Source organism: Myotis lucifugus, unplaced genomic scaffold (assembly GCF_000147115.1).
Source record: "Myotis lucifugus unplaced genomic scaffold, Myoluc2.0 scaffold_690, whole genome shotgun sequence".
Taxonomy (NCBI): domain Eukaryota; kingdom Metazoa; phylum Chordata; class Mammalia; order Chiroptera; family Vespertilionidae; genus Myotis; species Myotis lucifugus.
In genome coordinates this window covers 268,107-329,812 of record NW_005871738.1, presented here as the reverse complement: position 1 = coordinate 329,812, position 61,706 = coordinate 268,107, and the positions used below count along the sequence as shown (strand labels likewise).

Below are 61,706 nucleotides of genomic sequence, written 5' to 3'. Positions count from 1 at the left end.
ACTTTTTGCTGCTCCTTAGTTTAAGCCAATACTATTTGAATTAGTTGCCATTCCCCAAAGGACAGGTTCTTTCTTCTCTCTGCACCGTGAATTCCTTGTTTTCTCCAGAATATTCTTACTGCGCTTCTTCTCTAACAAGCTCCTATTGAACCCTCAATTCAGTCTGCATCACCTCCGGGGCAGTGGTCTTCCCAGATCATTCTGAATAACAGTGACCTTTGTCTCCTTGAGATTCCCTCTATGCTGAGTCTTTTTTTTTTATATTTTATTGATTTTTTACAGAGAGGAAGGGAGAGAGATAGAGAGTCAGAAACATCGATGAGAGAGAAACATCGATCAGCTGCCTCCTGCACACCTCCCACTGGGGATGTGCCCGCAACCCAGGTACATGCCCTTGACCGGAATCGAACCTGGGACCTTTCAGTCCGCAGGCCAATGCTCTATCCACTGAGCCAAACCGGTTTCGGCATATGCTGAGTCTTTATCACCATCACGTCTTCTGTTGAACCTATGAAATTTGTTATTTGTTAAAACTTGTTTGCCACTTGCCCAATACATAAATTCCTTGAGATCAGGGACCACACCTTGTCTTTGTATCCCTAGCACTTAGCACAGTGATGGGAACACAGTGTGGGCTTAATAAATATTTGGTAAGTGATTAAATGCACAACACGACTCTAATTTCTGTGCTATTTTATTATTCACTTTTATCTAAATTTCTTAATTCAAGGATCTGAAATGTTTTCTCTTCTATCCTTATTCCATGACAATGCTTTCTATTTTGAAGTTCCTCAGCATTTAAATTTATCACATCTTGTACTGAGCTAGGTGGCATTCGCTTTTCGGGTTTGTTTTGAAATTATTCTTTAACCTTTCATTATATGTAGGATCAGAATCTTCTCAAGGCAAGAACGTCGCTTGCACAGTTATTGAAGCTCAAAAGAGTCGATATGTATATAAAGCTCAGGGCATGCGCGTGGGACACTTATTTATTTTTTTGCTTTCCGACTCCTCCTCTTTTTTTGCTTTGGAGCGTGCGCACCGAGAAAGACAAAGGTGGGGAAAGTGACCAAGCAGCCACTCAGACGCATGCGCATCCCTAATGCGTCCAAGCCTGTTGGAGCTCACAGTGAAGTGGGTGTGGTCTGGCCAGAGCAGCAGAAATCCAATCCAATTGAGTGAGCGTGGCCCCTCCCTCCCCGTGATTGGTTAGTTCTCAGTGTTGTGGGGCGGGGAAAGGAAGATATGGGGGTGTTCGAGTGGTGGGGTGGCGAAGAAAGAGCGCCAATCTCCTTCTGCGCAAGCGCTAGTCAGGGACCGCGAGGGGGCGTGAGAGAGCCAAAGGGAGTGTGGTACCTATGAGGCGCTGGTGAGCGCGAGCGGAGTCGCCAGCCTTGACGCCTGCGCCGTGGCCCTTAGGGCCCCGCGCGCGGCGGGCGGGTGCCTCGCGCGCCTGCGCAGTAGGCGGCGGTGGCAGGGGGAGGTGGAGGCCGTGGAGCGGCAGCGGCAGAAGCGGGTCCCGCGACAGAGGCAGCAGCGGGGTGGCGCCGGGCGGAAGCTGAGGTAGACGAAAGCAGCGCGGCGCCGCCCGTTCTTCTCTTACGGGGGCGGAAAACCAGGCCGTGGCGGCGGACCCGGGAAGCGGCCCGGCTTCAGGCCCCCTGGTTCGTTGGCTTGTGGAAAGGCCGCCTGTGGGGCCGGACTGGTTCCCTGCCCCCGGCGGCTCCCCCTCCAGCTCCTCCTCCGGGGAAGCGCCGGGGGCCGGGGCCGGCCCGTCCTCAGACCGCTGCTGCAGCCGTCGTCGGGGGAGTCGGAGGCGGCGGCGGCGCCATGGGCAGCCTGGCCTCCGGGGGAGACGTGGAACCAGGACTGCCCGTCGAGGTGCGCGGCTCCAACGGGGCCTTCTACAAGGTGAGACGGCGCACCGGCCCGGGACACCTTTCCTCAGCCCGCACCCCGGGCCTGAGCGAGGAAGAGGGGGCGGGATCGAGCTGCCGAGCCGAGTCCTCAGAGCCGCAGACCCGGCTCCCACCGCAGCCTCCTGGGGAGACCTCGGAACTTTATCCATCCTCTCCTTTTGGGCCCTTGTGTCACACCTGCCTCACCCCATCCCAGAGAGAACGGACATCAGGGCATCACTGTGCTTGGATTGGCCCTCCCACCCCCCAGGCCCCCTCTGCCCAGTGTCTGCTGACTTTACCTGTGTCCTCGCAGGAGACATGTCTTAGACTTGAATCACATTTTCCCCACAGTCCGAGCACATGGAGAATTCTCTTTATTCTTTTTCTATAGCCCCCTTGGGAAGGCCGTTCTACATTATATCCTTTTATCTATCTTCCTCCAGAGGCCTTTACCTCCTGGCGCTGGAAGGCACCCCACTTTCATCTTATATCTCTGTTCCCGACCCACGGAAGGATAAATTGTCAAAGTCTGTGACATTTGGTTTCTTTGACCTCGGGAACTGTGGATTGTACCAGTCAAGTTGCCTCTTAGCCAGAAGGTGGCATCTTTGCACAAGTATGCCACCCCACCCCTTTATCCGAGAGCTAGCTGGTCTACCCTTCTAAGCCAAGGGTGGGTTTGTCTTCATCATCTCACTTTGATCTCAGATACATTGAAGTCATTCGTATAGTTTCTTCATCTTGAGGAATGTAAGTTTCATATTTAAGGTCTGTAAAAGAGATGGGGGATTCATGAGGATTCCGTTTATCTTCTTAAGGATTTCCACTTCTAGAAGACTTACGGCCAACTCTCCCAGTTTGGGAATCTGATGTAGTCTTTTTAAAAAAATAATTTATTTTTATTGATGTCAGAGAGGAAGGGAGAGGGAGAGAGAAACATCAATGATGAGCGAGAATCATTGATTGGCTGCCTCCTGCACACGCACTGGGGGTCGAGCCTGCAACCCAGGCATGTGCCCAGCCCTGACCGGGTATCAAACCGTGACCTCCTGGTTCATAGGTCAACGCTCAAACACTGAGCCATGCTGGCCGGACTGATAAAGCCTTTTTTGAAGAAGGGGACTATCTTGCCCTTTCCCAGGATTTGGTTCTTTAGAACTTCTTTCACTACTACCTTCTTTGTCCTGAATCCACTTTCTAGGACATTTTTTTAACTTTTAGATTAAGCCAGAAAGAGACTCCTCTTGTCTCAGGATTTTTTCTTTGTGTGACTTGTTATTTTGAAACATTTTGGACTTTATGCTTGGAATTATGCTCAGGCTTTTGATTCCTGTCTTATTCTTTTATTTTACCCTGAGGAGCAAGAGCAGAGATATCTCCTGATAACATCACTTGTGAGAAGAGCTGCATTTCCTTCACTTCCTCTTAAGCCTTTATCCCATAATAGAACTCTCCACCTTCATGCCCTTGGAAATGACTTTCTCCAACTCCTTCCCTGTGAAGTCATATCTTACCATGGAAAGGGTCTCCTGTTGCCCTTGGAATGGAAGGTTTCTACCCCAGCTTCAATTGATAAGTTCAGCATAGTCATTCTTTACCCACTCCAAATGCCTATTTCTCTCTTACTACCCTCACCAGATTTCTTTTTTTAAGATTTAAAAAAATTGATTTTTAGAGAGAGAGAGGGAGGGAGAGGGAGAGAGAGAAATATTGATGTGAGAGCGAAACATTGATTGGCTGCCTCCTGCACACCTCTCACAGGGGATCAAGTCCGCAACCTGGGCATGTGCCCTGACCGGGAATCGAATCAGCAACCTTTCGTTGCATGGGTCTATGCTCAACCACTGAACTATACCAGCCAGGCCATATTTCTTTATATTTAATGCCTGTGGGTACCCATATTTATCTGTCTTATTCTCTCTTTAAGTCTTTGCCTTTTTATCCTGATATTTCTATATTCCTATGTAATCCCCAGGAACCACCTTATTCAATGTCTGAAGGAAGCTCCCAGCTGATCTCTTGTCATTTTTTTCTGCATTCTTTCTAACTCATGGGACTTTTTCTTCTAGGCTGCCTCCATAGCATTTCTGTTTTCTTTGGCAAAATCTCTAATTCCTTTCTGATTCTGAGAGTACATTTGTCTCATTCTTTTCCCCAAAACTTGCATTACTTTTGTTATAGTACCCGTCCTCATAAGATTTTAGCCCCATTTCCCCCAGTGTCTTATTCTTTTACCTAGGTCTTTCCCACCCCCAGATTCTTAGATTCTTAAATTGAGTCTGAGATCAAGATATGATGTTTGCTTTTGTTCTAGGAAGCATGGGAGCCAAGCACAGCTGGGAAAGATTGGTATCCAGTTCAAATGAACTGTGAGACAACTGGGAAGGGGGATGTTTCCCTGTCTACATACGTACCCAGCAGAAAATCTCTTTTCTGAATCTTTCCCTTTTCTCTTGGTGGCTATGGCAATGGTAGACTTGGGTGAATTGGGGGACAGGATACCTTGAATCAGGGAGTAGAGATTAGAGTTGAGCCAAAGCCAGGTAATGCAGATTTTTTATTCTGGACACTTTAGAATTTTCTGCCCCATGCCTTAGTTAAAAACAACAAAAAATCCCTAAATTCAGACTAATTTTTCTTCAGCTTTCAGTGCCATATACTTACCCATTCTGACCTTGCTACTGATTTAATATTCGTGACTCAGCACACTTTAGTGTGTGGGTCAAGGAGTGTGTACATTGCTTCTGGAACTGTAAATTTGGGAAGGTCCTTTTCTGCTCTCAGAATTTGGTCCTATTTTTGATCTACCATGAAAGAACTGAAAATGTCAGGTTTGGGATCTAAGTTATTTTTGTCAATTCTTTCTTTTCTGTCAGAATTTAATGTATTTTATTCTTTCAGTTATACTCTCCTAAATGAAATATCTGTTCACCTTCCAGGGCACAGTCATCCAACTTTCCAGACCTTCCCTGGAAATCCTAATTCCCATTCTTTTCTCAGCTTCAACACATGGTTTTTACCCAGACCCTTATTGCTTTTCTGCTAGAACTCCCTCTCTTTTCAGAGCCCAGGACTAGAAGATAGGTGGAAGGCAAGATCAATTTCATATCTTTTAGATGTTGAGGAAACTAAAGTACCTAAGAACCTAGGGCTCTTTCTCCTTCTGTATAGTCCTAGGCTCTATTAACCAAAGCCAGGATATGCCATAGCCACTGAATTGAGTTATCCTTTGGAGACTCACCTGCTTATCTTCCCAATGAGCATTAAGCAGAACTGGGATCTCACTGTCTACCACTAGTATATTTGGAGGAAAAAACTAGGGTGATGTTGGTGGAATTAAGGAGCAGAGACTGGAATGAAATATGAATGGAGTTAAGGTAAAAACTTGGAGAATGTTTGAAGGAAAAAGACCCTGGAAATAGAAGAGTAAATGACATTTGGTTGAATTGCTGAGTAATGTGAGGGAAAACTCCATTCTGAGTTCTACATTTCTGCTTTGGGGATCATGGTAGCTAGAAAAACCAGGGTGTCATTGCTACCTCCACCTGAGGGTCAACTCTGATATGTTGGAGAAGAATTGGGTTAGAACTTTAGGCATATACTTTGTGAATAGGTATATCTAGGCGTGGTTATCTCTTTACAAAAGAGGTAGGCAAGTAATTTTCTTCTATCTCTTCCACTCCTTTTATCTCACCCCTAAAATGTTTTGAGAATAGCTAACTCTTTATAAACTATTTCTAAAGCTTGGAGATAAACATTTTGGATAAAGAATTGAATGAAGTCAGCTGAAGAGACCGGTTGATGTTTCTAGAAGTCCAGACGCATCCTTATAAAGGGGGAAAAGAAGAGGGAAGGGATACAGTATTTTTTAAAAATATATTTTTATTGATTTTTCAGAGAGGCAGGGTGAGGGAGAGAGAGAGATACATCAATGATGAGAGAGAATCACTGATCGGCTGCTTCTTGCATATCCCCCTATTGGGGATCAAACCCACAACCCAGTCATGTGCCCTTGACTGGAATCGAACCCGGGACCCTTCAGTCCGCAGGTTGACGCTCTATCCATTGAGCCAAACTGGCTAGGGCGTGATACAGTATTTATTTATTTAATATATTTTATTGATTTTTTACAGAGAGGAAGAGAGAGGGATAGAGAGTTAGAAATATCGATGAGAGAGAAACATCGATCAGCTGCCTCTTGCACACTCCCTACTGGGGATGTGCCTGCAACCAAAGTACATGTCCTTGGCTGGAATCGAACCTGGGACCTTTCAGTCTGCAGGCCAACGCTCTATCCACTGAGCCAAACCGGTCAGGGCCGGGATACAGTATTTAAAATTTATTTTTTTTAGTGGATGACGGAGGAGGAAACTTAAGGAGCTAAGAGAAGAACTGAAAAGGAAGAGGGACTCAGGCAAGTAGTGAGGAATAAAAATGCTTCAGAAGACTTGAATGGGGAATAGAGGAGTGGGCATTGATGGAGCTGAATGAAGAGTAGAAAAGACGTTTCTGGGGAAGGGAATGGCAGAGAAAGTTAAAGCATGGATAAGGAAGGGGCCAGATAGTACCAGTAGTACTAATGCCTTGGGCAGCGGTAAGGTTCCATAATAAGATCCAATCTGAAAGAAGAGAAATGGCTTGTATTAAGAGTGAAATTTAGCCCCACAGGTGTGGCTCAGCAGTTGAGCGTCCACCCAGGAACCAAGAGATCACCCATTTGATTCCTGGTTAGGGCACATTCCTGGATTGAGGGCTCAATCCCCATTGGGTGGGGGGCGGGCGGGGGCGGCATGCAGGAGGCGGCCAACCAATGATGTTTCTCTCTCATTGCTGTTTCTATCTATATCCCTCTCCCTCTCTCTAAAATCAATAAAAAATATATATATTTTAAAAAGAGTGAAATTTAGGTGAAGATTTTCCCACCATAAGGAAACAGCAATATAATAAGTGTTTATGATTGACCAGTTCTGTGAGGTGGGAGTGATACAATGTGTGTTTTTGGTGTTTTCTCTCCTAATGTTTTGTCCTTAGCTGCAAAGTTTAGGAATAGCCTTTTGAACCCCCTAATTAAGAAAAAAATATTTCACTCGAGGATGTTTTCATTGATTTCAGAGAGAGAAAGAAAGGAAAACATTGATGTGAGAGAGAAACATTGATCAGCCTGAAACCTGCGTATGTGCCCTGACTGGGAATTGAACCTGGGTCCTTTCAGTGTATGGATGATGCTCTGAGTCACACCAAAGCTGGAACCCCCTAAAATTTTTGTTTTAAATCCTTACCTGAACACATGCGTAGAGATTGGAAGAGAGAGAGAGAGAGAGAAAATGAGAATCAATCAGCTGCGTTCTGTATACTCCCAGACTGGGGGTTAAACCTGCAACCCATGCATGTGCCCCAACCAGGAATAAAACTGGCAATCTTTCAGTGCACAGGAGGACACTCAACCAACTGAGCCAGTCCAGCCAGGCTGAATCCTCTAATTTTTTTAACTGCTTTATTGAGGTATAATCAGCGTACAATGAAGTACATATATCTAAATTGTACAGTTTGTTAGGTTTTAACATATGTATAGATATAAATATATACATATATGTGTGTGTGTGTGTGTGTGTGTGTGTGTGTGTGTATAGAAGTAGAGGCCTGGTGCACAAAATTTGTGCTCCGGTAGAGTCCCTAGGCCTGGCTGGCAATCAGGGCTGATCTGTGGGGTGACTGGCAGGGTGATTGGGGCCCCTACTCACACCTGCCTTGGCCTGGTGCCACCCGCTCACCTGCTCCATCATCCTGCCACGGTCCTGCTCTTGTCAGGGGTCATTGGGACCGGCAGTGCCTTCACTGCTGCCCACTGCTGGTGCCACGTTGCTGACACCCGTCATGTTCCGCGCCACCCCCTGGTGGTCAGCGCATGTCTAACTCCCGGTCTGTCAAACTCTTGCCCGTGGGGGCAATTTGCATATTAGCCTTTTTTTATATAGGATAATAATCCATTTCTACAATCAGGATAATGAACATTTCCTATCACTCCCACAAGTCTTCCACCAATCACTCATCTACTTTCTGTCATACATTAATTGCATTTTCTGATTATTTTTTTATTTTAAAAAAATTTTAATGTTTTTTATTGAGTTTAGAGAGAGAAACATCAAAGAGAGAAACATTGATTCTCCTCCTGTACGCTCTCTACTGGGGATCGAACCTGCAACCTGGCATATGCCTGACTGGGAATCGAACCAGTGAGTCTCAGTGCATGGAATGATGCTCAACCAACTGAGCCACACTGGCTAGGGCACATTGCCTGATTTTTCACAGAAGTTAAAGGCAATTCACTATAGAAAGGATAGTCTTTTAAACAACTGGATATCTATAAGTAAAAAATGAACTTCGTTATTAATAATCTTGCATCATATACAAAATTTAACTCAAAATAGACGGTAGACCTAAATGTAAAATAAAAACTATAAAACTTCTAGAAGACATAGACATATACCTTTGTGGTCTTGGATTAGACAAAGATTTCTTAGACATGAAACCAAAAGCTCAGTCATAAAATTAAAAATTAATGAATTGGACTTTATAAAAATTAACTGTCCTTAATTTTGAGTATGTGAAAATAGGAAGAGAAGGTACAGAAATTGGGAGCATAGGACACATAGCTTTGGCATCTGCAGTGAGGACATAGAAAGTAGGAGGTAGACCAGCTATTTACTCATCCCTGTTCTTCTCCCTTATCATGATCTTAAGATTGGGGTCTTCTACAAATTTTATTATTCTTTTCAAATGCTTAGCAGTATTACAGTCTAGCATTCAGAAATCTCACATCTCTTAAGTTCTAATTTTTTCTTCTGTAAATTGTGTTTATCATTTTTAATTTTTCCAATGTTCTGTTTATTCTCTTAAGACCTGGGCATCAAGGCACCAAGTGTGCTCAGGTCTCTTGCTGTATTGGGGAGCTAGACCCTTGTCTCTTCTTGGCAGATCCTGATGTCCTCTAGGTGTTCCGGGACAGCCTCACGCTGTCTCATGGGATATTCTTAGCCTTGCTGAATGTTGTTGGTATTTTAATTGAATTCTGGCAAGCTACTCGGCACAACAGAAATCAGACAGATAGGAAGTCCCCTGTGGGAGCCATAGTAGACCACCAGTTTCCAGGCTGGTTTTTGTTTGTTGTTGTTTTTGTTAATCCTCACCTGAGGATATTTTTCTATTGATTTTTAGGCAGAGTGGAAGAGAAAGGGAAAGACAGAGAGAAACTTCTATGTGAGAGAAACACATCAATTGGTTGCCTCCCGCACGCGGCCCGGGTCGGGGAGGAGCCTGCAACCAAGCTCTTTACCTATCAGAATCGAACCGCTGATGCTCTATCCACTGAGCTAAACCAGCTAGGGCTTCCAGGCTGTTTTGATACAAGTGATTTGCCCCCCTCTACTTTCTGTCTCATCTTATTTGTGGATTTTGCCACATCTCTTTCCATGCTGATATCACTCCTTTATCTCTACCTCAATATTCATATTCTTTCTCCAGTACAGCTTTTTTCTGGCCCTATCTTTAGATTGCTTGTGTCCCCATCTAAAACTATATTTTTAAGGGCCTCTCAATGTCTCTGTTCCCTTAATGGCTAAGATGGTGGTAAATTGTTATTTTCTTTTTTTTTACTTTGTTTTAAAATTTATTCTAGGGCTTTGTGAAGGATGTCCATGAAGACTCTGTCACCATCTTCTTTGAAAACAAGTAAGACCTTGGGAATAGAGAATCTAGCATATTAGGTCCTAGAAGGAGAGTGGAGAAGAGGGCGTGGCTGAATCCCATGAGGCATGTAATAGGTAGAGGATAGCCAAGGGTTTGGGTGGGCAACTTTATATGGATCGAAGGAGAGGAAAGGGCTAAAATTTAGTGAGGGCAGGGGGAGCATTTGACCCAGTATTTAGATGGTAGCAAGAGATGGAAGATACCATTATGGAGTAAGGCCTGGGGTTTAGCCTCATCACCAGGGAAGGTAGAAATTGCCCAGCGATTTGAGGCAATAACCTAATCCTGAAGAAATGGGCAACCACATTAGCCTGAATAGCTTTCATATCACCGTTTCATTTGTAGCTGGCAGAGTGAGAGACAAATTCCTTTTGGGGATGTGCGGCTACCACCTCCAGCTGACTATAATAAGGAGATCACAGAAGGGGATGAGGTGGAGGTAAGGTCCATGGAGTCCACCCTTTCTAAATTTCATTTTTCTCACTGCATCACCCTTACCCTGATATCAGTATCCTAGGCTCCTTCCTGGTTGGTTTACTCTCCTTCCTCCCCAAGCTAAGCTACTATATCCAGCCAGGTAGTCTATGGACAAGTGAAATGCAGCAGTTCCCTGCCCATTTCTGTTGTGATCAACCAAACTCTCAGGGAGTTTCCTAGTTTCAGAGGATTATTTACCTTTCATTTATTATAGCAGCATGTAAATTCTAATGCTCTCTGATTTCTAATTAGCAGCTCCTTCCTCCAGTTTCTTTTATCTTGGTTTAAGGATACCTCCCAAGTATTTTAATGCTTATTCCATTCTTGATGTTTGTGGATGGTCTTCAGTATCTTTTTTATTTTTATCTTCCCTTCAGGTTTATTCTCGAGCCAATGAGCAAGAGCCTTGTGGCTGGTGGCTGGCCCGGGTGCGGATGATGAAGGGAGATGTGAGTGATTGTGAAGGCCCTTGGAGAACTGCTGAAACAAATATTTTAGTTATTGAAAGGTGGGAGGTAGAAACTCAGGTCAACCAACAACTTCTCCTTTCTTTCCTTTCATCAGTTCTATGTCATTGAATATGCTGCCTGTGATGCCACTTACAATGAGATTGTCACCCTGGAACGGCTTCGGCCAGTTAATCCCAATCCCCTTGCAACCAAAGGCAGCTTCTTCAAGGTTACCATGGCTGTTCCTGAGGATCTGAGAGAAGCGTAAGTGTTAGGGATGTAGGGAGTAGTGGTGGGCCCAGGCCCTCTTTACAGCTCTCATTTCTGCCCTTATTTCTCCCAGTTTCAGTCTTGTCTATTGTTCCCTTGGCCCTCTAGAGCCCTTCTTGCTCCCAGTTCTTGTTTTTCTTCATCCCTTAAAACGCCCCCCCCCCGCCCCTTTTTTTAATCCTTACCTGAGGATATTTTTTCCATTGATTTTTTTTTTTAGAGAGAGTGAAGGGAGGGTTGGGGGGGGGGGGGAGAGTGAGAGAGAGAGAGAGAGAGAAAGGAGAAAGAAAGAAATATAAAAACAAGACACATCGATTAGTTGCCTCCTGCTCATGCCCCAAATGGGGCTGGGGATGCACCTGCAACCTAGGTATATGCCCTTGACCGGGAACTAAACCCCCGACGCTTTGGTGCGCTCTAACCATTGAACCACCAACCAGGGCTTTCCTGAACCTTTGCCTGCACTCTACACTCTGCCCTCTGAACACTTTTCTCTTTCTCTGCAGCTGTTCCAATGAAAATGTTCATAAAGAGTTTAAGAAAGCGTTGGGAGCAAACTGCATCTTTCTCAACATTACAAATAGTGAGCTTTTCATCCTGGTGAGTTTATTCGTGTAAACCCTTTCAGCAATTTTTCCTTCTCCCATTTTAACTTCTTTGTAGAAATGGAGGAGCTAAAATGTGCTTATATTTATTTGTCAGAGAGGACTTTATTGCTCCTGACCTCTGTGCACCCAGGTAGCCCTACCTTTCCTTAGTCTTCCTTATGTCAGACCTTGAATTAAAAATTTTTTTTTAATCCTCACCAGAGGATATTTTTCCATTGATTTTTAGAGAGAGCAGGAGAAAGAGGGAAAGACAAAGAGAAATATCAATGTGAGAGAAACACATCGATTGGTTGCCTCCTGCACGTCCCCAACCAGGGCCTGAACCGGGGAGGAGCCTGCAACTGAGGTACGTGCCCTTGTCCGCAATCTAACCCGGGACCCTTGGGTCCGCAGGCCGATGCTTTATCCACTGAACCAAACTGGCTAGGGTGAAATTTTTTTTTTTTTAAACCTGGTCCTTATATTGCAGTCTGGGCTGGGACCCTCTCTTGTATATTTAAACTCTAAAAAATAGACTGTACAGTTCTCACCTGTGTCTGCTGCCTAAAATCTCTCCCCTTAGGCACCCAGAGAGTACGCCCATGTGAGGCTGACAATGATTTTCCTCTTCCCTAGCTTTATTTTTTAACTCCCACCCTTGTCCAGAGACCAGACATCCTGATTCCCAGTTGCTGGCTCTCCCCAAGTATGTATTCAAAGTCAGTTTTTAAAAAATATATATTTTTAATGATTTCAGAGAGGAAGGGAGAGGGAGAGAGAGTTAGAAATATCAATGATGAGAGGGAATCATCTATTGGCTGCCTCCTGCATGCCCCCTACTGGGGATCAAGCCCACAACCCAGGCATGTGCCCTTGACCATAATTGAACCCAGGACCCTTTAGTCCGCAGACTGACACTCTATCCACTGAGCCAAACCAGCTAGGGCCTCAGAGTCAATTTTAATGACTTCGTTGGTTTATTCCCAGTCAACCTCAGAAGCCCCTGTGAAGCGTGCATCCCTGCTGGGTGATATGCATTTTCGAAGCCTGCGCACTAAACTGCTACTCATGTCTCGAAATGAAGAAGCTACGAAACACCTAGAGGTAGATTTTGGCTTTACTCTTTACTGCTGTTATATTGCTACTAGAGGCCCAGTGCATGAAATTTGTGCACAGGTTGGGTCCCTAGGCCTGGCCGGTGATCAGGGCTGATTGGAGCCTGCCTTCCCCCTGCTGCCAGCTGCCGGCTGGGGCCTTCCTTCATTCCGTGCCACCCCCTGGTGGTCAGTGCACGTTATAGCAAGCAGTCAAACTCCTGATTGGATAATTTGCATATTAGCCTTTTATTAGATAGGACTAGAGGCCCGGTGCACAAAAATTTGTGTGCTGGGGGGGGGGGTGTCCCTCAGCCCGGCCTGTGCCCTCTCACAGTCTGGGACCCCTTGGGGGATGACCACCTGCTGGCTTAGGCCTGCTCCCTGGGGGATTGGCAGCCCAGCAGCCCTCGGGGGATGTCCACTTGCCAGCGGGGAGCAGACCTAAGCTGCAGTCAGACATCCTTAGCGCTGCTGAGGAGGCAGGAGAGGCTCCCAGCACCACCGCTGTACTGGCAGCCATCAGCCTGGCTTGTGGCTGAGCAGAGCTCCCCCATGTGGGAGCGCACTGACCACCAGAGGGCAGCTCCTGCGTTGAGCGTCTGCCCCCTGGTGGTCAGTGTGTGTCATAGTGACCAGGTCATTCTTAGTCTTTCTGCTGTTAGGATCAGTTTGCATATTACCCTTTTACTATATAGGATAGAGGCCTGGTGCATGGGTGGGGGCTGGTTGGTTTGCCCTGAAGGGTGTCCCGGATCAGGGTGGGGGTCCAGCTTGGGTGCCTGGCTAGCCTGGATGAGGGGCTGATGGCTGTTTTCAGGCTGGTCACACCCCCTTCAGGGTGGGGGTCCCCACTGGGGTGCCTGGCCAGTCTGGGTGAGGGGCTGAGGGCCGTTTTCAGGCTGGCCTGCGACTGAAGCTCCCAGCCTCTCCTTTTTTTCTTTTTTTTTTTTTAATTCTGGGATTTATTTACCTTCTATAATTGAAACTCTGTTGCTGTCACTGGCGCTCCCAGCTCTGAGGCCACGGCTGGCTGAAAGCAGGTATCTGGGGTTTGTTTAGCTTCTATAATTGAAACTTTGTTGCTTTTGGAGCTGTTGCTTTCGGAGCTTAGAGCAGGCCACGGCAGGCAGGGAACCTTGGCTTCCTCCATCACTGGAGCAAGCAAACCTCCTGCTCGTTTCAGCTGCGTGGCTGCCGGCCGCCATCTTTGTTGGCAGTTAATTTGCATATCTTGCTGATTAGCCAATGGGAAGTGTAGCGGAGGTACGGTTAACTACCCTTTTTGTCTTTTATTAGATAGGATAGGATTATTGTCCTCCTCCCTTGTCCCATCCTTTACCCATGCTCTTATGTTTATAGAACACAAAGACGAAGGCCTTTGTGGGCCATTATACCTGATCTGCTGTTTTATCCCAGACTCCTCCAGATGGCAGAGCTCCATCATGTTATAGTACAGTTGTTTACAAACTCTTTTTGAGCCATGGGACTCTGATTAAGTGAAATATACTTACTTGAAAGCACAGGGCATAAAACATCAATCAGAGCAGTGGAGGGGGTGTTTTCTTCTACTGGCATCCCTCAAATTACCTCAGAACCAAAACACTTTGAGGGATATATTTGAGAACCATTTGTACACTGGAAAGACAACTGAACTTGGGATCCTAAGTCTTGCTTTGTCAAATAATTGACCTTTGGCAAATCATTTTATTTTACTGAACTTTTATCTTCATTTGTGACAATGAGGTTAGACTAAAATACAGGGGTGGGCAAAAGTAGGTTTACAGTTGTGACTATGCAAAAGTTATTCATATTATTTGTATTGCAACTGTAAATCTACTTTTGCCCACCATTGTATTTCTGAGAATTGAGCGCTCACATCTTATGATGGTTAGATTTCCTTTTCTTAGGTATTATTCCATTCTGAATGAGTAGGGTATGTGTTTGTGTTTGAATATGCATTTCCATTTATCAAGTAAACTGGTCTTTTTGGGAGCTTTTCTCTCAGCCTGTGCAAATTCTGGATCATGGAAATCTTTCACTTCTCTAGGGATGCTAGTCAGGGCACTGCAGTTAAAAATCTGCCTGGTCGGAGTGGCTCAGCAGTGGAGCATTGATCCAGAAAGCAAGAGGTTGCTGGTTTGATTCCCGGTCAGGGCACATGCCTGAGTTGCAGGCTCGATCCCCAGTAGGGGGTGTGCAGGAGGCAGCTGATTCTCTCTCATTATTGATGTTTCTATCTCTCTCTCCCTCTCCCTTCTTCTCTCTCTAAAAATCAATAAAAATATACTTAGAAATAAGTAAATAAAAATTCACCATTACCTCCAGATAATAAAAACTACATCTGCTTCATTTCTCCATGAACAGGTTTCCTGGTGACAAACGTAGAATATTTAACTCCTCTAGGACTTGGCTGTGTTGATCTGTATGGTAAAGTGTACCAGATAGCTAAGTTAACCATAGGTGCAAGGTCTTAAGAACCAGGACATGCTCTTGGTTTTGAGAAATCTTGTGTTTTTTTAATATATTTTTTATTGATTGCAGAGAGGAAGGGAGAGGGGGTGGGGAGAGAGAGAAGCACCAATGATGAGAGAGAATCACTGATGGGCTGCCTCCTGCACACCCTACTGGGTAGTGAGCCTGCAACCTGGGCATGTGCCCTTACCGGAATTGAACCCGGGACCCTTCAGTCCGTAGGCTGATGCTCTGTCTGCTGAGCCAAACCAGCCAGGGCTTGTGTTTTGTTTTTTAAAATTATTATTAAAATATTGAATATATAAAGGATAATAAAATAATACACCACCCTTGGTATACTTCTCTAGAAGATACTTGTAAATCCAGTTAGATCCTTTCCTCTCCCTCCCTCAGTTATTTTGAACACCCAACTTAGTTATTTTATCCAGCCTTCTCTTCTTGCCTAGTGTAAATCCTTGCTATAACTCAATCTCATCTGTTTTGGAAGCAGGAAGTCATGGATTGTAATTTGGGAATGTCCCCTTTAGATATCTTTCCTATTTGGTGCTTTTTACCTAAGACTCTCTCTTCTAGAATCTTTTTTTAAAAAATATTTTATTGATTTTTTTACAGAGAGGAAGGGAGAGGGATAGTTAGAAACATCGATGAGAGAGAAACATCGATCAGCTGCCTCCTGAACATGCCCTACTGGGGATGTTGCCCGCAACCAAGGTACATGCCCTTGACTGGAATCGAACCTGGGACCTTTCAGTCCGCAGGCCGACGCTCTATCCACTGGGCCAAACCGGTTAGGGCTCTTCTAGAATCTTTCCTGCCTTCCTGTCTTTGTACCCAGGGATCCCACAAAGGACTGGTTAAGAAGTGAAGTAGTATGGTGTTCCATAGGCTCCTTTTATGCTTTTCTTAACCTGTTGCTTTCTGCTCAACTTTTCGGGTTTTATTTTGGGAATTGATATTAGTTTGGTTAAGTAATAGTCATAGTTTCTTATACTTGCATTTACCTTGTGAAAAGTTATCTCTCACCAGTCTTATTTAATCTTCTTGATTGTTTGGGGATGGGGTGGGCCAGGTGTAATCATCTAGCAGATGACAGAATGGAGGCACAGTGTGTGTGTTTTGTTTAGGATCACACAACCAGATAGTGGTAGAGCTAAATCCAGAACTTTGGTGGCTCCAAGCCCAAACTCTGCTCTCATTTTCTCCCCTTTTCCCTAAGCCATTGGTATTTGGAAGGTAGGAGTGGAATTTAAAGTTCCTGAATTTTCTACACAGGTTCTGATGGCAGCACACTCCAGGGTGGTTCTGGCTTGCAAAGCATCAGGTGCCTGGGACAGGTCTTCTGAGATTCCGCCACTATGATTCCTACAGTGTCTTTTCCTTTCAGACCAGTAAGCAGTTGGCAGCAGCATTCCAAGAGGAGTTCACAGTGCGAGAGGACCTGATGGGACTGGCAATTGGGACTCATGGTGCCAACATCCAGCAGGCCCGAAAAGTACCTGGCGTGACTGCCATTGAGTTGGGTGAAGAGACCTGTACTTTCCGCATCTACGGGGAGGTCAGCAAAAGATGTCTGTTTTCTAGATCTCTCAGGGGATACAGAGAAGAGAGGGTGAAGTAGAAGGGAAACCTGAGTCATGTTGATATCCCTCCCTGACTTTGGTGGCAGTAATTTTCCCAAAGATGAAGAGTGGCAGAAAGATTATTGTTTGAGATCCATGTTCTCTGTTTTAGTAATGACTCCCCACTCTTCTTAGACTCCTGAGGCATGCCGGCAGGCCCGAAGCTACCTTGAGTTTTCTGAGGACTCTGTGCAAGTGCCTAGGAACCTGGTTGGTGAGTTGGGGGTGTGTATATATAACAGAGAATACAGTGCGGGGCCAGAAGTGAAATTCTCTAAAGTGGTTCTGGGCTTGGCACCTCCCTATGGACTTTAGTTTCACAAGGACAGAATGATCTATACTAGGAGTGACAAAAATGGAAGAACAGATTTCTAGGGATTGTAATATTTTGTCCTGTGAAAACTCAATAGGAAACTAGATGCAATAGAGTATTAAACAAAATCTACATACAGAAGCTGAAAGACTGTTTATCTTAACTGTTTTGACTCTTCTTTCTCTCCTTAAAAAAAAAAAAGGTCTAAATTCTCCTTTACCCATTCAGGCAAAGTGATTGGAAAGAATGGAAAAGTAATCCAGGAGATCGTGGATAAATCTGGTGTGGTGAGGGTTCGAGTAGAAGGTGATAATGACAAGAAGAACCCCAGGGAGGAGGTATGGGCAATTATGCCTAGAGATGGGTGTCCAGAAGTAGATGGGATTGCTCACAAAGCCATTCTCTGAGGGCTAGGATTTCTGGGAGGGGGCGGGGGGGTAGAGCATTTGTTTCATTGGGCCCTGGCCTGGTAGCTCAGTTGGTTAGAGACTCATCCCCATATGACAAGGTTGTGGGTTGGATCCCATATGACAAGGTTGTGGGTTGGATCCCCGGTCAGGGCACGTACAAGAATCAACGAAGGAGTGCAAAATTGGTGTTTCTTCCTCTCTCTCTCTCTCTCTCTCTCTCTCTCTCTCTGTCTCTGTCTCTGTCTCTGTCTCTGTCTCTGTCTCTCTCTGTGTGTGTGTATGTGTGTGTGTCAATGATCCCATTGGTTGGGCTTCCAGGGGAGATAGGGTAGAGTTAATACTTCCATTTGACTCTCCTAATCCATCTGCCTTTCCCTCTGTTCTCCAGGGAATGGTTCCCTTCATATTTGTTGGCACTCGAGAAAATATCAGCAATGCTCAGGCTCTGCTGGAATATCACCTCTCCTACCTGCAGGTACCCAAGCTAGAAACCTGGGGGAGCAAAGATCTGAGTCTAGCAAGGGGCGAAGACTGCTGGTGGATCAAGTTAGGATTGTGCCCAGTTTGTCTCTGAGTAGAATAGAAACTACTGGGTGGGAATTTGGGGCTGTGGGGTTGGATCCCAGAATATTTTTGTTTAACCAATGCCTGCCTTCTTACATTCCTGAGAGTAAAGATATGTAGGGATGGTTGGGGCAGAGAAGCATGAAAGGAAACTGTTCATTGATCTTAAACTTATTCCTCCTTCCATATCTTCCTCCATTTTTTACCCAACCAGGAAGTGGAACAACTTCGCTTAGAGAGGCTACAAATTGATGAACAACTTCGGCAGATTGGGCTGGGCTTTCGCCCTCCTGGGAGTGGGCGGGGCACCGGAGGCAGTGACAAAGCTGGATATACCACGGATGAGAGCTCCTCCTCCCTGCATACAACACGAACCTATGGGGGCAGCTATGGGGGCCGTGGCCGGGGCCGGAGGACAGGTGGTCCTGCCTATGGTAAGAAAGCTATGGGAGAGGGAGGCAAACAGTGGTGGGGCTTGTGAGGAGAGGCAAAGGTCTGGGTGGAAGATTGAGGAAAGGGTGATGGAGATGACAGTGGCTGGGGGACTGGTGAGTGAGAAGAAGTCTTCCAGTTTGGGGACGGTGATGGACCCTGGGACTGGGCGGGGGGAGTGACTTGATTCAACTCCCTGTGTTCTTTAGGCCCCAGCTCAGACCCATCTACAGCTTCTGAGACCGAGTCTGAGAAGAGGGAAGAGCCTATCCGAGCTGGGACAGGAGATCGAGATCCCCCAACCCGGGGGGAAGAAAGCCGGAGGCGGCCTATTGGGGGCCGGGGTAGGGGACCTCCACCTGCTCCCCGGCCTACTTCGAGATACAACTCTTCATCTATTAGCTCAGGTACTAGTACCAGACAGCTGGGTTCATGAATGTAGGACAAAGGGAAAGTTGGTGGGCACCTGACTCCCAATTCTTCCTTCTCTAACCAGTGCTGAAGGATCCAGACAGTAATCCCTACAGCCTACTGGACACATCTGAACCAGAGCCTCCAATTGATTCAGAGCCTGGAGAACCGCCCCCAGCAAGTGCCAGGCGGCGCCGCTCCCGCCGCCGGCGCACTGATGAAGACAGGACTATCATGGATGGAGGCCTGGAATCTGATGGGCTTAGCACGACAGAAAATGGCTTGGGTAAGGGGTGTTTAAAAATTAGAGCTGGGCAAGAACTGAGGGATGGGAGTTTGGATGCATAATTTGAATATTCCCCTGCCCCACAGAAGATGAGTCCAGACCTCAGCGTCGAAATAGGAGCCGCCGCCGCCGTAACCGCGGTAACCGTACTGATGGTTCTGTCAGTGGAGACCGCCAACCAGGTCAGCTAACACTGGGTACCAGCATCTTTTCTTAGAGCTGAGAGAATGGGATGCCTCCTACCCCTATGATAACCAGGGATTGCGGTTCATTGGGTATCTAGGGGCTGGATACCTGGGTTCCTTCTGAAACTCTTGGTCCTCTGCCTTCCCCAGTGACTGTGGCTGACTATATCTCCCGAGCAGAGTCTCAGAGCCGCCAGCGGCCAACCCTGGAGCGCACTAAACCCTTAGAGGACTCTCTTTCAGGACAGAAGAAGGTAGGCAAGCAAGATGTAATTTACTCCTCCCCCCTTTTTTGTTTTTTAGGGGCAAGGGACACAAGAAATTTCACAAAGAAATCTCTTGCTAAATGGCAGAGGAGACTGTGTCTGATGGAGTTTAGACTATATTTAGAATAGTGGAAAATTTGAAATAAGTTTCCAGGAAAGTTTGGTTCATATTTTATGGGTCCCACTGAGAGTGACTGAGTTCAAGGACCAATCCCTGGGTCACCAGATGCCAGGAGTGCTAGGATGGTAGGGAATGTCATTCCCTGAATTTCTACTGACCACTTTTTCCTCTCCATTTTCTTTCCCACTTTCCCCTCAGGGTGACTCTGTCAGCAAGCTTCCTAAGGGCCCCTCAGAGAATGGGGAGCTCTCCGTTCCCCTGGAGTTGGGTAGTTTGGTGAATGGGGTTTCATAAAACCTCCAGCCTGCATCCCTCCCTTCTCCATCTCGCTTGCTGCCCAACACCATGGCCCTCACAGGCCCGACTGACCTGCGCTGGAGCTGCTCTTATCTAGGGGGGAGGGGGGTGGCACAGAAGCTTGGGTCCCCCCCCCAACCTCCAGGAGCTAGTGGAGGGTGTGAAACAGGGTCATACCCACCTCCCTCTTGTCCACCCTACCCCAGGGTGAGGGGAGCCTCTCCTTCCCCATCAGACTGGATGTGCCTTTATCCTCTAAAGCCCCAATCTCTCTCTGAACACCCCCATTCTCCGCCTTTGGTGCGGGGTGCTTCTTGACCCACCCAGATTTGACAGTTCAGGGGGGTTCCCCTGCTATCCCTCCTACCATCCTGTACCCCCGATTTCTGGGGCCTCATCACTGTGGAAGACGGGGATAGTAAGGGTTTAAGTGGGTGGGAGGCATGGGGAAGGTTTTGGAGTAGAACCAGGGGTGTGTATGAAGGGGGTGACAAGGTCCCCCAGGGGAAGGGGGACCAACCTTATCTGGTGGATGAGAAGGCGTATTTATTTTTCACTGTACAGTATTTAAAAAGAGAATTAAAAAATCCAAACGGCTCTCTGGTTCTTGTGTCTTCCTTGTGCCCAGTTTGGTCCAGCTGTTTTCCTAAGACTGATCTGTCCTGGTCCCTGGACCTTGCCTTCTGTTTCTCAGCATCTGGCTCTAGTGTTCCAGAGATGGTCTACTTTGGGAATTCTGGACAGTCTTAAGGCCTAGGCCCAGGTACCCTCCTGGTCGAGGAGAGTGGCTTGTGTCTTGCTGCTTCTCTCCTCCCCCCAAGTTTGCTGCTGGAGGGAGCTGGGCCACTCCTGTACCTGAGTCACAGCTGGCTAGGTAGGGCTGCCCAAGCTGGAACTGTTCCTGCTAAGAGCCAAGAGCCAAGACTGGCTGCTTAATCGGATTACCTGAGGCCTGGGGCTTGGGCTGGGTCTTGGGCAGAGTGGGACCTTGATGTCCAGCCCTCATTTCCTGCCCTGGAATCAGACCTTTTTTTTCTTCCAGCATCCATGTCACTGATCTCTCAACCCCAGGGGAGTTGTCCTGGGGTTCCTGGCTCCCTGCCTTCAAACTCTAAAGTTTGAAGATAAAATGTGTGTGGAGAAACCTTTGGGGGCTGGAGTTGGGAGAGTTTAAGTTTTCTCACCTGGAGTGGTGTTGAATCACCACCCAAGCACCTGCTGGGATGACTCAGGCAACAAGAATGGCCTGCCTCCCTGTAACTGCCCTGACTTCTTGCCCCAGGGGCAGATTGGGTTTTGAGGGGCACTGGGCACAAGAAAAGGGTTTGGGGTGGGTGTGGGGTATTCCAGTTTGTCCTAGCACAATTGACCCTGGGGCTTTTGATTCGGGTGTTTGCTTCCATTGTGCAAAGGAATTGACTTTAAATTGCCAAAGCTTAAGAAGGGAGGGGAAGACTGCAGAGCTACGGGGCTGGAAGGCTTGACATCTGGGTCTTGGGTGGGGGAGGGGGCGTGGTGCCCTGAGGGGTGTTGGGGGCTGGGAAGAGCAGAATCCCTGGGTCTGCCTAGGTGATGCAGGCGCTCTTAAGGAGGCGCGGCCTGCTGGGAGGGAGTGGGGAGGAGTCAGTCGTTAAAAGCTGTTCCCGGGCCTGACTCACCCGCTAAGGCCAGGTGCGCGTGCTGTGGTACCCGGGCCGCGCTGCCCCGCCGGCTGCTACAAAATACTAGAGTCTGAGCAGGAAGTTTCCGGCCTCCACCAAAGACCGACCAGCCAAAGGTAGGAGCGGGACTGGGTCTGACGCTGCACCGCAGCCAGGAAAGGAGAAAGCAGCCTGCCCTTTACAGACAGATTTTGCACTCCACTCCTTCATGGTACAGGATTGATCCGGCAGGGAGCGGGGCTCCAGAATAAGGACTCTGAACTCGGGGACGAGATATATACTTTTTAAGGACACGAGATTCTCAGAACGACTCCATACTAGGAAGACACTTCCATTTTAAGGATACCGGGTTTGGAGATCAACGTTTCGCTTTCGAGGAGAGGGCGTGTAGGCGCCCTCTTTAAGGCTTCCCTCCATTCCCATGGCGCTACCCGGCCTCTCACAAGACCGGGCTTGGAGCCTGGAACCTCCCACTCCCACGGCTCCTGCCTCCTCACCCTCGGGCTCCCAGGAGCGGGAGGACGCCGAGAGCCCCGTGGTCTCCGGGGGCCTTCCCTTGGAGAAGGTGAAGCGACCCATGAACGCGTTCATGGTGTGGAGCTCCGCTCAGCGCCGCCAGATGGCGCAGCAAAACCCAAAGATGCACAACTCGGAGATCTCCAAGCGCCTGGGCGCGCAGTGGAAGCTGCTGGGCGAGGACGAGAAGCGGCCATTCGTGGAGGAGGCCAAGCGGCTGCGGGCCCGACACCTGCGCGACTACCCCGATTACAAGTACCGGCCACGGCGCAAGACTAAAAGCGCGGGAGCTGGGCTGCCCCATTTCGGCCAGGGAAGCGGCGGTGTGGCTGTTAGTGGGCCGGTTTGGGGACCAGGATACGTGACCACCCAGGGGAGCAGAGGCTTTGGGTACCAACCCCCCAACTACTCGACATCCTACTTGCCTCGTGGTTTCAGGTAAGTGCCTGGGAGCGGGGGTGAGGAAGGAGATGCTGAGTCCTCCCTCCCTGAGCCTAGATGGGAGGCATACCAGAGGGCCTGGCTGACAAAGGGGCCTGAACCCAACAAAGCTGAGGTCACCCCTTTGGGGTTTAGGGACTGCCGTGAAGATTTGGGCAGCACCATTACCAGCACTCCCAGCTCTTTTGGGAGGGTTCTGGTGGCCCAGGGTTTTCCTGGAGGGCTTTCCCATCAACCTGGCAGTGGTGGCCTGGAGGGGGGGCAGACTACAGGCCCCTAGATGTTGACCTTGTTCCTATCTGGATTTCCTGCCATTTCCCCCTCCACCCCCCACCCCCACCCCCCACCAGCTTCTGGCCCTGGTGTGACCTGACTTCCTCTCAGCCCCCAGGGCAAGGAGAGGCTAATCCCAATTCTGCCCCTTTCTGGCCTGCTGCCCCGAAAGAGGAAAACAGGCGGACAGCACGCAAGCTCGCTGGTGAGCCTGCCCCAACAAGGCTGCCCTGCTCTCTAAGCTAGCCTTGGGTCTGGTTCTGGACCTGCAGTACCTAGTGGGGCCCAAATAGCCAGGGATGGCTAGGTTCTATTTGTCTACCCAGAACCGGTCAGACCTGCCCTTACGTGCACACTGGGGACCCTGCCTGGCATCACCAACCTAGGAAAGTGCCTTCTAACCCGTATTTCTCTCTTTGCAGCTCTTCCCACTCTAAACCAGAGGCTTCAACGTGCTCCCTCCATCAGAGTAACCCTAGGCTCCAGGGGGAACTGCTCCCCCACTATAATCCCTATCCACCCCCAGGCTCTCCTACTCCCTACAACCCTCCCCTCTCAGGGGCCCCCATGCCCCTGGCCCACCTCTAATAATCATGGGTAAGACCTCCCAGGAAGGGCTCCAACCTCTTTTTCACCCAGAACTATCCCCTTACTTCCAAACGGCAAACCCTTCTTTGGCACTGTTGGACCACAGTTTAGAGGAGGCCTGCAGTCCAGCCCCCTCCCCCCATCCAGAGGGAACAACATAACTTTTTATATTTTTTGTAGGACAAACACGGTTTTGTACAATTAAGCCATGTCTCTGCGTCTTTATTGCCCCATCTCTGTTCCCCCTCACTACAACAGGAACCAGCATCATCTCCACTCCCTTTTGCCTGAACCTGCCAGAGCAGGAACCTCCTCACCCCACCCTGGGGCCCTGACTGAGTCATTCTCCATCCCCCTTCCCCTGCCTCCCACCCAGCACTGGGGTCCAGGAGACAGTCCCAGCCAGGCTGGGGGAGGGAGGCAGCCATAAGCCCCTAGTCCCTTGCACTGTCCAGGCTTTGTCCTCTTAAAGCCAAAAGGAAAGTGGGGAGATGGGAGGGCAGGCAAGACTTTTGCCCAGGAGAGGTAAGTAGCTAGAAATTGCTAAAAGAAGTTCAGCAAATGGTTAAATTAGGACAGTGCACAATCAATATCATGTCAGCCTGAAAATCTCTACCCCAATTCCTTTCTAAGGATTGGGTCTACCATCTATGCCTTTCCACGGAAACACAAATGCTGGCTCAAGAAGTTGCATCTGCAGAGAAATGGGGAATGATTAAAAGTCACACCAGTAGGCTGGCTCAGAAAGACCCTGAGATTAGGTGGATGAATAGAAACATGGAATGGACTCTAGTAGCCGGATCAGCCCTACTACTCTTTTTTCTTCTTGTGAGGAGCCTTTACATTCCAGTAGAAGAGAAGCTGGGCAGCAATAAGGCCGTTACAGAGGGAAGAGACCACAAAGGTTCCAGCCATGAGGGGATCTCCAGTTTCCTAAATGCAAGAAACAGAGCTAGGGTCACTCTTCAAGGCCCCCCCCCCCTCCCCAAAGGTTCCAGAGACCAGACAGCTTTAAGTCCTCAGGTGGGAGGTAAGATGTTTTAGTGCCCCCTAGAGGAGAGAAGGTGAACTCACCTGAATGGAGGTGAAGATTCGGGCCAGGGAGCCCCCAAAGAGCAAAAGGACTGTGATGGCCGAGAGCTGGCCCGTGTGCCCATTGCGGTAGTTGGTGGCTGCCTGGAGCAGCTAGAACAGGAGTTGAGACCCTTTTTTTATCATCTGAATTCTTCCCATGTTCCCATCAGATTCCCCCCATTCTCCTTAGTCTAATATTCCCATACACAGCTTCCACTCTGCTCCTCACCGAGTCCCTCCTCCAATATTTCTTTCCTTGCTCCCAGTACCCACCTTCCCCACCACCACAGAAGGCATATTGGAGGCCTGGAGTATGGTGATCACGGCCAGGGGCGTCAGTGGTGAAAGCAGTATCAGCAGTACCAGAGCGTAACACACTAGGAAAGCCACACCTAGGAGTCAGAGACAAGGAGTCCTCATCAATCTCAGGAGTCCTCTGGCTTCCCCATGTGGAGTTCCACCCGGCAGGGCTCTCAAGAGCCACCGCCTGCTCTTGGGTAAATCCCAGCACCTTTCACAGTTTGTCCTCTGTAGTGCAGGACCAGGAAGCAGATGGTGACTGTCTGGAGCATCAGGAATAGTGCTTCACCCCAAGAGCTGCAGAGTCAAGAGTTGGAAGGAAGAAAGGCGGGCCTGGAAAGAGGCAGGAAAAGCCTCCATAGCCCGTCCATCTGGAGACACAATTATCTGATTACTCCCTGTCCTCCACAGCCCTACTGGTTCCTGCCTCCTGCCTCCCAGCACCACCACCTCCACCTCTGATGGACTCACTTTGAATCTTGAGCTCTCATAGGATGCTCACCTCTCATCAGCTCCATAGGTGGTGACTGTTTCCAAAAGGGCTTAAGCTTTTCCTGCCCTTTCACCTCCCTCACCCCGACCCCACTAGAGTTGTGGGTATTTACCCTTGGGGACAAAGGGCAAACCCCTCACCTGAAGGGGAAGTTGTTGACAATGCTGTAGACCATGGTCCCAGTCAATGCCACTAGTTCCAGCATGACTGACTGCAGGCTCAGCCCTTCCGCACTCTTGGCTCCGAGGATTTTAAACACCTGAGGCAGTTTCACTGAGAAAGGATGAGAAGGGTAGGGCTGAAGAGCTGCTATTCCTTGGAAGCACAACAAAACAGCTATTGAGAAGCATGTTACCCCACTCCTGGTTAAGGGACCCATCCCGTTTATGGCATTTTCGTACTCAATCCCCATCCCAACAGCAGGAAAAGGAAGATGAGATACATACCCAGCAGCGACCCAGCTACAATGCCCAGCCCCAGGCCTTTGCTGAGGAGAATCTTCAGGCAGGGGACTGAGGAGAGAAAAAGGGAGCAGAGAGGGGGTCTCAGGAACCCAGGCCAGGGCTTTCCGAGACGTACAGGCCTACAGACTTACAGCCCTCCTGTGGCTGCCACTGCTCCGTAAGACTGGCACATCCCCACACAAGGAAGCCGGGTGTCCGGAGGCAGGTGGAAAAGGCCTGGCCCTTCCTGCGCCAGATTATGTCATGCTAAGATGAGGTAACTTCTCCAAAACAGCTTTCACCATTCCTTCTCTCCAACCCGATTTCCCATTCCCTGAAGATTACATCTACGCTCCTTGGTCCTGCCAGCCATGAGTGGCTCCGATGGTTGAGTGTTGTTGCCGATTTGATTCCGGGCCAGGGCACATGCCTGGGTTTCGGGTTTGATCCCGTCGGGAAGCATAGTGAAGGCAACTGACCGATGTTTCTCTCTCTTCCGTCCTCTCTCTAAGCATGTCCTCAGGTGAGAACTAAATACACTCCACAATGCCCGAGGGTTCTCTGTTCCCTTGTTCCCCCTCATAGGCACCTGGGCGATCCGCTTGGGCCTGGTCTTTGCCACTCATTCCGGACCCGCTGTCTCTGGCCCTCCCCTCCCAGGGCCCCGCACCCACATCTTCTCTAGCCTGGAAGTGTTCTCCTCAAGGAGCTTGGCTCAGTGGGTGGCAAGATTCTCACGGGCCATGAAAGCAGCTAAAAGGAGGTGTTTCAGAAGCACAGTGGGTGCCTCGACCTGAGGGGCAGGCTGGGAAAGAAAGCTTCCCAACGCGTCTGGGTCTCAGAGGGGCCTCGCGGTGGAACTGCCTCGTAGAAAGTGGAAGGAAGTCAAGTGATTCCGAAATGAGGCCACGAACAAACGTAAAGGCCGGAGGGAAAGCATCGTCAGGGCGGCAGAAACCTTTGGGGGTGCGGCTGAAGGCCTGGATTCATGAGGCCTGCGATCAAATTTGGCCTTGCTCCTGGGGTATAGCGACCTCTTAAAGGTGGGAACTATTGGGTTATATTTTAACTTTGTTTTATAAAATTTGAGTCTTTTGGCCTTCCGTTTTCTTTCTTTCTTTTTTTTTTTTAATATATTTTATTGATTTTTTACAGAGAGGAAGGGAGAGGGACAGAGAGTCAGAAACATCGATGAGAGAGAAACATCGACCAGCCGCCTCCTGCACACCCCCCACTGGGGATGTGCCTGCAACCCAGGTACATGCCCTTGACCGGAATCGAACCTGGGACCCTTCAGTCCGCAGGCCGACGCTCTATCCACTGAGCCAAACCGGTTACGGCGGCCTTCCGTTTTCTAAAGCATAAATTTCACAGAGAATTACTTCCACCCGGCGACCCCTCCCCCGCCTTCTCCCACCCCAAAATGGCGCACTCGCTGTACGGAGTCCGAGACACTTCCGCCCCTCTCCGCAGTAATTTCCGCCCAGCGAGTCATGCAGTGGTCACCGCCATCACTTATCCGCAGTCACGCCCCACTTTGGCGCTCCAGCAGGACTTTGACCAGATGCCGAACAAGACTCACCGTGAAGCAAATCCCACTGGACGAAAAATTGGTCGTAGCATTTCTCAGGTAAAAGAATCGGCACCAGCACCCGTTTGAGCAGCCCGTCCGCCTCGGCCGCCATCTTGTAAAGGTCGCTTCCGCCAGTTCCTTCAGAGCCTCAGGGACCTGCGGTGCGCATGCGCGCCCTGGACTTCCGCCTCCCGCCTCCCGCCTCCCGTGACTGGGCCGCCCCGCCGCTCTGCTCCGCTCCTTCTCGGCGTAAAATAGGTCTCGTCCTGCGACCACGTAGTAGGCCCACCCTCCCTGCTGTTTGAGTTTTAAATCAGCGAAAGCTGTACGCCTGCGCACTTCCTTGTTTCGCACCGTTGTTTACCCTTCCAGTTTGGAAGCAGGATTTATCGTCCTGCTTTTCTCCGCTTCTCCCGCTCGGCGCCATCTTCTCTTCTCCCTGCTGACTTGACTGTTCAAAATTGAAGAGAGGAGCCGAGTCTCCAAAATGGCGTTGGATGGGGGCGCGGTGCCTTCTCTCACTTGAGTTCTCTCGGCGTCTCCAGTGGGAACGGCACTGGCGGGAGCTTCTCCCGCCCCTTGTGAACCCGGGCCTGGGCGAATGGGTGCGCCCGGGACAGGGAAGCGGGAGGCGGAGGTGGGGAAGACGAGACCATGTTCAGGGAATGGCACCCCTGCCCCTGCGGAGCCCGGCCCTGGCAGGTTCCCTGAAGCCCAGGCCGGGCCCTGTGAGGTCCCCTCCACCGCGCTGGCCTTTTGTGACCACATCCCGAGGAAGGGCTTAGGCCAGGCTAACTGGGCCCAGCAGCTCCTGTTGGGGAACCGGCACCTTGGACTACCTGGCGGGGTGATGCCCTCTGCCACCCCGCATTGGGACACTAACTGTTGGCCAGGGGTTCTCAACCTTGGCTGCACATTAGAATCACCTGGGAATCTTTTTAAAATCCTGATTTCTGGGCCTCATCCTCCGGAAATGCTGTTTCTTTGTTACTAATGTTGTGGCCCCACCCCATAACAAAGAAACAATTTCTGGAGGATGAAGCCCAGAAATCGGGATTTTAAAAAGATTCCCAGGTGATTCTAATGTGCAGCCAAGGTTGAGAACCACTGCTCTTGGCCATCCCGGTGGTGGGACTGGCCTTCATGCTCGGCTACTAGCACCACACTGTCTTGCAGCCCCTTCAGTGACTCTCATGCCACAGTCTGCACGGTGGTAGGGGATGTCAGTGAGGCAATGGTGGGGCTGTTGGGACGCTGCCACATGGGGGCTGCCCACAATGGGGTGGGTCTCTAGGTCCCAGGGGCTACTTTCTGTAGCGTGAGGGTCCTATTCTGGCCCCCAGCAATTGCACTGTAAAGGGAGTGGCACTCGGTGATGGTGCAGGCTGTCTGGCAGGCCCTTTTGTAGAATCTGGCTGCCCTGGGGCTGCCACCCACCACCACTAAGTACACCATCACTTGGAACATCAGGGTTGGCTCCCTGGGTGGCCCAGGCTGGAGGTATGTTGTTCCAGGAGCACAGAGGGTAATTGTATGTGGAGGCTATATACCCACTGCTCCCATTGTTGAAACCCTTTGCAGGTGAGCTAGCATCCTAGGTGCAGTAAGGGTTTCATCAACAAGGTGGGCGGGGCAGGCGTTCTTGTTGCTCAGGAGCCACTAGCACATCCTTTGGAAACAAAATGACACAGGTGTGACCTTCCCACCCACACTCACTGCTATTGCTGCCTGCTTCACCTGTAATTGCATAGAAGGGTCAGGAAGAAGGCCTCCAGGATGGGTGACTACTAGATTGGAGAGGAGGAGCTGGGGCCAGGGGCCCCAGAATGAGGAAGGGAGGTGAGCAGATTCAACACCAGCTGCACCAGGCTTTGGGGGATGAACCCATGAGGATATCTGGCTGCACATTGACCTTTTCACCCCTCCTCACCAGCTCCCTTAGACTCAACCATGTAAGGCATAGAAAGCATTATGGCAAGAAACTCACCGCTTTTAATCCTGGCAGGAAGGACAAGGAAAACCAAAGACAAAGATTTAAGTAGGCTTTACTATTCTCCCATTGGGGGAGGGAGAGGGGGAATGTCATATTTAATAAACACCTCCCTTCGGTTCTCCCAGTGGCATTATCTTTGATTTTCTTCTTCAAGACGGAGAGGGAAGGAAGATAACTTTGTCTCTGAGTCAGTTGAGTGGTGCCCTGGGCGCTGGGACAAAGGCTCAGAGGGGCTGGTAGGCTGGTGCACGTCTCCGGGAGATGCAAAAGATAACAAGCACCAAGGTGAGGAGGCCGAGGGCGATCAGGCCGATGATAAGGGGCAGCGATATGGATTGGTCACTGGGACAAGAAAAACCTGGCAGAAAGACAAGGCAAGTATCACAATGGTGGTGGTGGGATAAAGGTGGGAGGAAGGAACATGGGGATGTTAGGAAGTAGGCAATTGGTGAGAAACTCGCCTAGATGATAGAGCAGTAAATGAAGGCAGAATGGGTAATGTAGAGGAAGGGAGGGGGTAGCCTGGAGTAGGGCTTTTAATGTGGTGGGAGAGTTTTAGGAGAGAAGAAGTCAGTCTTACTTGGCCCAAAGGCCCCTGTAGGGGGTAGGCGAGCAGCTTGTAGCTTCAGGAAGAGCAGGTCGAGGTGGAAAGCCGGTGAAAGAATGATGCTTGCATTTCTGCAACTGAAGCTCTGGCCCAACGGGGCTTGGAGTTCTCGAAGGGATGAATTTTGAACTGAGAATGTCCATTCTAAGAGAGTGAGGAAGGATCAGCTCTATATCCACATCCCCATCCCCCAGCTTAGGTCCCTTTAGGAGCCCAGACATCTAGTGCAAGTGACGAGAAAGGGAAGGTTACTCACGTGTTGCTTGTGGGAAGGACACATTGTACTCCACAGCCACAGAGTTCAGGTACACAGTGCTCTGCAGTGGTTCCTGCAGAGGTGACCAGGAAAGCTCAGGGTAATGGGGGAGAGTGGTGTTCATGTCCACAGAGGAGGGATGCGGCGAACGATTAATAGGGAAAGGGCACTTGGAGAGTGAGGGATGAGGGGTGAGTTACCTGCTTGAATCCAAAGCTGAGCTGTCCATAGGGGAATGAGAGAAGCAAGTGGGGATGGGCACCCTCACAGCCTCCCTGGGGCGTGGTTTTGTTAGGGTTCAGTACAGAGATGCCCCAGGCCTGCGGAAGTTAAAGAAAAGAGAGTCATAAGGCTACACAGCTGTGCCATCTAAAATACCTTTTCTTTCGCCCTAGCTGGTTTGGCTCAGTGAATAGAGTGTTGGCCTGCAGACTAAAGAGTCCCAGGTTCGATTCTGGTCAAGGGCACATGCCTGGGTTGCAGGCTCAATCCCCAGTTGGGGGCATGCAGGAGGCAGCCAGTCAGTGATTCTCATTATTGATGTTTCTGTCTCTCTCTCCCTCTCCCTTCTTCTCTAAAATCAAAAAAATTTTAATTATAAAAAATAAAATACCTTTTTTTTTCAACCCCACCTTGTGTTGGTCCCCTTCTCCACTCTTTCTTCTTCCCTTCTGAACCAGTCTTATCCCCCAACCCCTTTCAGCTTTACCTCTTTTCCACCTTGGGTTGGGTACCGAATTCGAATCTGAATCTGGGCTTGGAGATGGACACAGGGCAGGGAAACATTAGTCCAAGTGTAGTCTCCTACAGCTGCCTTGGAGCCTGGGCTAGGACTTGTAGAGGGTGGAGGTGGTCCTGGGTGGGGCAAACTGGTGAAGGATCCTGGACTGGTGGCAGTGCTGTTGCTCATTGGACTGGTGGCAGTGCTGTTGCTCATTGGACTGGTGGCAGTGCTGTTGCTCATTGGACTGGTGGCAGTGCTGTTGCTCGTTGGGCTGGTGGCAGTGCTGTTGCTCGTTGGGCTGGTGGCAGTGCTGTTGCTCGTTGGATGAACTGTGGTATTTCCATGGCTCGTCGTGGTGACAGGATTGTGAGTGGCTGTTGTGGGTCCATGGCTGGTGCTTGTGGTGGTGGTTCTGTGGCTCTTGGTGGTTCTGTGGCTGGTTGTTCCAGGGCTTGTTGTGCTTTCTGTAGCTGTAGGTGTCACCGTGAAGGATGGTAGCAGAGTGGCAGATTTCTTATGAGGACAGTCATTCCCCGTCCCCTGAGGAGGACATTCTTTCCCCTTCCCCGGGGTTTTCAGTGGAAAAAAGACTGGTTACCAACCCAACCCAGGACCAGCTTCCTTCCGGGGGGGGGGGGGGGGGGCTTTCTCCCCTTTAGCCCCCTTTGTCCTTACCTGCTAGTAGTCCCAGCACGGCCCCCAGGAAAAGCACAGCAAACTTCATGGCGGAACAGCCCGAGCTCTTGGTAGTGTCAGTATCAGCTGCTCACCCAAGTCTACCCTATTCCCTGCCTCCTTTTGGAAAAGGAGGAAATGAAAGTCTTAACTTCCTGTAACTGAGATAGCCCTGCCCCACAACCTGACTCAGGCACCTCAGCCCCAAACACCACTTAGTCATTAAGTTTTTGTCACTACATGATTGGCCCTGGCTTCACCCAAGTGGGAGCTGTCAGAATCAAGACCATCATGTGGGGAGAATGAGTTAAGTGTTGATCCTTGGGGACCCATTTGTGTACCTCAACAAAACCCAACGGTTCTGGCAAATGATTACTGAACCAGTTGAAATGCAGCCCCTCTCTGATCTCCAAAGAAAACAATGTAAAAATCAAGTTACCAGTCCCATTTCCCCCTCCATCCATCACTTCCTCGTGACTGAGACATGTGAGGCACTTGTGACGGGGATTGCCCAACCCTACAGAAGGGTCACTGTTAAATGACTTATCACAGAAGGTAAAGCAGCGGTTCTCAACCGGTGGGTCGCGACCCCTTTGGTGATCACATGGGCCTAAGACCATCCTGCATATCAGATATTTACATTATGATTCATAACAGTAGCAACATTACAGTTATGAAGTAGCAACGAAAATAATTTTATGGTTGGGTCACAACATGAGGAACTGTATTTAAAGGGCCAGAAGGTTGAGAACTACTGGGGTAAAATATCAGCTTGGGGGAGGGGATATATACCCCATAGCAGGTGGGAAGGGGAAGAAATGAGAAGCCCAAACAGGCAGTTTCCAAGTAATTTTATTCAGAATTTTGTTTCCTGAATCAATAAATACTATACAAAACAATGTAAAAATGGCTACTATTTTTTCTCCCCTGCTCCCCCCACATGGGGACAATCCCCTGGGCCACCTAACTCAAGGGTTCTCCCTCCAGATTTGGTCCAGTAAATGAGGTTGAGTGACATAGCCCCCTTGAAGAATCATTTTCAGAGGAATTTGGCTGGAGCAGGGAGTCTCTGGGGTTTGGAGGTTGACTAGGTTAGGGAAGTGGATTAGTGTTTTTGGGAGAAGAGACGGCGCCTGGGGCATGAGCCTACCCCAAAGAAAAGGGTATCTAAATTGTTCACGGTTCCTTCTTTGCCTCAAAAAGTGACATTTATTCAAAGGGAAAAAAAAAGAAAAAAAATTGACAAGATGTCCATCCCTTGGCTCCCTTCCCTCCCCCCTCCTGCTCCTCCTCAGCCTGGCTGGGCCGAGGCAGCAGGCCAGCCCCTCTCAGATGAGGTCAGCAACATTGAGGGGCATCTCCTCGATGGAGGTGTTGTAGAAGGTCTCAATGTCCCGAAGAGTCCTCTTGTCTTCTTCTGTCACCATATTAATAGCCACACCCTTACGGCCAAAACGTCCACCCCGACCGATTCTGGAAAAGAAGGACACCTTAGGATGCATGGGGACACAATAAAGAGAAAACAAGCTTCAGCCCAGCGAGGACTGGGCATGAGGGGCTGGGTAAACACACTCACCTGTGGATATAGTTTTCCCTGTTGGTGGGAAGGTCATAGTTGATGACTAAAGAAACCTGCTGCACATCAATGCCTCTGGCCTATGGCAAGAAAATAAGACAGCTTCAGCACGTGAGTGAGAAGAGGGCAGAGGCCACCCAGAAGGAACTTGGGACTTTAGTATACATGTAGGCAGCCAAAGGCAGGCCAAGGAAATGGTGTATCACCTCCCCTGAAAACCTGAGGCATGCCAGATTCTATTCCAAGTTGCTACTTTCCGGAAGAGGGGCACTATTAGTCCCCTTGGAGAGGGAATCACCTTGGTTTCTCCCTTCTGTTTTGTCTAAATCCCCCCTTACTTACCAGCAGGTCAGTGGTAATCAATACTCTGCTAGAGCCAGAGCGGAACTCCCTCATGATTACATCTCGTTCCTTTTGGTCCATGTCTCCATGCTAGGATGGGAAAGAAGAGTGTAGGCACATGGGTTCTGAAAACTGGCTTAAGTGGGCTACTGACTCGTACACACTGCTGGTTAGTAAGAGGGGAAATCTCACCATGGCAGAGACGGTGAAGTCTCGGGCGTGCATCTTCTCAGTGAGCCAATCAACCTTTCTTCGCGTGTTGATGAAGATGACTGCCTGGGTGATGGTGAGGGTTTCATATAAGTCACACAATGTGTCCAGCTTCCACTCCTGGGGGTGAAGTTGGGGAAGAAAAATCAGTCAGGGGGCTATACCCCGACTACTTACTACCAGGTCCGCCTCCTGCACTGGGCCCCACCTCTCTTTCCACATTGATGTAGAATTGACGGATACCCTCCAGAGTCAACTCTTCCTTCTTGACGAGAATCCGAATGGGGTCCCTCATGAACTTCTTGGTCACCTCAAGCACATCGGAAGGCATTGTAGCTGACAGCAATACCACCTAAGGGGGAAAAATACAGCAAGTCTAGGACAGGAGCTACTCCAAGCCGCCTAAAACAAGCTAGTGCATAAAAAGGCTCGAGGCTAGAATTCTCTGGCACCTCATTCTTGTTCTACCACCCCAACCCCAATCTATGAAGGATCAGCCATAAAGGCAAGACTAAATGTCTCTCACCTGGGTGTTGCTGTTGAGCTTTTGGAATATGTCATAGATCTGGTCCTTGAACCCACGGCTTAACATTTCGTCAGCTTCATCCAGTACAAACATCTTGATGTATTTGGGAGCTACAGAACGGGGGGAGGGGGGAGAAAGACAAGTGGTAATGAGGGAAACGTGATATATGCTTAACTTTCCCAATGAAGAACCAGAAATGGATAGGTGATCTGCTCTCAGAATTCAAATTTTGATCCTTTGCCAGGGACCCCCCTTGCCAGGCCAGACAATAGCCCTGGGAAGTAGAACACTACCTGGGCTGAGACAGGGAAGCCAGGCTCAGATGACACGCATGGGGTTCATCATAGAGCAACTCTTTCAGGGGAAAACGAGCTTCATTGGCAACAAGATTGTGGCCAGTGGAAAGACTGGGAAAGCATGCAGAAGAGGCAAGTGACCTAGAGGACCAGAAAATTAAGATACTCACACAGGTATCTGCGATTAAGCATGTCAAACACACGTCCTGGGGTGCCCACGATGATATGGGGAGCTTCCATCTGCAGCTTCTGCACCTCTGCACGCACGTTGGTACCACCAATGCAGGCATGGCAGGAGGCACCCATGTAATCTCCTAAAGCCATGACTACCTTCTGTATCTGAACCCAGAAAAAGACAGATGCTCATATATTATTATTAGCTACAACTGTGCCAGGCTCCATTTTAAGTGCTTCTCATGTTTTATTTTTTTCCAACTTATATGCACTATTATTAAAACTCACTTTTCAGGCGAGAAACAGGCAGGTTAAATGCATCTAAGATCACACTGACAGTTAAATGGCAGAGACTCAGGATTTGAACATTCTGGCTCCTGAGAATACATGATTCACAGTAACTGCCCTCTGAAATAATTCCAATATTACCATACTAGATCCCCACCCAATTTTCTGAAAGCAAACAGCGACCCACTTATTATTCTCATAGCACCCAGTTTCATGTGCAGAATAACATATATCCCTGCCACTAGAACTGTTAGGTGGCATGTTCACTCTTAATGGAGTTGTACTAGAACTACCTGCTTACTGTTAATCTACAAGTTACTAGAGCAATCACAGCTCCACAAACTTTAGAACTACACCCCTAAGCCTGTTAATATTAGTAATTTACTTATGAGACCAGTGTTTCTGATCTTTTCCCCTCCAAGACCTAGCAATTATCATTTTATGTGCCTCAGGCATGAAACAGCTCTGGCCACCGACACAGGCATCAAGCTAGGATGAACTAAGGACTGTACATCTGCTTTGCCCCTGACTGATATAAGAGCAACACCACCAATCAGGTGTCTCCTTGCCCATTGCCAGGGGGTTTGTCCATAAAACAGCTGCCAGACTTGCTCAGCCAGCCAGGCTCCACCCAGAAGCCTTCCCATTTGACTCAGGAAATGGGAGGAGGAAATGATGTTTATTGTGTTGGGGTAGATACCTCAGTTCTCCCAAGGTGGTGGTGGTAGTGGTTGGGGAGCATACTCAGATTTTTGGATTGTGCTAATTATTTCTAAATCAGTCTTTCAGGGGAGGAGAAATAAACTACAATCTCACCTGCTGTGCCAATTCTCTAGTAGGTGCCAGGACCAAGGCCTGAGTGGCCTTTAGATCCAATTCAATCTGTTGCAGAATCGATATGGCAAAAGTGGCTGTTTTTCCTGTCCCAGATTGGGCTTGAGCGATCACATCATAACCTAAAATCAGGAGAAAGACTCGCTATGGTAGAGAGCATACACTCTGGGATCATGAGACATTCAAGGCCTTACAAAACACTCAATAAGCACCGAAGAGAGCTATGTGCCAAGCACAAAGCACTTCAGACTTTATTCTACCACAACCAGTACTTTAATGGGAACAGATCTGGTTATTAACTCATTTAGTACTGCATGAAATAAGCTAGAAATATAGCTGCAAAGAGGAAGTTATGAGCTGGCTAAAATACTACCCCTCTCAAAGCACAGACCAAAAGCCAAGCCAAGCTAGTGTAAATAAAGGAGTTATTTTGTCCCTGGCTAATGAGACAAGCACCACCGAACACATGCAACTCTACCCAGGGACAGTTCAGAACATGTTTTGGAGCAGAGGTCTTACCCTTGATACAAGGAAGAATGGCTCGCTGCTGGATGGCAGAGGGCTTCTCAAAACCATAGGCGTAGATGCCACGGAGGAGGGACTCTGAGAGGTTCATGTCATCAAAGCTGTCAACGATCTCATTCCAGTTACTCTGTAGGATGCAAAGGGATTAAAGTAGTATAAACAGGGCTCTACACTGGAGCAAATAGGACCTTGTGCCCTCAAAGCTTCAGAGTCAACAACCTCCTCCCACCCGCTCCAGGGAAGCCAGATGATTCTACATTGCCTAGGAAATCACTCTAGGGACCAGTCCACTTGAAAACTGTGAGGCTGGTGCTTGTAGAAGGGATTAACAGGACCAATTTGAATGACGTTTCACACATAATCTCAGGAACACAAATATTTTAAACAAATTATATATAAAAGTTAAGACTCCCAGTGAGAAGAGCTTACTCAGGGTTAGGCTATGCAATAAAGAAGAATCCCAGGGTATGGTCCAGAAACCAGGGGACACTGCCCCTCTCCAAAACGAAGGATAATGGTGATAGGGCTCTATTCTCACCTCGATGACGCCTTCAGGCTCCATTCCATCGGGGCCATTGTCTCTGGATCTGTTGGTTTAAAATATGAGTATACTGAGGCACGAGACAAATCTTGGTAGCCGGCTCTTCCTACCAGCAACCCCACCTTGCACGATGCCATCTTCGCTCCCTAACCCAACCCCTACCAGTTCCTACAGACACAGCAGTTACATCTGTAACTGAATCAGGCCTTTGCCCCTTCCCAGGAGCGGCTCAGGTCATCCCATTCCGACATGATGGGGTAACTCGCCTAGAAAAACCCGCAGGCCTGGAGGTGGTGGTTGCCGCCAGGCCCACGTGCTTCGGGCCGGGCCGCTCCGAGGCCGAGCTGGTGCACCTCCCATCACCGCCCCAGCGATCCGGAAGTCCCGCCCTTCACCTCCCTGTTGTGTAGGACATCCCCTTCCCCCCACGTCACTGCGTTGGCGCCCTCCCCCACCCCCTGCAGCCCATCTCCCCCCTCCCTCGCGGTGCCCGGATGTGGGAGGCCGCGGGCGGTGGCGGCCTCGCGCACAATGAGCCCCAGCCGAGCTAGCTAATGGGGAGATTGCACAACACTTAAAGGCGAAGCGGGCTGGGGGAGGGGAGGACATCAGGCCGCCATGTGCTCGCTCCCTCGACCACCCGGCGGCGTAACCCCCCCACCATGGAACCACCCACACCCTGCCCGCCCCCGTCGCGAAATGGCGTCGCCCTCCCCATACCTCAGGGCGCTCACCCCCGAAGGAAAGTGGACCTGCCCATCCGCAGTTTGCCAATTGCCCGGCTTGTGCGGCAAAATGGACCCGCCCGCCGGGTGCCGGGTGGGCTCCTGGCGCCTCACGCGGCTGCTCCCCGGGCTGAGGCTCAATCCGGGCCGCCAAGAAACCAGCACTGAACGGCCGGCTGCTTCCCCCACGACCCGTGTCTCAACGCGACGCCACGACTGGACGTGAGGACCCAGGCCCCCCCGCCTTGGCCAGTGGTTCCGCCAGAATCCTGCGGAATCCAGCGCGCGCCAGACCGTCCTCCGGCGGAGGCCACCCGGCCGCCCGGCTCCGGGCCACGCGCGGCGGCGACCGCCTCCCTTTCTCACGCTGGGTCGCGACCTCGCCCCGCCACTCAGCGCCAGGGCTCCGGGCACCGTCTCGGGTCGAGGCCTAACAAACCTCGCACTCCAGGCCCCGAAAGCCAGGCGGTGTTCGCCCTCCGCCGTGGATCTGCCCCGCGCCCCCCAGGGCCGGTCTTCCTGGCTCGGTTCCCCGCACCCTGTGGGCCTCGGCTCTCCCCACCCCGCCGCGGGGGCCTCGGAAGGGAACGGCAGGGTAAGTAGCCCCCAGCTCGAGCAAACGCCTTCCTTACCGGGGATCTTGACTCGCAGACATGATCCTTAGAAACTAGGGCGGAGTGCCCGCCTATCGACAACTTATAGAGCGCCCGACCCCGCCCCAGCCATCGCATTGGCTTGGCCGCCTGGGCCCCGCCTGCCGGCGCTCAGCAACTCGGCGTGACGTTAGTTTGTAGGCGCTCTGGCACGTAGCCACCATTGGGTAATTTGAGCGCCTATCAAGTTGGTGACCCGCCCCACAGCCTCATTGGCTGCTGGGCCCGCCCTTCTCACCGGTACGGAAGTGACATACAGGACTCTGGCCTCGAGGCCAGGCAGCCATCTTGGGGCCCTGCACCTCTACACGTGCGGAGGTGATAGTGCCTGTCATGTGGCCTCGTAGACCCTATCATGAAAAGGGGGCGAGGTTTCAGCCTCCAGGGACTTCCGGGCTCCCGGGACTACCACGTCCCTTTGCCTTCTGCCCCAGGTGTTCTCTGGACCCACATTTTGTTCTCCAGCAGAGAGACTGGGCAAACCGGATGTGTCCAAGTGTGCAGGGAGGATGGGATCAGGAGCCGTACCCTAGGGGCTGGGAGGGCTCCCCTGGCTGGAGGGGGAGGGATGGGATAACTGACTTCCGGGCTTAAGAGCATTGGGGTTGCTGTCTCGAATCCTGGCTGGCTCCCTTCCCTTAAGTGACCTGTTCCCCAACTTTAGGGGCTCTCAGGCTCCCCTATTTTTGAGGATTACCTACGCTCCTTCTCCCGTCCTTTGCTCCTCTGGGTGGGGGTTCTTTTTGGTGACTAAGACGTGGTGTTGGCACTGTCTGAGCCAGGGATGGCAAACTGGCCACTTCAGTCTCAAGACCCACAAAAGGGTAGCTGACGGCACCGAATGGAGGAAAGCCTGAGGTAGAGCATATCCCTGAAGGAAGACCACCACTATGTATCTCCAAAGGATCCTTTATTGACCAGAGCAGGACCGTGGCATTTATATATCTATGTAAAAAAAGTTTGAAGATCTGGCAGGCAGTAATCCCTTTGCCCGCCCGCCACCCCAGCAGATTTTCCTGGGCCCACCCATACACATGGAAGGAGGATCACTGTCCCACCCAGGCCACAATAGTCCCCTGCAGACGAGGGAAAAAGGGGCTTTTCCACGGCCACCCCCTGACATCAGAAAACAACAAGTATTCTCTCAAAGAAAAACAAAATACAGAAATCAATTAAAACATTTAAATATGAAAAACCAAAGGGAATTGGGTGGGAGAGGCAGGAGAGGAAAGGAATTGAAGTTTCTTGGGAAGAAGGGCCTCCCATGTCCCCCTGCCCATTAACGAATGGGCTTGAGGCCTGGGATACGAGGCTCACACAGTGAGTTTGCAGTGACACAGCTCCTTGTAGATCTGCCGGCGAAGTTTGGGCATGTCCTGCTGGGTGAAGCTGAATGGCTGAGACAGGGCCAGGTGCTTGCAGTACTAGGTGTTAACAAAGCAGGCCATGAGAACCACCTACTGAGTATCGCCTTAAGTCAGGACCTGTGCTACACATTTCATATGACATATATCTCATTTGATCTCTCAGGGAACATTTCACAAATAGAAGAATCCAAGGCCCTATAGCCTGGGACTCAGAAATTTCTAAGTCTGACTCTAAATCCAAGATGCTTATTTGGTACATGAAATACCTAGTATTAAAAAGAAAACACTTTGCAATGGGGGTGAGAAAGCAGGTATATGCCAGAGACCAAGGATGAGACCAATGTGGGATGTGAAGCCAGAAAAGAACCAATGAAACCAGGATTTCTGCATTCTAACACGTAAGATTACTCCCTGCTCCACAAGCGGCTGTGAGACAAATAAGTGATGTAGAAAAGCCTCCCATCTCCCTCCCAACCCTTTAATCCAACTGTCATCTGCTTACCTGCAACACAAAGGCGCCACAATCACTGTCATTATTCTGCCTGGCCACGTTCTAGAGAACAGAAAGAAGGTAGGGCCTTTACCTGGTGACTGCTAGGGATGTGACTTCAACTTCTGCCTCCTACCACTATCCCCATCATTAACTCCATGCCCCTTCCTCTAGAAACTTACCATTTTGAAGTAACCTTTCCAACCTTGATGGAAATCCAGCCGGTCTTTCTTCACTGCCTCTGCCTGTAGATACTTGGCAATATGCTATGCAGATGGAGAAATAGACGAAGTTGAACTCATGGTGTGGTGGTCAGGCACCAAGCCCAGGTTGCTTCTCCAGAGACCTCCGAACCCGCCTTTCTGCCTGGAATGCCTTGCCACTGGATGTCCTTCCCAATTCTACCCATCTCTCCCCTTCCCTCACAAACCTTAGGGCAGCGGCGGTTTAGGGTGCGCTGCGAGTCAAAATAGGTGATGGTGCGTCGCCTCACATCAACAGAGATGAGGGACCAATGCACCTCCAGGTGGATGGGGATTAGCAGCAGCTCCTTATTAAAGATGTCCACCTAAGGAGGCAGTGTCAGAGATCAGATAAGACAGCACATGAGTCCTGCCGACTGCCATGAGGTTCTAAAGAATGGAGAACCTGGCTGGCATGGCTCAGTGGTTGAGTGCCGACCTATGAACCAGGAGGTCACAGTTCAATTCCCGGTCAGGACACATGCCCACCTTGAAGGCTCAGTCCCTAGTGGGGGGGCATGTAGGAGGCAGCTGACCAATGGCTCTCTCATCATTGATGTTTCTCCCTTCCTCTTCTTTCCTCCCTGAAATCAATAAAAAGATATTACATTAAAAAAAAAGAAAAAGAATGGAGGAACAGGTGAGGAGCCACATGGGGGAACACAAGACTGTCCCTGGAGTGCGAGGCAAGGCCCAACATCTGATGTCTAGATTCTTGGCTTAGGGAGGAAAGCAAGACAGAAAGTGGTATCAGAACAAACACTCAGCAGCCCAGAGTGGCCAGTTATTTTTCACACGTTAAAGGTACAAGTGCTTGCCCTGACCGGTTTGGCTCAGTGGATAGAGCGTCGGCCTGCGGACTGAAGGGTCCCAGGTTCGATTCCGGTCAGGGGCATGTACCTGGGTTGCGGGCACATCCCCAGTAGGAGATGTGCAGGAGGCAGCTGATCGATGTTTCTCTCTCGTCGATGTTTCTAGCTCTCTATCTTTCTCCCTTCCTCTCTGTAAAAAATCAATAAAATGTATTTAAAAAAAAAAAAAAAAAGGTACAAGTGCTTAGTAGCTAAACACCCAGGCTCAGGGTTCTGGAACCAGACTGCCAGGGTTCAAATCCACTTCTCCATTTACTAGCTTGTGACCATGGCAAGCTACTTAATACTCCCTCTGTCCCATAATAATAGTAGCAAGTGAATATTTAAACGGGAATTATTGGCGAATGCAGCTGTAAGTTATGTTGTGCAAAATTGCGAAGCCTTCAATCAAAATCAATGTTTCATGACATCTGTCATTTGTTTTGACACATCTTTCAATTTTTAGGTTAATTTAATTATTAAAAATTATAACTATTTTTCTAATTTCATCCGCTGATCGAAATCAATTGTTTTATTTCAGTTGAATATCAACCCATTGTAAAAGTAAGATGAAAAAAAGAGAGTTTTCAAGCAAAGATCGAGTTGCAACTGTCCAGTTCTTGATGCATCAAAAGAAAAAGGGAAAGTTGCAGAAAGGTGCAATGACGTTAGCTGCAAAACAATTTAAGTGCAACAGAATGACCGTATCAAGAATTTGGAAACGTGCTTCCAAAAATAATTTTCAAGGAGAATCTTATGCTAATGTTGATTCTTTGAAAAAACAAAACTGTGGACATAAATGCAAAGATTATGGAGAAAAACTTGAAAAACTTAGACATATTCCTCTTAGCAGAAGAGGCACCATATTAGCCTTTGATATTATTTCTCCCAAAATACTGGATAATACGTTTCTGTCACTCAACAAGTTATGCTGGAAGCAATGAAGAACGATGGCTCCAATAATTTTAAGCTCATGCATACAGGGAAAGCAAAGCTTCGCAGCCAAGGGATCCTACCTACAAGTTTAACATGCAGTAACAAAATTATTGAAAAATCCAGAAACTATCTGAACACTCAAAATAAAAGTTAGGAGTACTATTTTTAAATTATTGTTTAATTTAATATAGTTTTTTAATAATAAATGTTGCATTCTATATTTTCTTTTGCTACTATTATTATGGGACAAATTATATTCATCAACTGCTACTATTATTATGGGACAGGGGGAGTAACTCTTTATACCTCAGTTCCCTTATCTGGGGTGAAAATAACAGCACCTATATCACCTATTTGTTATGAGGATTAAACTAAATATCCATAATGCACTAAGAACAATGTATGGCACCCAGTAAATGTTCACCAGTTAACACAACAATCCTTCGAGGATGTTCTCCTGGTCAATCTAACAATGAGATAACTGCAGCTTGAAAAAGTAAAGTAACACGCCCAAGGTCATAGAAAAAATGTAGAGGTGGGACTCAAATACAGGCAGATAATACTTTCCCCAGTAACAGGCATCACCCTTGACTTCCCTCTTTTCTTCAATTCCCACATCCAATCTGTGAGAAAGTCCTATTGGTTCTACTTACAAAACTTTATCCTAGATAAAACCACTTCTATTTCTACCATTACCACACTGCTCCGTTTCTCATGTGGGCTTCTGTGCTACTAAGTTAATCTGCCTGCTTCCACTCTTGCTCCCTTTCATCTCATCATTGAAATAAGAGTTCAAAACATGAAGCACTTCACAGCCTGCTTAAAACTCTTCAATGGCTTCTCAGTATACATGGAATAAAATCTACCCTATCCTCCATGCCTTACATGATCTATTCTCTGACCAAATTTTGTATCATTTTCCCTTGCTCACTGTTTCAACCACACAGGCCCTGGTCCTCAAATGTTCTCTCTCACTCTGTGTCCCATGTACTCGCTGTTCCCTTTGCCTAGAACACTCTTCCCCCAAATCTGCACTTGGCTGGCTCGTCAAGTCCAGCTAACGGAGGCCTTCCCAGATAACCCAGTATAAAGGTCCCACTTCCCATGCTACTACATTGCTCTGTTTTAATTTGTTTATAGCATTTAGCACTAGCTGAAACTTAACTTGCTTATTTATTCTCACCCTATAAAGGCAATGAATTTTTCCTTACTTAACACTGTATCCTCAGTGCCTGGAATGGTACCTAGCACACAGAAGACATTTGATAAACACTGAAAGTTTGAAAGAACAGGTTGAGGAAAGAGTTAACTCTAATTCTTTAAAGGCAAGGTGTTAACATAAGTAGATGTAAATTCATAACTCACGTTTTTGGTCCACCTTTTCACCCCATCATAACCCTTGGTGCGGAGTTTATCGTAAAAGAAACTGTTGAAGAAATGCACCTGTGCCAATGATAGAAAAGAGCTGGATGGAATTAAAAACCTCAGGCCTCCAGTGTCCTCTCATTATGGCTCTAAAGACTGCTTTCAACAACCTGCATCCCAACTGACAGAGAGAGAAAAACCCCCAAACATGTTTGTAACTTTATCTTAGGGCTTCCTATCCCAATTTGTGGGTTAGCCATAGGGGAAAAACACTAAAGATTGGAGGAAAGAAATAGACTTGTTAAATTCAGGACCAAGACTATAGATTTTCATTTAACAGATTACGTTCTACCACCTCTCCCCAGAAACTAGGACCCTCTTTATGTAAAATGGGAGATGAAAGGGACTGAAAAGCTGCTCAGAACTGTGGAAATTCTCCTGGGAACTGAAGTACCTGGTTAGGCCTACCTTTTCAGGGACTGTGTCCATGACCAGGTCTCCATACATGTTCATCACCTGGGGAGAAGATGGGAGGCAACTTGCCACGGAGGCTGTGATATGGGTACAGGGGTCTTCCCATGAAGAGGGCCCCAGACACCCTGCTCCCTCTTGGGCCTGTTTCTCTCCTCCTCACCTGGTCATTGAGCCAGTTCTGTCCATACAAGGTCCCCAAGTCATCCATGGTCAGCACATGCCGCTTATAAGCCACTCGGAAGCCCCTCACCATGGCGTTGCCTGGCATCCGCTGGTAGGACTGGATCAGCTGTAGCACCAGGCCCTTCCTGAGTGGGCCAAGGATGGAGTCACTCAAAAGACAAGGGGGCTAGGGCACACAGAAGTCCCTTCTGTTGTCTAGGATGAGTCTAATCTTCCCCCCTTTTCTGGGTCATGGGTCCCTTTTGAGACCTGCTAAAGGCCTACTCCTCAGAAAGAAGCACACGAATACTCAGGTATACACAGTATTTCAGGATTCCAGGTAAAGACCCTCCCAGGCACTTTGCCTGCAGATTACCCTGCTTCAGTTCTAGCTTCCTCCTTCTTCCCAAGTACATCCTATGACAGAAAAAGCAGCGTTCTCTGCCCACCCCCTAAATCCCAGCCCTCTTCTAAAGGGCATCGCTCTGATGCCTCACCTGGAAGGCGTAGAAAACTCCTGCTGGAAAATGTCCTCCAATTTCTCTACTACCTCATCAGTGCTAAGGGGGATGAGGCTGCCGTAAGTTTGAAGGAATTCATCTAAGATGCCTGAATGCAGGAGGGAAAGAGTACTAGGGTAAGACTTCCAGACTCTGATCTAGGAGTCTGTTGAGGAAAAGAGACTAGGTCCCCTAGGGTTCCTTACTCTGCACGCAGGTCACATGCTCCTCCCGCAGGGGGCTATGCTGGCCAGTTTTCTCCCCGGGCCGCTCTGCCTCTTCTGCAGTGTCCAAATCTGAGCCCTGAAAAAGCTCCTGGGCCACATGGTCCCCGATGCTGCACACATTACTGATGAGGATGCTGGCATCAGGGGGTGCCAGACTTCGCTCCCCTTCTGGCCCAGATGGTCCCCCAAAGCCGTTGGGCAGAGTACAAGAGAGGAGGCCTGTAGGGCAGGGGAACAGGATGGGGATGAAAAATTGGTTCAGATCAAAGGACAATGGGAAGATCAATATAAACTCTTAAGGAAAGGAGAACCTAAAGCATAAGATAAGCATGTCCAAGAGGTTATATAGCGATAGAGAGGAAGAGTTACTAGTTAACCTTTGAACTATGTGGGGGTTAAGGACACTACATCCCCCTCACACATGTACAACTTTTAACTCCCCCCAAAACTCAGCTGTCCCATAGTATCTATGGGGGATTGATTCCAGGATCCCTGTGGATACTAAAATTCACATATGCTCAAACCCCTTATGTGAAATGGTAAAGCACAATGCATATAATCAGGCTTTTGCATCTGTGGATTCCCAACTGCGTACTGAAAATAGTCTTTGAGCTCTAGCCGTTTGCTCAGTGGTTAGAGCATTGGCTTGAGGACTGAAGGGTTGCGGTTTGATTCTGGTCAAGGGCACTTAATTTGATTGCAGATGCAAATTCAGCCCCAGGCCCCGGTTGGGGGGCACAAGTGGGAGGCAACCAATCAGTATGTCTCTCTCACATTGATGTTTCTGTCTCTCCCTTCCATTCTCTCAACAACAACAAAATTTTTTTAAAAATATCCTCAGGTGAGGATAAGCAAAACAAAAAAAGGTCTTTGATTCATGATTGTTTGAATCCCCAGATGTGAAACTCACAGACATGGAGGGCCAACTCCAAATATAAGTGGACTCACTGTTAAAATCTGTATTAAGGGTTAACTGTACTCATAGGAGAAAGCAAGACTAGGGAGTCAGAGAGATGCACCTAGCACAGTACCTGACATATATAGCAAAGGCTCTCAATAAATAATTAGTAAAAACACAGCCTAAATTGTTTAGTGTGATTCTCCAAAAGAGAAATATTCTGAATGAGAATGCCACACACAACCATACAGGTGATGTACACTCCACAACTCAGAGATCCCATCCCACCACTATGAGAATGGCACCCTCTGGAGATGCACCCGCAGGGCCTTTATCCTCAAAGACTGAATGAAGAAGAGGGATTTCAAGTGGACAAGACTGACTTTTCTAAACCATGTCTCCCCTTTTCATCTATGCACAGAATGAACACCTATTTAAGCATTCTGTATCCCAGCCTTGACTACCTCCCCTTAGTTCCTGCTGAAAGTGTGGCTTAAGACATTTCACAGCTATCCTGGACACCACCACCACCACCACCTCGCCCTCATTGCCATCCTACTTTCCTTAGGCCGTTTTCATCACAGCAAGAGGCTCCTGGTTCTCTAGAATCTTAGCCCTCCCCACCCCCTCCTCCACCCTATCCCCACCTTACCCGAGTTAGGGTCCAGAGGAGACTTTGGAGTCCACCTTAATCCATCTTCCTCCATGGGGGGCCCAGAGGGCACTGGTGGAGACCCTCTCACCCCATCCTCAGCCATGAGAGCACCTAGCAGACCCAGCCGAGGGGGAGGTGGCCCCCTGGGGGAGTCAAAACGACAGCAGGGGGATGGCACCTGTGGTGTCGCACCCCCTTCCTGGGGTGAAAGATGGTTCTTGGGGTGTGCAAGGCTCCGCCGCCGGCCCCGGTGGCGCCCCCAAATCTTCCAGTGGAATGTCAGCGAGGTGCTTTTTGAGTAGAGCAGCATCTGGAAGGCTCTCATAGCTCTACGACGGCGCTGTGAGCAGGTTTTTCGATGAGGAGGGCGGGGAGGGCGAGGGCGCTGGATGGCTCCCAGCTGACCCCATCTGGGGGGCAGCCTCCAAGCTGCCACTTCTTCTTCCTCATCTTCCTCCTCCTCCTCCTCTTCTTCCTCTTCACTAGCTGAGGCATCAAAAGAAGGCCGAGGGACAGGGAGGCGTCTGGCTGGCACTGTGTTCCCTGACCCAGGATCTGGCCCAAACCCGCCACCTGATTTGAGTCGAGGTTTGGGGGGTGGGGGCCAACGAAGACGCTCTCGCCTAGGGCTTGAATAAGCTGGAGCTATGCCAGGTCCTGAAGGCTCAGGCCCCCAAGACCCGGTCCCTTGTAGAGTCTCTTTCATCTTCCAGTAGCCTGTAAAACAAAGGAGTGTCAGAATCTAAATATTCTGTACCCCGGATCCTGCCTTTCTTCCTCAACGTGCCTGTTCTGGAATCAGATGCAAATAAACTAGGATTCAGAGAAATGCAAAACGAGAAGTGTGTGTGTGGGGGGCGGGGGGGAGCAAAACTAACTTCAGCTCTTCCTGGTTAACGTGGTCCACAAGGAACCCTCTACCAACTGTGCCATCATCTCTCCCCTACCCAGATAGAGGCAAAGGAGAATGGCTAAAGCAGAAGGCCTTAGGGATCTTATTTGGTCAAACCCAAAATTTTCAGGCTCTATTTCGCTGTTTTAATACCACCAGGCGTGTCCTACTCGAGAGCCTAATCAAGGATATGGTTCAGCCGGGGAACACTGACATGGTACATGAGAGCACAACTTCCAAAAGGAAACCGTGGTCTAGAGAGGAAGAAGCGGGGGAGCGGGAGCATGCTCAGACGCCTCGGGAGGGAACGGGGAGGCCGGCGTTGTGGTGCAGGTGGTAGAGCTGATGCCAAGGGAAGCATGGCAAAGGCAGCCGAAGGAGAGCCAGGGGCTGCCGAGGCACCCGAATCCGGGCGCCGGGGAAAAACGGAGCCGTGCGGCCAGGCTGGCCCAGCCCCCTCTCCGCGGTCCCCGGGGACCAGAACGCGTCCCGGCAGCGGCACCGTCCTACAGGCTCGGGCTGCTCGGAGCGCGGGGGCCTGGAGAAACCCCGTCCAGGGCCCCCTGAGCCCGGGTGAGGTGGGAGTGAGGTCCCGGAAGGGCCGGGCAGGGCTGGGGGGGAAGGGCAGGGGCGTCCTCACCGGGAGCGGTGAAGTCCGATAATCGGTCCGGCTGGCGGGCGTCTCCGGCCTCAGGCTTCCCGGGTTCATTTCCCGGGGACGGGGGCGGCCCCCGCCACTCCTGCCGTACCTCAAGCGCGGGCCGCCTCAGATCGGCTCTCAACGGGCTCTTGGCCGCGCGCCGCGCCCGCCGCGGCCGCCTCTCGCTCTGCTTCAGCTTTCCACCTCCACCGCCTCCCCCTCCTCCTCCTGTTTCCCCTCCCGCGAGCCCCAGGCCCACCGGCGGTGGCGGCGCACGATTACTACGTCACACGGCGAACAGCGCCGGCGCGGCCACCGCGCGCCGAGCCCCGCCCCCCACGGACGTAGCCGCCACGGGCTGGGCCCGCCCCCGAGCCCCGCCTCCGCGCGCCCGCTGACCAGGCTGCGCGCGCCCCGCCGCTCCCTGTTGCGCCTGCGCGTCCCGCCACCGCTGGGCACGGTCCTTTCAGCCTGGAGCGCCCGGGCCGAGCCCTGTCGTGTCGTGGGGGCGCCAGGGGCGAGCTGGAGGCAGGAGGTCCGGAGTCGGGGCTGGGGGAAGGCGGTGGGGGAAACGGGTCCGAGGTATCACTTATTCTCTTTTATTAACTTTGAGTAGAACAAAGAGCTCAGGCGTGAGGCAAGACCAGCATCAAGACGTGCGATCGATTCATCCAAGGCTCCCCGGCGACCCGTCTCAGCCCAGAGGGGCTTGGCGTGGCCTGCCCCGCCGGGGATGCCGAGCGTGAAAGGCAAAACCTGGGACCCAAAGAGGAACGTGGCTGCACGGGGACCGTCGTCGTCGTCGGGCATCCCCTGCCGAGTCCCGTAATAAATAGTCCTCTCGTGATGGAAGCCAAGGCGCAGTGGATGGGGGGAAGTGAGGGAGCGGCGAAGAGACAGGATGGATGCCTAGAAGGTGTGGCGCAGGAACCGGGAGTTTTCCTGCGCGCGGGGCGGCTTTGTGCACTCCTGCCGGCAGCGGTTCTCCCAACCGCCGCTAGGGGGCGGTGCTGTCCTGGAAGCATTCCAGGGCCGGAGCAGGTCGAGACAATGCCTGGCATTCTCTCCTCACCCTCCACAGCCCCAGGAATTTGGGGCTAGATCAGAGACAAAAGCAAGATATCCTACCTCCTTTATATTCCTGAAATCAAAGTCTGGGGGTTGGCGTGGAAAGGGAAAGGGAGGAACAGAGATCATGAGTTGTCAGACTGAGGGTTCCAGTTAAACCCAGAGAAACCTATGTGCCTTCCCATCCCCTGTCCTTTGTCTAGTCGGCTTTTGGCTTCTCCCAGCTGTACCCGACCCGCGCTGGTCCTCCAAGCCCAGGACCACCTTCTATAACAATCACAGCTTCACAAACCCCAGGAAGGTGCCGTGTGGAGAGAGGCTAAGTTTTGCCCTTGCGCGGGGGACTGTGACACTCAGAAGGTCCCCTTGGTGTAAATGGAAGACACCTGAGAAGAGAGAGGAAGCAGATGCTCAGGGAAGGACGGCTATGCAGATGCTCTGAGGTTTTGCCCTCCCCCAGCTCAACCTTTTTCTACTTCCTGTAAGGATGTAGGTATTCTCTCCTTCATTCCTTAGGTCCACCTCTACATACACAACCCCCTGCCATAGCTCTCCCACCACTACCCCCAGTCAGATAGGCCCGGCTCTTCTCAGATCCCTCTCCCCACTGCCCACAGAGCTGTTACCTGCGCTGTAGCAGCTGTTGTAGGCCCAGTCTGGGTTGGAGGGCATGCTTCGTATACAGCGGAATAGGGTCTCCTGCTTTCCCTGGCCCTCCCGAGACACCACTTGGCCCATGGTGAAAGTCACATCGTGAAACAGCACCTGGCAGGGAAGGGAGGAGGCGCTGAGGAAAGCAGGATGGTATGGCTCAGTTCTGAGAGGCCTCGGGGCCCTGCCAAGGAACGGAGGAGGGTCTCCTAAGTTTGGTGGAAGAGAGGGTTGAGAGCCCTCAGTATTGGAGCATCAGGCTCTGGAAGAACAGGCTCCCAGGCCCCCATGTGGGGCTCGACGTTCGTTGGGGGTTACCTGGCTATAGAGCAGATACACTCCAGCATCCCAGACTCGAACAACGTATCCTTGGGCCTCCAGACCTCTCCCGCGCTTGAGAGCTGGTTGCCACATCAACTCTGTCACATCAGAGTCCTCTGGAGGTGAGGAGTGCGGCAGTCAGGGCTTCTGTGCATCCTCACTGTCCACCTCTACGATTCTCTCGGGCCGGGTACCAGCCCCAGAGCTCCCAGATCTTTCCTCTCCCCAAAAGCCATTTAAAATAGTGCTCACCCTTGGAGGTCATGTTAAGGGGAACAAGATGCAGAACCGAGTGCTTCCCTGAGGAAAGAAGGAGGAGATCTCAGCAATGCCCACCTACCCCACTTGCCCTGCTGTCAGCCCTCCACCCTCGCCCCGACTTGGGGTGACCATCTCCGAGTCTTCATGCTGCTCAATCACCTCCCACCCCGCGGCACCCCGAAGGCCTCACTCTTCTGCTTATGGGCGAGCGCTGCTCTCTTTCTCCGGGACCTCTCCCCATTCTCCAGGGCTTCCTGGCTGTCAGGGCTCTGCTCGGGGAAAGAGAGTCAGGGTTAGGCCAAGATGCAAGGGTCCCAGGCAGCCTTTCTCCCCAGCCCTCCCCTGCCCAGGAAAGCCCACATCTCAGGCACCTTTCCCCAGCAGCCTGAGGCTTGGTGCTGGCTGTCCTCCAGGATCTGGTAGGTACAAGAAGCATTAATCTTTAACAATTTCCTTTACTGGAATGGCTGCTCTCTTGACCTCCAAACCCGGGACCCCTCTCTTGTACCCACTGCAAACATTGCAGACCCGGAGGCTGGGACCAAGAGTGCCAGAGACGACCCTGCCACCGAGCCCTCTCTCCCGCCACCCTCCGCCCCTCACTCACCTGCTCCTGGAGGCTCAGCCATGGGTACCCTTCCCCCTTTCCAGAGGGCCCTCCAGTCCTCTGCAGCTGGGCCACCTCTCTTCGTAGGATTTGCAGCTCTGTTTGTTGGATCAGCAGAGCCGTGGCACAAGCCACAGCCCCCAAAGCCGCCCCCCAACTCAACCAGAGGGCAACTGAGAGTGCCGGCTCTCGGCCCCGGCCCCCCATGTCTCCCGGGGGCCCTCTGGGGGCTAGAAAGGAAGGCGATGAGGCTGGCATGAGCTGGGGACCCTGCCAACAGCGGTGGCTTCAGGAGTGGGTGGCAAGGAGGTGCAGGCGGTGGTGCAGAAGGGAGAAGGGCGTTACGCAAGGGAGAAATAAAAAGGAACTTGAGAATAAAAAGGAGGGAGGAGGAAAGCAAGCTAGGGCACTGGGTGCTCCTGGCACGCTGCTGTGGGGCCAGTGTTGCTGGGACCCCCACCCTGCAGCCTCCGGAGAATGTGGTGCCAGTCCCTCGAGGAAGCACAGGGCTGCGGTGGCACCCAGGAGGCACCCAGGAGGAGCGGCCAAAGCACAGGCACCCTGGGGCGGCCCCAGCAGTGGGGGAGGGAAGGTTGGCTGGCGGTGGGGCATGGTGCCAGGAGCAGGGATGAAGGGACAAGCTGGGCAGTGTGGAGGGTCAAGGGATGAGGGTGGGAGACCCTCTGGCTCAGGCCGAGGAGCGAGCTCTGGGGAGTTTGCTAGGACTGACTGAAGGTAAGAAGGGAGGGGAGAGGGCCAGCGGGGAGGTCCAGGGTCTCTGAAGCAAGAAACCGGCCGAGCTCTGGGGTTAAGGCCAGGCCGGGTGTGCTGGAATAAGGCCGGCACTGCTCTGTGCTGAACTTGGCAATCACGACTTCCTGTTTCCCGAGAAAAGCTCTTACGTAAGGTTCTGGGTGAAGCGAGAAGAGACAGCCCCAAGCACCCTACCACGGTAGGGTTCCTCCCCGGGATCCTGGGGTCGAGGTTCCCATGTTCCCGGGCCCCAGTGTCCCGCTGACTGACCCTGAACCCTCCTTGAGGCCTGCTCCCACCCCACATCGAGCCGAGCCGGGGCTCTGTGCCAGCACCTGCCCATGTCCCGAGGCTGCCAACAGGAAGGGCCCCTGTTCCGCCCGCCAGGGATTCCCCGCGGGAGGAAGCCCGCCTCCTAGGTAAATGAGGCCACTTCTGCTGGACCTTGGGCAGAGGATTGATTTTGTTTCCTGGCTCTTTGCCTTTCCACGCTCTGCTCACACCTCGGGGGCCGGAGGCCTGTGGGTCCCCCCTCGCAAGCCTGCATGCGGACCTGGAACCCCAGGTGTCCTGCACCCCACGCCCCAGTGCCCAGACCCCCTTCTCAGGGCTTGCAGTTCCCCTGAGGAGGCCCCCTAAACACCCAATAAAGAGAGCAACCATGACTTATTCTCTTTAATTTCTACTTATCAACATTTTGTCACAATAATAATAAAAATAATATCTGTTTTAAAAATCCACAGGGAACTATCAGGGGAGGAACTTGTCTTGGTCCCTTAGCCCTCACATTTGGGAACTCTTGGCCTAGTCCCAGTCTCTCTGGTATCCAGCTTCTCTTAGTGCCTGAGAGGGGTTTTGGGGACCCATCCTCACCCAGAGTATAGTAAACAGTGTACCAGGGGGTGGCAGCCAGGGTGGGGAGTCAGGAGATAAATGGGGGTGTCGAAGATCAGGGGTTTGGGAGCTAGCGAGGTGGAGAACCAGAGGTAGGGGGAGGGCTCTTCAGAGACGAATGGGAATATTTATGTTGCATGGAAAACACGTGAACAAGCCCTGGCAACGTACCCAGGGAGAGGCAAGTCTGAGGGGAGGAGCAGCTTAGGGTGGGGCCAAGGGGACTGGGGTGCTCAGAGAGTTGTGGGGAGCCAGCAGCCTGGGAGAACCACTGCGAGACCAGGGCCCCTCAGTGAACTTGGAAGAGTCCAAAGTAGGTAAGGAAAGGGGCAGCCTTGAGATGGGCCCAGGGGAGGGTTCGGATCCGTAGGGAGGACCCAGGCCGCAGGGGCAGCAGCCCAGACACCTGGCAGAGACGGAGCTGAGACCCGTGGGAACTCGCAGTGGCAGAGAACTCTTCCAGGCATCGCAGGGCCAGTGTGTCGTCCACGAGCAAGTCCAGCTTCAGGTAGACAGCCTTTCCGTCATCAAAGTGCACCTGGGGGCAGGGAGGGGCGGGGGCGGAGTCCAGGCCTCGCTTGCCCTCGTCTCCATTTCACGTTTCCTTGGAGCCCCAAATGTCCCCCCCACCCCACCCCCCGCCCCAACCCCAAACTGCCCCACCCCGCCTTTAGCTTGCCCCCCCCTTCCAAATCCAACCCTCTTCCTCAGTTCCTGCTTCACCCACGGAGCCAGGGGGGGCTTACCTGACAGTACAGGTAGTAGAGCCCAGCCCGGGTGACCGTGAATCCCCCGCTCTGGCGGTCATAGCGCAGCGGGTTGGAGCTGTTGATTTTGGCCTCCTCCCAGCCACTCACCGTCCCCGTCCACACCTGAATGTGGATGTTCAAAGAGAGGGAAAGTCCCCGCACAGGCCTCGCACGGTCCCCGGGCACCCTTGGAAGTGGTGGAAACTTTGGAGGCCCACCTGACCCAGAAGATCCACAGATGGCCCAGGACAAGGGAGGACCCAGGGCCTGGGGGCCCCTAGTGTCACGGGAAGTTACTGTGAGGAAACCTGACCTATGTGACCAGAACCACGCACAGCCGGCTGTCACCAGCCAATTCTGGGGAGAAGAGCAGGACTGAGGGAGAAGCGTGGGGGCCTTTATGTTTTGAGTCTGTAGTGTTCACCTCTTTTCCTTTGAGAATGTATACACATACATTACTTGAATCACACATTACTTGGATTATTAAAATTTTTAAAAAAATGGTACCCAAATATTCATCAACTGATGCATCGATAAGGAAAATTGTATATATCCATACAATGGGATATTATTCAGCCTTAAGAAGAAATGCTACGAACTATGAAAACGTTATGCTAAATGCTTTCAGTCATAAAGGACAACATAGTATATGATTTCTATGAAATGTCCAAACATACAAATATGGAGAGACAGAAAGTAGATTAGTGTTTGCTTAGCACTGGCAGCCTGTGGGATCGGAGAAATAGGGGATCATGGCTAAAAGGTACAGGTTTTCTTTTTGAGGAAATGAAAATGTTCTAAAATTACTATAGTGATGGTTGCACAGCTGTGTAAATATACTCAAAACCATTTCATTGTACACTTTAAATGGGTGAATTGTATGGTATGTGAGAACACCTTTATCTCAATAAAGCCATTACAAAAAAAAAATCTAGCCCTGACTGGTGTGCCTAAGTGGTTAGAGCATCAGTTGGTGCACGGCCCAGGGTTCGATTCCTGGTCAAGGGCACATACCTGGGTTGCAGGTTCACTCCCCGCCCTGGTCAGGCAGGTGCAGGAAGCAACCAGTTGATGTGTCTCTCTCACGTGGATCTCGATCTCTCTCTCTCTCTCTCTCTCTCTCTCTCTCTCTCTCTCTTTCTCCCTTCTTCTTCCCCTCCCACCCTCCCTTCCACTCTCTCTGAAAAGCAATGGAAAAAATATCCTTGAGTGAGGATTAACAAAAACTTTTTTTTTTTAATCTAGAGCTAGGATAATAGAAAATTGCAAAGAAGATAAATAATAAAGTGATAGAACAGGACCTCAAGTGGCTTCCCAGGCTCTCCACAGCCCCGCCACCTACCTCTCCAATCTAATCTCACACGCACCTCCCATTCACAAGGCTCCACCCACTCTGGCCTTCTTTCTGTTCCTGCTGAGAACCAAGTTCCTTGTCCCTGCAGGGCTCTGTACTGTTCTTCCCTCTTCTCAGAACACTCTGCCTGCCCGGCATCTTCGGTCAGTCAGGTCTCAACCCATCTGAGAGGCCTTCCCAGGCCACCCAGGTTAAAACAGCCAGACTCGGCCCTGCCTCCGTTAATCTCTTCACCACATCACCCTGTTTCTTTCATAGCAGTTGCCAACATGGGAAATCATCTGGCTTATTTTATTTTAATTTTTATTTATTTTTTAGAGAGAGGAAGGGAGAGGGATAGAGAGATAGAAACATCGATGAGAGTCATTGATCGGCTGCCTCCTATACGCCTCCTACTGGGGATCTAGCCCACAACCAAAGTACATGCCCTTGACCGGAATCGAACCCCGGACCCTTTAGTCCGAGGGCCCACGCTCTTTCCACTGAGCCTACGGTTAGGGCTCATCTGGTTTATTTATATATGTGACAGTTTGGAGTCCGACTTCCCTAAAAGAGCAGGGACAACGGTCCTATTCACCACTGTGTCCTTGCACCAGGACCTAGGCCTGCTCTGAGTGGACGCCCAGCAAACACTGGTGGGAAGATAGAGGGAAGGAGATAAACACGGACGACAGCTCTTTGTTTGGGTCCACAGGCCAGTCTCCTGGACCGAAATGGCTGATCTCTGCAGCCTCAGCAGCTGCCTTCCTCAACCCCTCATCCTCTGCTAGCCCCAGCGCCCCATCCTGTTACTGTCTCAAGGAAAATGTAATGCTCTCTGGGCATTTTCAGCCTCACCTATGGGTTACTGTGGCCTTTATTGCACAGACTCGGATCTGAGTCTCCAGCCCTGCCCCTTCTCATCCTGCCCCAGGCACCCCAAACTCATCCGAACCAAACTGAGCTTGACCTGCCACCCCAAACTTAAAAAAAAAATGTTTTTATTGCCCATGCTGGTTTCGCTCAGTGGATAGAGCGTGGGCCTGAGGACTGAAGGGTCCGGGGTTCAATTCTGGTTAAGGGCACATGCCTGGGTTGTAAAAAATGTTTTTATTGATTTCAGAGAGGAAGGGAGAGGGAGAGAGAGATAGAAACATCAATGATGAGAGAGAATCATTGGTAGGCTGCCTCCTGCACGCCCCCGACTGGGGATCGAGCCCACAACCCAGGCATGTGCCCTGATCGGAATCGAACCGAACCTGAGTTCCTGGTTCATGAGTTGACACTCAACCACTGAGCCACACTGGCCGGGCACCCCAACTCCAAACTTGCTTTACTGTCTTTATTCCACGTTTGGCTCATGGTTCTACCTCCCATCAGGTACATGTCTCCCTCTCCTTCACCAACTTTATTCCCCCATCATCACCAGCTGCTAGCAACTCTGCCACTTAAACAGCTCTGTCCCATCTCCCTTCCAGTCTGGCCCCGGCCACATCTCACAGAGTCTTCTCAGCCTCTTCTTTCCAAATGACTCCGTTTCCAGCCTCGCTTGCTCACATGCACATTGTCCAGCACACAAGCACACTCTAGCCGGGTCCAAATCCCAGCCCCACCACTTAGTATCGTCATGACCTCAGACAAGTTAAGTGACCTCCACCTATAAAATGACCAGACTATCTGTAACTAAGATTCATGTAGTATTCCTTATCACTGAAAGGATGGAACTTTTCCTTCATCCACATCCCCCTCCACCTACTGGCCCATTTCTCTGCTCCTGTTACAGAGAAACTTCTGGAAAGGGTTGTCACTGTCTCCAATTCCTACTTCAGATTTTTTCTTAACCCAATACATGCTGGCTTCCATCCTAACTATGCCACAGAACTGCCCCGGTCAAGGTCACCGGTTGACTTTTTATATTAGCAAACCCGCAGTGATTTCTCTGTTCTCATCTCATGTGACCTCTCAGCTGCCTTCAACAGACAGCCACATCCTTCTTGAAACTGTGTCTTTTTTTTTAAGTTTGAAGAGCATTTTTTTTCATTATTATTATTTTTTAATCCTCACCCGAGGATATTTTTTCCATTGATTTTTAGAGAGAGTGTGGAAGAGAGAGGGAAAGACAGAAATATTAATGTGAGAGAAACACATCAACTGGTTGCCTCCTGGATGCACCCCGACCAGGGCCTGAGCCAGGGAGGAAGCCTGCAACCGAGGTACATGCCCTTGACCAGAATCAAACCCAGGACTCTTCGGTCCACAGGCCAATGCTCTATCCACTGACCCAAACTGGCTAGGGCGAAACTGTGTCTTATCTCAGGTTCCATGACACTACCCTCCCGGGGTTTCTTCCTCTCTCTCTGCCTGGTTCTCCTCCTTGGCTCCACCTCTAGGTGTCCAAGGGCTTCACTCATGGGGCTCTTCTTTCCACTGGTGTCTCATCCAGTCCTATAGCTTTAAATACCATCCACATGGCAATGACTCCTGACTTTATTAGCCCTGGCCTAGCCTGAGTTTGTCTACTACGTCCAGCCATCTATTTGTGGAACTCACTTTTTATTATCTATCTGCTTGTTTAGTATTAGATTTCAAATTTAATTATTAATATGCATGCCTCCCAACCTATTTCTTCCCTGGTTAGCCCCATGTTAGCAAATGGCATCATTCTTCCCAAAGATGCCCAACTTAAAAATCTACAAGTCATTTCCGATTCCTCCCTTTCCCCTATCCTCCACAGCCAACCAACAAGCAAGCCATATCTTCAAGCCACATGCTTACTTCTCTCCGCCTCAGCTGCCAGCCTCTAGACCAACTCACCCTTATGTCTTGCCTCCTGGCCTGTCACATGGAAGGGCATTCCAAGTCAGGGAACAATATGTGCAAAGTCCAGAAGAGGAACATTGGTGGGGAAGGGGAGTCAGCCCAACACGTGTGGAGAATTCATAAGGATGTGCAGGGAAAAGAGGTTGAGACCATGAAAGCCTGGAAGCCAGGCAGAGAACAATGGAATAATGAAGATGAGGTTTGGTGGGGGGGGCTTAGCTTGGCAACACAGGTGGGACAGAGTAGCGGGTAGGAGAGTTTGGAATGGGCAAAGATTTAGACTGGGTTTGAGATTCCAATGTCAAGGTGCTGAGGTAGGGGGTATGGTAGGGCTGGAAAAAAAGAACAGTGCCCGGCCAGCGTGGCTCAGTGGTTGAGTGTTGACTATGATCCAGGTCACAGTTCGATTCCCAATCAGGGCACATGCCTGGGTTGCAGGCTCGATCCCCAGTGTGGGGCTTGCAGGAGGCAGCCAATCAATGATTCTCTCTCATCATTGATGTTTCTATTTCTCTCTTCCTCTCCCTTCCTCTCTGAAAGCAACCAAAAGAGAAAAGAAGAACAGAAACTAGAAGCATTTTGAGAAAAATGATCCGAGCATGAAGATGTGGAGTGGAAGGACAGGAAAAAATCTAAGGTGAAGAAGAGTGAGAAGGTGGGCTGGTGGTTTGGTGGGAGAATCTGCCTGGGTCTGGGAGCGGAAGGAGTCTTCCTGGGGTCCCGTGCCTGGATCCCAGAGAAAGTCCAAGTCTGGGAGCTGAGAGAACCGAACCCTGAGGACTTTCCCGAACTGGCTTCTGGGGTTCTGAGGCTGAAGGCAGGGATGGGGGTGGTCAAGGTTTTGAGGGGCCCCTTTTCCAGGAGGCCAGTGCTGTGGGGGTCAGGGAAAAGCACAGAGGTGGAGACAGGGTCTTACCTGCTTGTGCTCCATCCTGTCCAGGCTGTGGGTGAACTGTAAAACACAGGAAGGGTTGGTGCGACCTGCCCTGCCCCTCTCACCCCTCCTCCCTGGGCACGGCTCACCCGTCACCCACCTTCATAGTGGGCTGCAACCACTCTGCGGGCCCGTGTTTTCCGGCCTTTAGGTGCTGAGAATCAAGGAAAGACAGATGGGCAAAGCAGACTCCACATATCTGGGGGCCAGGAGCGACTCCCCCAGCCCCAGTCCCCTCTAAGAACCCTGGCATCCTCATTTCTGTCCAGATTTCTGGCCTCAGAACCTCATGCCTTATCTTCCTACATAAGCAGAGCGACTATATAATTTATCATCCAAACTGGATGCCTCTGAGAGCAGAAAGGGTGCTATTAATAATCACACTGAGATAACAGGTGTAAGCCAGGCCAGTCCCCCACAAACCTGGATATATGGTCACATGGTTATCCCATTCATAAGTTTTTGCTTACTGGGGCCTAGGCTTCTGACTTCCCCACTTTGTCTCTACAGCATGACTCTGACCCTCCTCCCCCTTTATTCTCTGTGTCTCAGTGTCTCCATTCATAAAGAGGAGAATGGTTTTTGCTCTGCCCACTCATACGGCTGTTATGATGAACAAAAGCAATAATGAATTCAGAAGCCACTAAGGTTGGGATAAAGAGATGCTCACCACTTCGGCGAGGCCGAACCAGCTGATTCAGGAAAGGCACAGGGTACTGGCCCTCCTCCGACTGGGGATTCAGTTCCTGGGGGAAGTGAGGGCAGGGCTGACTCAGAGCCTTGCCAGGGATTCCCAGAGACATAAACTGAGATCGACAGAGGCCGTTAGGAGAGGCACAGACAGGCACAGGAGTCTTAGGGAGGGACGGAGCGCTCAGCCAACAGTGGCCGAGGCCAAGGGGAGGCAAGTTTCTGGGGTCAGGTCTCAGCCCTCACGCCTCTCAGAGACCAGCCACACTTCCCCAACCCCACAACCAAGTGCAGACCCTGCAAGCGATTGGCCCATTGCACACAAGCCCACACTCAGTCAGAAAACACGGTGGGTAAGCACCCTCCACAGACAACCAGCATCCCTCCTCCACCGTATCTCACACTCCCACTTCACCCTCAGCCAATAGCACGTTCACTCTGCTGACCAAACCCCGCACCAACCCCTCACACAGCTGTCACCCTCTCTTGCCCATAGACCTACGAACGAACGACACAGCCAGGGCACTCCCTGCACCCTCAGCTCACACACACTTCCCGTGCCCAGCAGCCTGCCATCAGCACCCACAGCCACTCACCAGAGGGTCCTGGTCCTCTTCTGCCACTAGCTCCCCCTGGGCAGGCTCCTGCTGGGAAGGAGGTAGGGTCACCCTGTCCTCCACCTGACAGCTCACCCTCCACCCATCTCCCTGGCCCCTTGTCCTCAGCCCACGCAGTCTCATAAACTGCTCTGTAGATTTTGCTCCTAATCGCCCCGGGAGGGGTGTGCAGCAGGGCCTCACCTGAGCAGAGGACGATGCCCGGCTCCCCAGGCTGACCACGGCCAGCAGGAGGCCAAGGCAGGCCAGCGCCAGGCCCAGGCCCAGCATAAGCGGGGCCAGCAGGGCGGTGCCCGGCTCCCCCGTGCGCCCCCTCTGCCTCAGGCTCCGACGGGCAGCCATGGGGGCGGGGGCTGTTCCTGCCTCACCGCCCCCCCATCCCGGGACCCGAGGGATCGGGGGAGGGGGAGCCGGCGGGAGGATCGGGCTGGGGAGAGGGAGGGGCAAGGGAAACCAAGCGGGAGGGCGGGGATGAGGACAGGAAGCCGGACACTGTTTGTGTGGTTGCCTCCAGCTGCTCTCGGAGCGAGCGGACTGCGCTCTGCTCAGCACAGAGCGATTCCCTGCGAAGAGGCACCCTCCGCCTGGGCGCCTGGAAGCAGGGCGAGGTTTGTGAGTGTGCAGCCGCCCGAGATGGGGTGTGCAGCCCATGGCTCTCCAGGCAGAGGGCAGAGGGAGTGAATGAAGGCAGAAATGAGCAGAAACGCCACCCAGGTCCGGGTGAGGGTGGTCATGCTACCAGACACCTGCGACTCTGCTGCGACCCAGCCCTGCCTGTTCCCGGACAGGGGGCCTGGCCGGAGCGGGGCTGCAGGGCCAGCCAGTACTGTGCGGGCTCTTGACTTCCTGCAGGAAAGATTTAACCACACACGTTCAGGTGATGATGAGGGTAGCAAGGACGGGCTTAGCATAGACGAGGCAACCGGAGAACGGAGAACGTTCTAGGAGAGAAATGAGCGGGGCGGGGCTGCTTTAGCTCCCTGGGAAGTCAGAGAAAAGGGGGGCCTGGAGACAGGGTCAGGGGGTGAGCCCAAGACCAGCTGCTGCTGCTGCCCTTGGCTTCCTGGTTGCAAGTCTCCTGGGGACCGTTAGAGTTTAGGATGCGCAGGCCTGTTGAGGGAAAAAGAGGGAGGAGGGAAAGGCACGGGGTTGGGTCCTTTGTCTTGAGGGATTTTGATCTCTCGCAGGCCTGAACCTTAGGGGAGGTCTCAGGGGAGCGTTTCAGCAGATTGTTCATCAGTTTTCCAGGTGATGGTCTTTCAAGGTCATGGTCTCTACTGATCAGTCAGCAACAGGGCTGAGGTCCTGGCATTGCTCGCCTGGTTTTGCTGCTTTTCTGGGCCTGGAGCTGAAATACAACTGAGGCCTAGCTGTTATCTCTAGGGCGGTGACCTTCGTTATGTGGCTGTAAATTGCTCGGCCTGTTTGTTCAGCTCTGTCTCAGTTTCCCCATTCAACTTGCCAAAGAATTTTCCTAGCTTCTTACTATCCTGTCTCATTCCACCTTCAGAGACTCCCATCCCTGGAATCTTTTAGGGGTGATGGGAAAGGAGGCTTTGTCTTTAGTAACTGCTTCCTGCTGACAAAGGCCGTAGTCACTGCCTATGTAGGCTACAGGTGTCTTGTTATGCCCAGATTTTAAGATCCCCAATAGACCACACCAGGGAGCCAGCCGTGTCCGATGCAAAAGCAGAGTCTTTTATTCAAACCCGGGCTTGGCTCCCCTACCCTTCTTACTGACACAGCAGCAAGTAGCAGAGAGAGGGCCAGCCCTGTGGGGAGAGAGGTTTTATAGTAAGGGGAGGAGAGAGGACTGTGGGCCCTGCTGATTGGCCAGGCGTATCTCGGTATCTCGTTACACAGGATGTGATCGTATCTATGGCGCGCACTTCCCTTGATTGTCATTGGTTAGTTTAAAGAAGTCCTGGGTGTGGCTAGCAGAGGCTTGGGCTTCCGGGAAGAAGCCTTGCCGAACACATGGCTGCCCAAAGATGGAGGACCCAGGGTAAGATGGAGGGCGTAGTCCTTGCCCTTTCAGTCTCTCCCTGCCTGATGTAAGGGAGACAAGGAATGGGATTTGAGACTGGAACTGAGAGGCT

General features: G+C 50.7%; 8 protein-coding genes, 2 long non-coding RNA genes, 2 other non-coding genes and 1 pseudogene across 18 annotated transcripts; 4 read left to right on the top strand and 9 right to left on the bottom strand.

Moving 5' to 3' along the window:
• The first annotated feature begins 1,714 nt into the window (after positions 1 to 1,714).
• FXR2 (FMR1 autosomal homolog 2) lies at positions 1,715 to 20,500 on the top strand. 3 transcript variants are annotated; one of them, XM_006105513.3, is made up of 17 exons: positions 1,716 to 1,911; positions 9,577 to 9,629; positions 9,993 to 10,086; positions 10,502 to 10,573; positions 10,689 to 10,837; positions 11,350 to 11,443; positions 12,418 to 12,534; positions 16,384 to 16,554; positions 16,754 to 16,832; positions 17,160 to 17,269; positions 17,730 to 17,816; positions 18,120 to 18,339; positions 18,547 to 18,744; positions 18,834 to 19,034; positions 19,121 to 19,216; positions 19,370 to 19,473; positions 19,805 to 20,500. In XM_006105513.3, exons 1-17 carry the CDS (start codon positions 1,831 to 1,833, stop codon positions 19,898 to 19,900), a joined length of 2,022 nt encoding a protein of 673 aa, XP_006105575.1. In that variant the 5' UTR covers positions 1,716 to 1,830; the 3' UTR covers positions 19,901 to 20,500. The 3 variants fall into 3 exon arrangements, with proteins under 3 accessions (XP_023602291.1, XP_006105575.1, XP_023602292.1); XM_023746523.1 differs by lacking the exon at positions 19,370 to 19,473 and having other exon boundaries at positions 1,715 to 1,911; XM_023746524.1 differs by lacking the exon at positions 9,993 to 10,086 and having other exon boundaries at positions 1,822 to 1,911.
• Positions 20,501 to 21,546: 1,046 nt separating this feature from the next.
• SOX15 (SRY-box 15) lies at positions 21,547 to 23,587 on the top strand. Its single transcript, XM_006105512.3, has 2 exons — positions 21,547 to 22,518; positions 23,217 to 23,587. The coding sequence occupies exons 1-2, from the start codon at positions 21,986 to 21,988 to the stop codon at positions 23,380 to 23,382; spliced, it is 699 nt and encodes a 232-aa protein (XP_006105574.1). The 5' UTR covers positions 21,547 to 21,985; the 3' UTR covers positions 23,383 to 23,587.
• On the bottom strand, positions 23,579 to 27,430 carry MPDU1 (mannose-P-dolichol utilization defect 1). Its single transcript, XM_006105511.3, has 7 exons — positions 27,275 to 27,430; positions 25,696 to 25,761; positions 25,390 to 25,522; positions 24,968 to 25,053; positions 24,730 to 24,848; positions 24,457 to 24,567; positions 23,579 to 24,315 (listed from the first exon to the last, which is right to left on the bottom strand). Exons 1-7 carry the CDS (start codon positions 27,375 to 27,377, stop codon positions 24,193 to 24,195), a joined length of 741 nt encoding a protein of 246 aa, XP_006105573.1. The 5' UTR covers positions 27,378 to 27,430; the 3' UTR covers positions 23,579 to 24,192.
• Positions 27,431 to 28,302: 872 nt separating this feature from the next.
• Positions 28,303 to 29,382, top strand: LOC111823797. Its single transcript, XR_002826903.1, has 2 exons — positions 28,303 to 29,104; positions 29,199 to 29,382. It is a non-coding gene; the product is annotated as an uncharacterized LOC111823797 (long non-coding RNA).
• Positions 29,295 to 32,096, bottom strand: CD68 (CD68 molecule). 3 transcript variants are annotated; one of them, XM_023746535.1, is made up of 7 exons: positions 31,521 to 32,096; positions 31,111 to 31,390; positions 30,831 to 31,056; positions 30,322 to 30,441; positions 30,122 to 30,194; positions 29,839 to 30,009; positions 29,295 to 29,616 (listed from the first exon to the last, which is right to left on the bottom strand). In XM_023746535.1, the coding sequence occupies exons 1-7, from the start codon at positions 31,567 to 31,569 to the stop codon at positions 29,483 to 29,485; spliced, it is 1,053 nt and encodes a 350-aa protein (XP_023602303.1). In that variant the 5' UTR covers positions 31,570 to 32,096; the 3' UTR covers positions 29,295 to 29,482. The 3 variants fall into 3 exon arrangements, with proteins under 3 accessions (XP_023602303.1, XP_023602304.1, XP_006105570.1); XM_023746536.1 differs by having other exon boundaries at positions 31,138 to 31,390; XM_006105508.3 differs by having other exon boundaries at positions 30,831 to 31,390; positions 31,521 to 32,095.
• Positions 32,097 to 32,692: 596 nt separating this feature from the next.
• Positions 32,693 to 38,341, bottom strand: EIF4A1 (eukaryotic translation initiation factor 4A1). Its single transcript, XM_006105506.3, has 11 exons — positions 38,190 to 38,341; positions 36,830 to 36,878; positions 36,286 to 36,418; positions 35,749 to 35,888; positions 34,641 to 34,809; positions 34,175 to 34,284; positions 33,857 to 34,000; positions 33,631 to 33,768; positions 33,439 to 33,528; positions 33,097 to 33,176; positions 32,693 to 32,993 (listed from the first exon to the last, which is right to left on the bottom strand). The coding sequence occupies exons 1-11, from the start codon at positions 38,210 to 38,212 to the stop codon at positions 32,849 to 32,851; spliced, it is 1,221 nt and encodes a 406-aa protein (XP_006105568.1). The 5' UTR covers positions 38,213 to 38,341; the 3' UTR covers positions 32,693 to 32,848.
• Positions 33,260 to 33,401, bottom strand: LOC111823798. Its single transcript, XR_002826904.1, has one exon. It is a non-coding gene; the product is annotated as a small nucleolar RNA SNORA67 (small nucleolar RNA).
• LOC111823800 lies at positions 34,386 to 34,524 on the bottom strand. Its single transcript, XR_002826905.1, has one exon. It is a non-coding gene; the product is annotated as a small nucleolar RNA SNORD10 (small nucleolar RNA).
• Positions 35,372 to 35,516, bottom strand: LOC111823799 (annotated as a pseudogene).
• Positions 38,342 to 39,103: 762 nt separating the features above from the next.
• SENP3 (SUMO1/sentrin/SMT3 specific peptidase 3) lies at positions 39,104 to 47,919 on the bottom strand. Of its 2 annotated transcripts, XM_006105505.3 has the most exons (11): positions 47,910 to 47,919; positions 46,375 to 47,094; positions 44,804 to 45,043; positions 44,595 to 44,706; positions 44,096 to 44,243; positions 43,930 to 43,977; positions 43,462 to 43,539; positions 40,498 to 40,635; positions 40,250 to 40,333; positions 40,080 to 40,130; positions 39,104 to 39,634 (listed from the first exon to the last, which is right to left on the bottom strand). In XM_006105505.3, exons 2-11 carry the CDS (start codon positions 47,081 to 47,083, stop codon positions 39,524 to 39,526), a joined length of 1,719 nt encoding a protein of 572 aa, XP_006105567.1. In that variant the 5' UTR covers positions 47,084 to 47,094; positions 47,910 to 47,919; the 3' UTR covers positions 39,104 to 39,523. The 2 variants fall into 2 exon arrangements, with proteins under 2 accessions (XP_006105567.1, XP_023602305.1); XM_023746537.1 differs by lacking the exon at positions 43,930 to 43,977.
• A 405-nt stretch (positions 47,920 to 48,324) lies between these two features.
• Positions 48,325 to 48,761, top strand: LOC106694875. Its single transcript, XR_001345944.2, has 2 exons — positions 48,325 to 48,444; positions 48,526 to 48,761. It is a non-coding gene; the product is annotated as an uncharacterized LOC106694875 (long non-coding RNA).
• On the bottom strand, positions 48,493 to 52,098 carry TNFSF13 (TNF superfamily member 13). 2 transcript variants are annotated; one of them, XM_014447639.2, is made up of 7 exons: positions 50,818 to 52,098; positions 50,582 to 50,626; positions 50,401 to 50,479; positions 50,202 to 50,249; positions 49,947 to 50,065; positions 49,604 to 49,742; positions 48,493 to 49,363 (listed from the first exon to the last, which is right to left on the bottom strand). In XM_014447639.2, exons 1-7 carry the CDS (start codon positions 51,073 to 51,075, stop codon positions 49,254 to 49,256), a joined length of 798 nt encoding a protein of 265 aa, XP_014303125.1. In that variant the 5' UTR covers positions 51,076 to 52,098; the 3' UTR covers positions 48,493 to 49,253. The 2 variants fall into 2 exon arrangements, with proteins under 2 accessions (XP_014303125.1, XP_006105563.1); XM_006105501.3 differs by lacking the exon at positions 50,582 to 50,626.
• Positions 52,099 to 52,231: 133 nt separating this feature from the next.
• Positions 52,232 to 59,978, bottom strand: TNFSF12 (TNF superfamily member 12). The gene is given in 8 exon segments (XM_006105500.3): positions 52,232 to 53,002; positions 53,211 to 53,327; positions 53,329 to 53,336; positions 58,283 to 58,318; positions 58,401 to 58,454; positions 58,971 to 59,046; positions 59,587 to 59,634; positions 59,791 to 59,978. Coding segments are annotated over 8 exon segments (747 nt in total). The 5' UTR covers positions 59,950 to 59,978; the 3' UTR covers positions 52,232 to 52,753.
• Between the last annotated feature and the right edge of the window lie 1,728 nt (positions 59,979 to 61,706).

Coding starts and splice junctions, on each gene's coding strand:
- FXR2 (XM_006105513.3), top strand. CDS start 1,831: ATGGGCAGCCTGGCCTCCGGGGGAGACGTGGAACCAGGACTGCCCGTC. Junction 11,444..12,417: donor ATAGTGAGCTTTTCATCCTG/GTGAGTTTATTC, acceptor GTTTATTCCCAG/TCAACCTCAGAAGCCCCTGT. Junction 12,535..16,383: donor AAGCTACGAAACACCTAGAG/GTAGATTTTGGC, acceptor TTTTCCTTTCAG/ACCAGTAAGCAGTTGGCAGC.
- SOX15 (XM_006105512.3), top strand. CDS start 21,986: ATGGCGCTACCCGGCCTCTCACAAGACCGGGCTTGGAGCCTGGAACCT. Junction 22,519..23,216: donor TACTTGCCTCGTGGTTTCAG/GTAAGTGCCTGG, acceptor CTCTCTTTGCAG/CTCTTCCCACTCTAAACCAG.
- MPDU1 (XM_006105511.3), bottom strand. CDS start 27,377: ATGGCGGCCGAGGCGGACGGGCTGCTCAAACGGGTGCTGGTGCCGATT. Junction 25,762..27,274: donor CCAGTGGGATTTGCTTCACG/GTGAGTCTTGTT, acceptor TTCTCTCCTCAG/TCCCCTGCCTGAAGATTCTC. Junction 25,054..25,389: donor GTCAACAACTTCCCCTTCAG/GTGAGGGGTTTG, acceptor TTGACTCTGCAG/CTCTTGGGGTGAAGCACTAT.
- CD68 (XM_006105508.3), bottom strand. CDS start 31,569: ATGAAGTTTGCTGTGCTTTTCCTGGGGGCCGTGCTGGGACTACTAGCA. Junction 31,391..31,520: donor CGTGCTGGGACTACTAGCAG/GTAAGGACAAAG, acceptor AAGAATGTCCTC/CTCAGGGGACGGGGAATGAC. Junction 30,442..30,830: donor CAACCCAAGGTGGAAAAGAG/GTAAAGCTGAAA, acceptor TAACTTCCGCAG/GCCTGGGGCATCTCTGTACT.
- EIF4A1 (XM_006105506.3), bottom strand. CDS start 38,212: ATGTCTGCGAGTCAAGATCCCCG. Junction 33,177..33,438: donor TGATTACCACTGACCTGCTG/GTAAGTAAGGGG, acceptor TTCTTGCCATAG/GCCAGAGGCATTGATGTGCA. Junction 32,994..33,096: donor AGGGAAAACTATATCCACAG/GTGAGTGTGTTT, acceptor CTTCTTTTCCAG/AATCGGTCGGGGTGGACGTT.
- SENP3 (XM_006105505.3), bottom strand. CDS start 47,083: ATGAAAGAGACTCTACAAGGGACCGGGTCTTGGGGGCCTGAGCCTTCA. Junction 44,244..44,594: donor GAGTTTTCTACGCCTTCCAG/GTGAGGCATCAG, acceptor TGGCCCACTCAG/GAAGGGCCTGGTGCTACAGC. Junction 40,131..40,249: donor GGAAAGGTTACTTCAAAATG/GTAAGTTTCTAG, acceptor TCTGTTCTCTAG/AACGTGGCCAGGCAGAATAA.
- TNFSF13 (XM_014447639.2), bottom strand. CDS start 51,075: ATGCCAGCCTCATCGCCTTCCTTTCTAGCCCCCAGAGGGCCCCCGGGA. Junction 50,627..50,817: donor GGCTGAGCCTCCAGGAGCAG/GTGAGTGAGGGG, acceptor TGTACCTACCAG/ATCCTGGAGGACAGCCAGCA. Junction 50,066..50,201: donor CCTTAACATGACCTCCAAGG/GTGAGCACTATT, acceptor CCTCACCTCCAG/AGGACTCTGATGTGACAGAG.